The 72,089-nt window shown below is 38.6% G+C and overlaps 2 protein-coding genes across 5 annotated transcripts in view; both read right to left on the reverse strand.

Annotated features, from left to right (window-relative positions):
- Positions 1 to 7,367: 7,367 nt before the first annotated feature.
- Positions 7,368 to 35,368, reverse strand: LAYN (layilin). 2 transcript variants are annotated; one of them, XM_027847320.1, is made up of 8 exons: positions 35,143 to 35,368; positions 34,562 to 34,585; positions 27,359 to 27,659; positions 23,695 to 23,852; positions 21,169 to 21,219; positions 19,103 to 19,186; positions 11,209 to 11,311; positions 7,368 to 9,154 (listed from the first exon to the last, which is right to left on the reverse strand). In XM_027847320.1, the coding sequence occupies exons 1-8, from the start codon at positions 35,237 to 35,239 to the stop codon at positions 8,797 to 8,799; spliced, it is 1,176 nt and encodes a 391-aa protein (XP_027703121.1). In that variant the 5' UTR covers positions 35,240 to 35,368; the 3' UTR covers positions 7,368 to 8,796. The 2 variants fall into 2 exon arrangements, with proteins under 2 accessions (XP_027703121.1, XP_027703122.1); XM_027847321.1 differs by lacking the exon at positions 34,562 to 34,585.
- Positions 35,369 to 42,085: 6,717 nt separating this feature from the next.
- Positions 42,086 to 72,089, reverse strand: part of CUNH11orf88 (chromosome unknown C11orf88 homolog) — a 50,264-nt gene continuing 20,260 nt past the window's right edge. Inside the window, exons 4-6 of one of the 3 annotated variants that reach the window (XM_027847355.1) lie at positions 52,648 to 52,707; positions 52,398 to 52,450; positions 42,086 to 42,274 (exon numbers count right to left, since the gene is read on the reverse strand). In XM_027847355.1, the coding sequence (XP_027703156.1) occupies positions 42,208 to 42,274; positions 52,398 to 52,450; positions 52,648 to 52,707 (180 nt within the window). In that variant the 3' untranslated portion in view covers positions 42,086 to 42,207. Of the gene's footprint in view, positions 42,278 to 48,343; positions 48,431 to 52,397; positions 52,451 to 52,647; positions 52,708 to 72,089 lie in introns of those variants that run through there. The other 2 variants (XM_027847354.1, XM_027847353.1) reach the window with 2 other exon arrangements.

The raw sequence follows: 72,089 nt of genomic DNA on the forward strand, positions 1-72,089 counted from the left end.
CGTAAACAAACATTTATTAAATACCTACTGTGTGCTGGGCACTGTGCTAAGTACCAGGGATACAAAAAGAGGCAAAAGATATTTCCTGCCCTCAAGAAGCTCACAATCTAATGAGGGAGACAACACACAAAAAAATATGTCCGAGGTAAGTTATATACAAGATAAATAGGACGTAATTAATAGGGAGGGTACTAGAATTAAGAGGGATTGGGAAAGGCTTCCTCTAGAATGTTTTAGTTGGGACTTAAAGGAAGCTAGGGAGGTCAATAGTCTGAGTGTAAGAAGGAGACCATTCCAGGCACGGAGGACAGCCTTAGGAAAAATCTCTGGAGATGAGAGATGGACTGTCTAGCCAGGAGGCTAATGTCATTGGATCAAAGAGTATGTGACAGGGAATAAGGTGTAAGAAGACTGGAAAAGCAGGAAGGGACTAAGTTTAAAACAGGCTTGGAATGTCCAAAAGAGCATTTTGTATTTGATCCTGAAGTCCAGTAGGAACCCTCTGGAGTTTATTGAATGGGGGCTAGGCGGGTGACATGATCAGACCTGCACTTTTAGAAAATCACTTTAGTGACTTGAATGGAGAATAGATTAGATTGGGGAGACTCTTGAGGCAGGCTGACCCATCAGCAGGCTATTATAATAGTCCAAGCATGAAGGTGAAATTGACAGGCCTTGGCAACAGATTGGATGGGGGAGGGGATTTGTGAGAGTGAGGTGTCAAGGATGACACCTAAGTTTCTAGCCGAAGGGATCGAGAGGATGGTGTTACCCTCTATAGTAAAAGGGAAAGTAGGAGGGGATGAGGGTTTAGGGGGAAAGAGAGTGAGTTCTATTTTGTACCTACTGGGTTTAAGATGTCTAGTAAACATTTGGTTTGATATGTTTGGAAGGCAGATGGAGACAGAAGATTGGAGACAAGCAGAGACTGGAGCAGGAAAGATAGATCTGAGAATCATTAGCATAGAGATGGTAATTAAATCCATGGGAGCTGATGAGATCATCAAGTGAAGTAGTTTAGAGGGAGGAGAGAAGAGGACCCAGGACAGAACCCTGTGGGACACCTATGGTTAGAGGGTGTGATATGGAGGAGGACCCAGCAAGGAGACAGATGAGGAGTGGTTAGATAGACAGGATGAGAACTAGGAGAGAATAGTGTTCTGAAAACCTAGAGAGAAGAGAGTATCAAGGAGGAGAGAATGGTCAACAGTGTCAAAGGCTGGGAAGAGAATTGAGAAAAGGCCATTGGATTTGGCAACTAAGAAATCATTGGTAACTTTGGAGAGAGCAGTTTTGGTGCAATGATAAAGTTAGAAGCCGGGTTGTAAGGGGTTAAGAAGAGAGTGAGAGGACAGAAAGTGGAGGCACCTCTTGTAGCCTTTTCTTTCTTTTTTTTCTTGTAGCCTTTTCAAGGAGTTTAGCTACAAAGAGCAAAAAAAAGATACAGAAAATAGGATGGAAGGGTCAAATGAGAATTTTTTCAGTATGGGGAAACATTGGCATGTTTGTATGCAGTAGGAAATGAGTCAATAGAGAGGGAAAGACTGAAAAATAGTGACAGAATAGGGGTGATAGAGGGGGCAATCTGTTGGAGGAGTTGGGATGGAATGGGATCACTTGAACAAGTAGAGGGGTGAGCCTTGTTAAGGCATAAGGCTATTTCATCCTGTAAGACAGGGGTGAAGAAGGAGAGAGGGGCAGAAGGCTTCTGAGTGACTGAGGAAGAGGAGAGAAGAGGGCGAATTCATGGCGAATGGCATCAATTTTTTTCTGTAAAATACGAGGCAAGTTTCTGAGCTGGGGGAGGGAAGGGGGACTCAGGAGAGGTTTAAGGAGGGATGAAGAGGTTTAGAAAAGCCACTGTGGAGAGTGGGAGAGTGAGATGATAAGAAAGGTATAGTAGAGTTGTCTGGCTGCAGTGAGGGCCCAGTTGAGGTTGTATAACATAAATTTGCAGTGAACCTAGTTAGAACAATTGTATGATTTTCTTCACCTTCCTTCAGCAGCCTGTGTGTAGGCACAAAGGCAGTGAATGATGGGACTAATCCAAGGTTGGGTGCAATTAGCTGTCTAAGAGGGATAAAGATTCAAGACAGGAGGACAGTGTAGAGTTGAATTGAATTCTTACTTAAAAATTTTCAGTGTTTCCCTTTTGCCTTTAGGAAAAAGACTTCTAAACTTCAGATGGGCAGTTAAAGATCTTCACCAGCTAGGTCTCACTTACCTTTTCACTCTTATTTAATTTCATTCCCTTTCCTACAATCTCCATTCTAGAAGTGTGGGTTTTTTTTTTTATTTTTTTTTATTTTGGTTTGTCTAGGCAATTGAGGTTAAGTGACCTGCCCAGGGTCACAAAACTAGTAAGTGTCAAGTATCTAAGGTCAGATTTGAACTCAAGTCCTCCTGACTCCAAGGCTGGTGTTCTATTCACCTCTCCACCTAGCTGCTCCTATAACCACCATTCTAGTAAAATTGGTTTGTTACCTGCTTCCTCGACAAGATATTCCATTTTCCACCTCCACCTTTTCACAAGTGGTGACCCCATAAGAATAATGTCAGAACCAAGGCTTGGCCAGAATAGGATAACAATAATCAAGGACAGTTTTCTTTACCAAGGAAAATGATTTTCAGGTACACGTATAGAACAAAAACAAATGATAGGGAATTGAAACCCAAGATAAATAATAGCACCTAGCTGCCCTTGATACCAGGAATGTATGAACTGAGTCATAGGATTATGAAAGAATCTGAGACTGTCATTGCTCTAGTGATTTTTTTACAAGTCATGGAGAATAGGAATGATGCTGCAAGAGAAGAGATGGATAAATATGGTTCCAACTTTCAAAAAGACCTTGATTTTTAAAATAGGATAGTGGGCTTAATATTACTTCTTGGAAAATTCTAGAATACTTCATTAAATCATCTATACTAAGAACTTAATCCATTCTAAGAGCTCATTCCAGACTAACCTCGTCTTTCTCTTAAAAAAAAAAAAGTAGGAGGGGCAGCTAGGTGGTGCAGTGGATAGAGCACTGGCTCTGGAGTCAGGAGGACCTGAGTTCAAATCCAGCTTTAGACACTTGACACTTACTAGCTGTGTGACCTTGGGCAAGTCACTTAACCCCAATTGCCTCACCAAAAAAAAAAAAAAGTGGGATTACTAGAATCATAAATATAATATTCCTGGATTTAAGATAGTAATCTTGGTTAGGGAATTAGTTTCCTACTCAATAAACTCCAATGGCTCCCTATCACCTCTTGTTGTTGTTGTTCAGTCGTTTAGGACTCTTACTGACTCCATTTGGGGTTTCCTTGGCAAAGATACAGAGGCATTTTGCCATTTCCTTCTCCAGTTCATTTTGCAGAAAACTGAGACAAACAGGGTTAAGTGACTTGCCCAGGGTCACGCAACTAGTAAATGTCTAAGGTTGGATTTAAACTCAGGTCTTCCAGACTCCAAGCCTAGTACTCTACCCACTGTGCAACCTAGCTGCTCTCTAGGCTCAACTATAACCATTTCTATCAGGCATTCAAACTTCTTTACAGCCTTCCTCCATCTTACCTTTCCCTACTTCTTACACTACTGACCTGCATGTACTTCATGACTCAGTTATCCTAGCCTTCTTACTATTCTTTATACATGATACTCCATTTCCCATCTCCACATCTTCTATTGGCATTTTCTATAGTTTGGAATGCACTCTCTCCTTACCTCCACCTCCAAGGATTCCTAATCTCAGCTTCAGTACCACCTTCTATTGAGTTATTTTCTGATATCCTCAACTGCTAGTGCATTTCCCCTCAAAAATTGCCTTGTGTCTATTCTGTATACACTATATTTTGCAACAAGAAGGTGGAACTACATATGTATGTGTTTGTTTCCCCTGGTAGAATATAAGCTCCTTGGGCAGCTAGGTGGCTCAGTGGACAGAGCACCAACCCTGAAGTCAGGAGGACCTGAGTTCAAATCTGGCCTCAGACCAAACACTTGACACTTCCTAGCTGTGTGACCCCAATCACCTAAATATATATAAACTCCTTGAAGACAGGGTCTGTTTTCCTTTTGTCTTTGCATCCCCAGAACCTAGCACAGTGACTGGCACATAGTAGATACATAATGAATGCTTGCTGATTGCTTGAGAAGATGGAGAGATGTATACTGTACCACAACAGCATGAAAGAGATTTGGAGTTGGCTGAATGACTGGATACCAAGAATAATGATTAATGGATTGATATTAACCTGGAAGGAAGTTTCTAGTACAGAGCAATAAGAGTTTTTTGACTGTTCTGTTACACAATTTTATCAAATAAGGCTTAGATGGCAAATTATCAAATTTATAAATGACACACAGCTGGGAGGGATAGATAACACATTGGATGATAGAATTGGAATCCTAAAAGTTCTTAACAGGAAAGAATTACATGCTGAATTGATTAAGATGAAACATAATAGGGATCAATGTGAAGTTACACTAGGGTTAAAAAAAATCCACTCTACAAATACAGGATGGGAGAGATATGACTAGATAATATGTGAAAAAGAACAGAATGTTTTAGTGGACTTTAATCTCAACATGAGTCAACAATGTGATGTGGCAAGCATTAATAGAGACAAGGCATCCAGAATGAGGGGGTCTGTAGTTCCAGCGCACTTTGTCCTCAGTAGATTACATCTGGACTACTGTGTTCAGTTCTGTGCATTGCATTTTAGGAAGGACGTTGACAGGTTGGAATGTATACAGAAGAATAGGATCAAGACCAGTCCCCCAGAGGGGACTGGAAACTATACTTTATGAGAGATCTTAAATCAGAGCCTAGATGGTCACTTTTCAGGCATCCATGCCCTGGAATTCTCTCCTTCCTTACCTTTGCTCTCTTCTTTTTAAGATGTAGCTCAGTCAATATGTTCCGCCTTTCCGGATTCCTGCTCCCCCATATATGAGTGCCCTCCCTCCCAAAGTACCTTGTAGATGCCTTTGTATTTATATAATATAATATTATGTATCATATATCATATACATATATTATGTATCATATATTATATACATATAATATTATATATACATATATACATAAATAAATACAGGGTGCTCTAAGCTTTAATGGCTTAAAATTGGGCTGACTTTTGGACTACTCCCTTTCTCTCTCTCTCTCTATATATATATATCTCAACTTTACGTTACATATATTTTTATAAGTACTCATCTCCCCCATTAGAATGAAAACTCATTGCAAATGGAAATCGTCTCATCCTTTGTATTTATATCTCTCTTGCCTACCACAGTGCCCAGTGTACAGTAGGAGCTTAATAAATTCTTGTTGATTGATTATTGGTCTCATAGAAGGGAGGTCTTGCTCAGTCATGGATGGGATTTGATGAACTCTGAGTTTCTTTTTGATGACTAAAATTCTGATATGTATATACATTGTGTATGTGTGTTTGTGTATAAAATTTAAACATATATACATAGTATATGTGTGTACATATATATCTATTTAGATATTTGAATCTATGTAAAACTCATTTCCCTTATTGATCTTGTCCTGTTTGTAGTCATTTAGTCCTTATAATTAGTTTTAGTTATAATCCCTCTGTATAATTAATGACCAGGATGCAATCTTAATTTAATATGAGTAATTAATTAGTATCACTGATCTGAATGAGCAAAAATGAAACTATCACAGTGTGGCTTTGTAAATCTTACTAATGATGCTTTTTTTTTTTGCTTTTTATTATGAAAAATTTTTTTATGTCTTCAAATTACCACTTATCATAGGCATGATCCAACTTCACTTTAGTGAGACTATGGAGTCCATCTTACTAGAGTCATTCATCAATAAATTAGGGGGAAAATGTCTTAGGGCACAGAACAATCTAGATCAGGGATCTCAACCCCACAACCCACAATGAATTACATGTAGTTTTGTGTCTTTTTGTTCAAAAGATCATCTAATAAACTAAATAAATTTTTGCAGATGTGCAAATAGATTAGCTTTACAAACTTAAGACAGATAGGTAGTTTTCATTTAAGAAGACTGATTTAAATCATACAACTTTTGGAGGGGAATAGGAAGAAGGGAGAGAAGGGAATGAAATGTATGTATGGGTGTATGTATGGACAATTGGCTGGAGGACCCAACTCATAAAATGCTTATAATGGAGTCATGAAAATGTAGGGCTACAACCCTTTACATTTTTATTAATAACCATTGTCTAACTCTAAAAATTCTATGACTCTATGATTTAAATGATAGAAGAGAGAATAGTTTCCATATAAGTTTCCAACCACAAGGTGGATAGGGAAAGGAGATAGAAAGCAATTTGGAAAATAGAATCCAAATTTAAATTGAGTAAAGTGGATTAGAGAGAAGATGGTGCTCAATTAGGATTAATTAATGGTAGTTTCTCTGAGAAGGTAAAGGAAATTACAAACCTATAAGATGGGGCAAGGCTAGAAATACGTAAACCTATCAGAAAGAGATCTAGGAGTCATCATATTTAATAAACTGCATATGTCAGGAGTAGGGCTATAATGGTAAGATATTGTAGGAATAAACTTTGGTTTTTTATCATAATCTCAATGAGGATTAGGGAGAAATAGAGGTATTAAATCTTATTGACCTAATTCATTAATGTAGCTTATGGAAGTCATTTGTTAGAACATGTTTAAAAAAAGTAATTTGTAAAAAACAAAACCCATAAAAATAGTTTAAAACTATTTCTCTCTACTTCTATAGCTCCATAAAAAGCCTTTTCAAGCTAAACACCCAACTACAATAATAGCTAGCATTTCTGTGTTGTTTAAGGTTTGCAAAGATATTTACAAATATTTTCTCATTTGATCCTTACAACAACCCTGTGAGATGGGTGCTATAATTATACCCATTTTATAGGTAGGGAAACTGGTACAGACAGAGGTTAAGGGACTTGCCCAGGGTCACACAGCTACTAAATGTCTGAAGCTGTATTTGACCTCAGGTCTTTCTAACTCTGTGTTTAGTGCCCTATCCACTGTACCACCCAGCTGCATGTTTCAGGGCAACAATAATGCCTTTTAGGTTTATGAATTGGTGATAATTAATAATAGACCAAGGATCTACCCTCTGGATCTTAGGCCAAACCTATTTAAAACAATCATGATACCAAAAGTTCTAGGATAAAAGTTCCTAACCTCTATATAAGTTGTCACATTGGAAAAAGGAATAACAGGGCTTAGAGGAAAAACTGAAAGGCTTTGAAGCCATGGATTGGATTTCTCTTAGTTTTCAGAATATTGGAATATTTCTAATATGGTAAAAGGAAGAAAGAAAGCCTTTGAAGCCAAAGGTTGAGGAAAACCTAGAGAGAGAGAATGATCAATTTGCTATCTCTTTCACCTTTTATTTCATTCTTATTCTGTGGGACATACAGATAAGGGAATATTCTTTCATACAATCAGCTTCTGATACTCCCACATGTGCCCTGGGAAACATAAGAAAGATAGCAAGCTAATGCATTTTCGTGATTGTATACGTGCAATTAATTTTTGTGCCATGGCCCAGAGCCACAAAAATAGAACCCAGAAGGAAATTTCCCAACCTCCACTGTCAATCACCACCATTGCTGCCCTCCGATTAAGATAAGGTTGAGACCTAGCCTGGTAGGGAACACTGGGATCAGCAGAGCTAACAAAATCTTAACAACCAGGAAGAACTCTCTTCATTGTTTCTGTATCTGAACTGATTTTTCTCATGCCAGGCACCATGCATTTGTGAAATTCATACAAGACTCCTTGAAATTTGTAATAACAGAAATAACTTTGTTTCAATGACTCTCTAATTTATATAAAGCAAAGCATGAACCAGGAGGTTTATGTTTGCCAATGGTATTTGCCACCAATATGGAGGATGTTTAGTGCAGAATATAAATAAAAAAAGGGATTCCTTTTAGATGGGAAGGTTCTCCATATAGGTGCCATTCATGGGTGACATTCTGCTGATTTCGTCAAGGTCTGGAATGTTAAGTCTTTGACTTAACTACCCATACAGGAAAAACCTAGCAGATTAAAAAGTGCCTTTTGTCTGAATTGTGATAACTTGTTGGATGGATGGTCCACAGAAGTCATCCCGAAGTAGGTGTATCTTAGAAAACTGCAACTGGAAAATAAGCTGGGCCCAAGAGGGTAGGTGACTGGGTTGGATTGCCTTTGGAAAATTGCACTATTCTTTTAATGACCCTGAGCTTTTCCCTGAAACATAGGCCCATCTTTTTAACATCAACGTTCTCCTGATGATACTGTACAGCTGTGAGTTATGGAATACTATAGTCTCCAAAAAATGGAAATTGCAAATCACCCAAAAAGGGTAGTGGAGAAGTACATGGTGTGAGCATGAGCAGGCTGCAACACAGGACCCTAGGCAATTGTGCAGGAGAAGCAGTGCAAAAGATGTTATCAGAAAAAGTATGACTGGGAAAAAAATGGGCCGGTCACATAGTAAGAGCTATGTAACTGATGCACAGTTTGCTGCTATCCCTTACAAAACCAAGAGAACCAGAGAAAGGTCCCTGCCAGGTTGGGTGGACCCCCTATGGCAGATTTAAGTGAGGACATGAACAACACTTGCACAGGATAGGCAAACACAGCTGAGTTGAGATCTTCAGAGCTGGAGGGAGTCTCCATATTGATAAGACCACAGCTCCATCCAAGTGTTCAGATGTCAGCCCTATTCCAGTCCTGACAGTTTTATACAAAGTAGGAACATTTTTTTCTCTTTCTTTTCTACTTTGTTATCAGTTCAGATTTTCCCAGGTTATCTAATAACCATAGATTTCATTTTCTACCCAGCCAGACTCCTTGTTCCTCCCCATCCTCTCAGGGGATAGTTCATAGATATCATTGGCCACAAACCCACTTTCCATGCTTGCCAGAGTCACAAAGCCGCTCTCAGAGGCATTCACTACTATGTTATCATAGTCACAAGACAAGTCATTGGGAGTGGCTCCTCCAGATCTGGCCCGGAATGAAATGTTCTTCAGGTCTGGCCGAGGCTCAGTTAAGTCTGCTTCACTTTGCTTTCTTATGACATTATAAACTTCCAGGTCAGGACTATTCCTTCTGTGGGGAGCTGGCCAAATGTTTGGCTCCTTTGTGTTCTCTGTCTGCTCTCGTTTCCTGTAAATAAAATAAACCAGCTTATTATTTCTGGTCCTACAGGAGATGCTGCTATGTTCTTCTACCAAAGGCCACTTGGGTAGAGGGCTGGCATGGAAATATATTTGAGGGAAATTGTGATTTTGAGGATGAACACAATATTTAAATTATGTGAAAAAATTTTGTTGAAGGTGAGAGATTGGGAATTATGGAGAGATAATTGCTGCAAGAGTCCCCTAACTATTGTATATCATATTCTCAATCTCAGAGAATAGACAACTCTTCCATGTGCCAGCCAGGTCAAACCACTATGACCACCTCAACTACCGCTTTCCCTCAGACCCTTGTGGAAACAGCCCACAGCCCTGTGCCCAGGTGCCTCGAGCATAGCAGTGCTCTATAGAGCAGCAGCTCTGCTTATAACCTAACTCCTGAAATAATTCTACAGGGAGGTAACATTTGCAAAGATGCACCCTGGCAACTGTCTCTGCAGGTACTGATACCCCAACCTACTAGGCAGCCATAGCTACTGAAAACTCAGAAAACAAAATTCTTGACACCAAAATTCTTGGTACTATCAAATGGTTCAACATCAGAAATGGAAATGGTTTTATTGATGGAAATGACACTACAGAAGATGTATCCTGTTCTACTTTGCCCCTGTACCCTAGGAATGACTGGGCCTTTCCATCTGACTTGTACTTGAAACTTCCTATATGCATTATCTAACTTTATTAGTATGTGAGCTCCTTGAGAACAGGGACAGTCTTATGCTATTCGTACCTCTAGAACTCAGCACAGTGCTTTGCCCACAACAAACCCTTACTAAATATGTATTTATATTATTTATTCATTTGCAAAGATTCATATGAGATGGGAATCATGCTTCTTCAAATAAGATGCATAAGGCCTGAATCCTGATAGAGTAGTGAATAAAGGAAATGACAGGGAATTAAAGTGGAATAATTAATTTCAAAACATAAGTGCAATTTTTTATGTTGAACTATTTTTTTTGGAATTAAAGGTCCGATTTCAGTTGCTTTATTGACTTTTAAAGTAAAGACTTCCACTAGAACTTTACAAAGTCATATTAAGCCAATCTTATTAAGAAGCTAAAAAGTAAACCCCCTAACCCAAGTCTCTATTTTCTCTCTGCCAAATGGAAAAAATAACTTTCTTTCCCTCACTGAGTAGACTCTTAGAAAAATTGTACTACACTAATATAGTCATTAGGGTAATCAAAATATAATCATTAGAGTATTCTCTACAGAGCAAGTTGGCTATTTTGTGACTATTGTACACTCAATTAAAAAGGAAACCATTCCAAATGGACTTCAGTGATTCTATTTGAATTAAGTGTCTTAGCTTTAGATTTTTGTGATCATGCAATTCATTCATTCATTCCTTTAGAATTCATCTACTGCCTGCCATATTCCTAGTATCGGGCCAGGCACTGTGGAGGATAGGGAGAAGTATAAAACATGATTCCTGTAAAGAGCTTACGTTTCAGCCAAGGAAACATAAAGTAGGGATATCCTTGGTAGGTCTTAGGATCACAGATATAGAGTTGGAAGAAACCTTAAAGATTATCTAGTCTAGTTCAAGTCTCATGTAGTAGTAAGTAGTAGAATCAGAATTTGAACCCTGGCCTGCTGACTCCAAAGCTCGGGTGCTGGCCACTGTACTAATTCATTCATTATCTATACATTGATTATTATGTATCAAGAATTGTACAAGGTTCTGTGAGAATATCGAAGAAGTACATATTACTGTAATTGCTTTTAAGGAACATATAACCTCATTAGGGAGACCAAACTTAATACAAAGGGAAAAAAGAGAACTGTCATGATGCCAGTAATAAAAACAATTCTTAGCTCATTTGGCTTCTTGGAGTACACTTGGGGATTTGTTTTCAAATTTGGAATGGTGTCTTCTGGAGTGATGCTTCCCCAGCCTTTTACTAAATAAACAGCGATAGTGTTTAACTTCAAAGCTAAGTAGAGAAAGAGTGCTTTTATGTAGTAAACACACACACACACACACACATTTCCATTAGGTAGGATGATTTTACTTGCCTCCTTCCACAGATCCATAACCAGCATATAACTGTGGTGACCACCAGAAGAAGGAAGAGGGGAATGCTGGGAATAAGGATGTAGGCAAGATTCAGATCAGCCCCTGAAGAGATGAATACACACGAACACTATTTGTAAATTTTGTGTGTTCTTTAAGAAAAAAAAAAGGTCTTTCACAAAATTTCAGAGTTGTAAGGGACATTAGTAGTCATTTCATTTAAACCATATCTGAAAAAGAATCCTCTCTAAGACATGCCTGACAAATGGTCATCCAGCTTGAAGACTCTCAATAAGGGTGGGGTCTATTACCTCCTGAGGAAGCCAATTCCATACACATGTGCATATACACACATGCACGCATGCATGCATACATATATGTGCAACACAACACACATTGCATGTTTATGTATGTGCATACACACACAACACATATGCATGTATATATATAAGTATGCATACTCATGGAAATATTAATCACACATAAAATATACAGTATATAAGTAATTCTATATATATATTGAACTATATACATATGTGTGTATGTGTATGCATATATATATGTATATATATGCATACACACACACACATATATAGTTATTAGGAAGTTTTTCTTTCCATCAAGCTTAAATTAGCATCTTTGCGATTCAAACATAACAATTCATGCTGTTAGACTCTTTCATATGACAGTCACCCAAATACCTGAAGTCTTCTCCTCTTCAGGTTAAAACCCTAGGCTCCTTCATTCTATTCACATCTAATATGGGCGTCACTTCAATTCACTCTTCTCCTTACCAGTGGCTGTTCCAAACCTTTTCCACCTCCTTTCAAACCTCTCATGGAACTCCAACCTAACCAAACTCTCAGTTGAGAAGTCTGCCTTATACTTCATGGAGAAAATTAAGGCCATTCGACAAGAGCTCCCTCCTCAAATGGTATAATATTCGTAAAGCATTTAGCACAGTGCTTGGCACATTATCAACACTTAAATGCTTGTTCCTTTTTCCTTCCCTCTCCCCCTTCCTCTTCATTTCACCTCCTTCATCTGTATCTCACATGAGAGGTGTCCCTCCCTTATCTTAGCCAAGGTGAAACCCTCTACATGCACAAGAGATCCCATTCTATCAGTCTTCTCCGGCAGATTGTCCCCTCCATCATCCCAACTCTCTCACTAATCTTAATCTCTCCCTGTCTACTGGCTTCTTCCCTACTGACTACAGACAAGCTCACGTCTTCCTCATCCTTAAAAAAAATTCTCACTTGATGCAACCATCCCCAGTAGCTACCGTCCTGTAGATGTCTCCTCTCTTTTATAGTTAGACTCTTCAGTCTATAATTCATGTCCCTGCTTTCACTCCTTTTACTCTCTTCTAAGCTCCCTACATTCTGGTTTCCAACCTCATTATTCAACCAGAACTGCTCTTTCTAAAGGTATCAATGATCTCTTAATTGACAATTATGCTCATCCCTCTTTACTCTCTCTCTATAACCTTTGATGCTGTTGATCACCTTCTTCTCCTGGATATTCTTTCCTCTATGGGTGAAACTGCTTTCTCCTTTAACCTGCCTGACCATTCCTTCTCAGTCTAATTTATTTATTTTTGGGAGGCAATAGGGTTAAGTGACTTACCCAGCGTCACCCAGCTAGTAAGTGTCTGAGGCTGGATTTGAACTCAAGTCTTCTTGACTCTAGCGCTAGTGCTGTCCACTGCACCACCTAGCTGCCCCCTCAGCCTAATTTACTGGATTCTCATCCAGGCCACACCTGCTAACCATAGATGTTCTCTGAAGGTCTGACCTTGGAGGTCTTCTCTTCTTCCCCTAGACTATCTTACTATGAACTCATCAGCTTTCATAGAGTCCATTATCATCTATGCAGATGATTCTTAGGTACTAAGAATCTAGCTCTAACCTCTTTCTTGATCTACAGTTTTCATCTCCAACTGCCTATTGGATGTCTTGAATTGGATTTCCAGAAGAAATTTTAAACTCTAGAAAAAAACCAAAACAAAACTCATCCCCTTTCTCCCAAACCTTATTTATTTATTTATTTTTCACCTCTGTCCTCCCAGTCAACCTTGGTGTTCCTCACTCTCACTCACTGCCCCGCCCCCTCCAGATCCAATCTGTTGCCAAGTTGTATCATTTTTACCTCTGCTACATCTGTCCCAATACATCGTTCAGACAATACCCTAGTGCAGGCCCTCATTCCCTCACACCTAGAAGACACCATAGCCTTCTGGCTGTTTGTCTCAAGTCTCTCCCTACTCTAGTCCATCCTTTATTCACTTGTCAAAATGATCTTTCTGAAGCAGCTCTGATCATATCATTCCCTTCCTCAATAAACTCCAGTGGCTCCCTATTGCTTTCAAGATCGAATAAAAAAAATCCTTTGTTTGTCTATTAAAGCCCTTCCCAATCTCACCCTTTCTTACCTTTCCAATCTTCTTACATATTGCTCCTCCCGGGGTCCACATACTCTATGCTCCAGTGATTCTGGTTGCCCTTGCTGCGCCTACACATATCATTCCTTCTCTCAACTTATTGCTTTTTAAAATCTCTGTCCCCCATCCCTAGAATGAATACTCTCCCTCTTTGTTCCTAGCTTCCTCAGCTTCCTTCAAGACTCAGATGAAATCCTAGGTCTTTACTGTACCTCCTCTTCCAACCCCACTTCTAGTACCTTTCCTCTGAAGTTAACTCCAATTTGCCTTGCATATGTCTTGTCTGTGTGTAGCTGTTTACATATTGTCTTCTCTATTAGAATGGGAGTTTCTTGAGGGTAGGAAATAGTTTTACTTTTCCTTGTGCCTTCAGTGCTTGGCGTGGTACCTGGCATACAGTAAGCACTTAAGAAAGGCTTGATGACTTGATTATGCTGCCTGTTCTTCTCTGGAAAAACTTTTCCAGCTTATCAGGGTCCTTCCTAAACTGGAGCACTGAAGGGCGTACATGAGAACTGTGTTCAGGTATTTGGGGGGCTGTTGTGTTTGGAAAAGAGATTAGACTTATTCTGCTTGGCCCAGGGTACAACCAGGAGCAAAGGGATAAATCTGGGCTTGATGGGAGGAAAAACTTACCCAGAGGATGGCAACCAGCATGGTGAACCTCTAGGGCAGGGGTGGCAAACACAAGGTCCTGAACCAGAATAAAATGTAATTGGGAAATATTTAACAAAATAAATAAAAAATACAATAAAACGTAGATGACATTACATTTTAAACTAAATATGTGGCCCACAGGGGTTACTGGTCCCCATGTCTATTTGAGTTTGATACCACATGTCAGATAAAGACTGAAGGAATTGGGAATGTTTAACCTCAGAAAAGGATAGCTAGGTGGCACCATAGCACATAGAAGGCTTGGCCGGGAGTCAGGAGGACTCATCTTCCTCAGTTCAAACGTGGCCTCAGACACTTACTAGCTGTGTGACCCTGGGCAAGTCACTTAACCTTGTTTGCCTCAGTTTCCTCATCTGTAAAATGAGCTGGACAAAGAAATGGCAAACCACTCCAGTCTCTTTGCCAAGAAAAGCCCAAATGGGGTCACAAAGAGTCTGATGCGACTGGATAACAACAACAACCTTAGAAAGAGGAAAATGAGATTTTCTTTTCAGTCATATCTGTGATACCATTGGTTTAGGTTGGGGTCCTGGCGAGGAAACTTGGTCTATTAATGCAGACAAACAACTGTTTTGCAACTTATAATTTGAGAAAGTTGTCTGGAAAACTGAGAGGCTAAGTCACTTGCCTAAGGTTTATAGTTAATGTGTGCCAGAGGCAGGACATCAGTTCAGGTCTTCGGACTGTAGGGACATCCATATGTCTATTACTCATTTTTTTTTTTTTTTTGGGTAAGGGTAATTGCAGTTAAGTGACTTGCCCAGGGTCACACAGCTAGTGAGTGTTATGTGTCTGAGGCCAGATTTGAACTCAGATCCTCTTGACTCCAGGGCCACTGCTCTATCCACTGTGCCACCTAGCTGCCCCTGTCTATTAACTCCTTGCTGCCACATTTATCCCTGATAATTTTCATCTTTTTAAATTCAGCCCAATATTCTAGCCCATCAAGACCTTTCTGGATCTGGACTGTATTAATCCCGAGTGTTAGCTGTCTCTCCTGACTTTGTGTTATCTGCATACCATCATTGTTTGAAATGACAACATTTAAGTCTTCTTTCTGTTTTGTTAGTTTCACAGTAAACAGGCTTCTGGGGAGGAGAGGGCCCATCTTTGTCTCTCCTCATTTTCTCTTCAAAAGCAGGGGACATTTGGTCAGCTGATGTTCATAAGAATACAGATGGGAGCCGTGTGTAAGGAAAGTTCAAATTTTAGAAAACTAGAAGTGTTGGTGTCATTACTGTGAAAGAAGAGAATCCATGACACATAAACTAAACTGTTGTACCTTCTAAACATTTCTAAGACAAAGACCTTGGTGTTAGAGTTAGGTGTGGTGATTATGGAGGTTAATGACAACAAGTGGTTCTTTCTGTGTCAAGTCTTCTTCTTTCTTCTCTATAAACTTTCTCCCTTGGTAATCTCATGTGTGCCCGTTGCTACAGGTATCATTGATACTCCGATGACTGCTCAATCTACGTATCCAACCCTAACCTCTCTCCTGAATTCTAGTCCTGTATTGCCAAGTGCCTGCTCAAAACTTTCATCTAGGTGTCTCAATCCCAATATGCCTAAAATGGAATAGATTATTCCCAGGGGTAGGGAACCGTGGCCTCAAGGCCACACGTGGTCCTCGAGGTCCCCACGTGCGACCCTTTGACCCAATCCAAAGTTCACAGAGCAAATCCTCATAATAAAAGGATTTGTTCTGTAAAACTTGTACTCAGTCCAAAGGCCCCACCCAAGGATGTAGAAGGTCACATGTGGCCTTGAGGTTTCAGGTTCCCCACTCCCACCTTAACCCATCCCACCTCCAAACATCTATATTTCTATTAAGGGTTACAACCATTATCCTAACCATCCCTGTCTGTAACCTTAGAATTTCATTATCTCTTCTCCCCTGGTTCCTTATAGCTAATTAATTGTCTTTTGTTTGCTTGTTTATGGGCCAGACCTATCATTTTATTGGTACGGGGAATTCCCAACGAGGAAAATCTGGTGACCAATGCAAATCAGCACTTGTTCTTATATTGTTATTATCATATTCTTTGGGAATATAATTATATATTATAATATATTATCACTTTTTATATTCTTTGGGAATTGCCTAGGGATACTGAGAAGTTAAGTGACTTACACAGGGTCACATATCCAAGATGGGACAGAGGTGAAATTTGAACCGTTGCTGAGGTCTTAGTGAATCTAACTTCACAATATCTCTCGTCTCCATCCATTTCTCTCCACCTCACCAGGTAGCCATTACTGTAGGTCAGGAGCTCATCACTTCTTTTTTTTTTTTTGGCTAGGCAATGGGGTGAAGTGACTTGCCCAGGGTCACACAGCTAGTAAGTGTTATGTGTCTGAGGTCATATTTGAACTCGGGTCCCCCTGTATCCAGGGCCGGCGCTCGATCCACTGCACCACCTAGCTGCCCCCAGTTCGTCATTTCTTAGCTGGGCTGCTACAATGGGCCCCTCCTTGGTCTCTTTGCTTCCAGTCTCTCTCTTTTCCCATCTCTCCTCTCTACAGCTGCCAAAATCACCTCCCTAAGGCCCAGGTCTGATCATGCCATGGCCCGGGCTTAAAAATCTTCACTTGTTCCTTATTGATTCTAGGGTAAAATACAAACTCCTCAGCCAGATCTGCTCCAAAGTATCTTTCCAGTCTTATTTCATATTACTTTCCTTCATACAATCTATATGCTAGGCAACATGGACTCTTGTTTTCCAAACTTAATATTCCATCTTTTGCCTCGGTGCACGAGCCATCCATGTGTCCAGAGTGCACCCCCTCTTTCTTTCTACATCTCAGAATTGTTATCTTTCTGCAAGTGTCAGCTCAAGGGTCACTTCTTTCGTGAAGCCTTCTCTGCTTTTTTCCACTATGATATAAATATATGCTCTCTCTATCTCAGTGTCTCTCTTTTGGTCTGTCACTCTGTCTCTGTCTGTGTTTTTCTTTCTCTGTCTCTCCTTAAATTACAAGGTTTTATCTTTCACCAGTAGAATCTAAGTTCCTTGAAGGCAGGCACTCTTTTTTTGGGAGGGGCTAGGCAGTGGGGTTAAGTGACTTGCCCAGAATCACACAGCTATTAAGTGTTATGAGTCTGAGGTCGGATTTGAACTCAAGTCCTCCTGAATCCAGGGCAGTGCTCTATACACTGTGCCACCTAGCTGCCCCTAGGCACTCTTTCATTGTTGTATTCATATCACCAGGGTCTACCTGTCATGGTACCTTACACTTCAGAATGTGGGCTCCCTTTTTGTCTTTTTTAGTACTTAGGAAATGCCCTGGCATATAAGAAGCACTTAATAAATGTTTGTTGATTGATAATAGCTAGTTAATAAACATTTGTGGAATTGACAGTGTGGTAGAGGGATGGACAGTGGTGGAGGGATAAGATAATTACAGAAATAATCACCATACAATTTAGGGTATGTTAACTGTCATGTTAACTATGAAATTAAAGTTAAAGCTTCCAGAAGCCAAAGAGGGATAAAAGATTGGAGAGGGAGGGAATCAGGCAGAGTTTTGTGAAGGAAATAGTAATCAAACCGGTTCTTAAAGGAAAAGAAAGACTCCAGGGACAGAAATGTGGAGTCAGTCGCCTCCAGGACTGTGAGACAATCTGCACAAATGTAAGGAAGCAAGAGACAAAAGCAGACTGGGGAACGGCTAGTGGTCCACCTTGGATAGGGAGAGCGGGTTGTGATCAAGTCCCAGTGATCAAGTTCCCAATGATGTGAATAGGAGAAATGAAACTGTGGGAGAAGGTGGAGGACATGAAGTTGTGGTCAGAGGAGGAATTTCAGAGTGCAGGATCTTAGAGGTGGAGGAGCTTTAAGTGTCGGTGAAGTATGAGGCACAACTACCCTCATAAGTTGCCAAAGTGAAATGAAGATGGAAGTCGTGAAAGTTGAGGAAGTTGAGGGAGAGACACATCAAAGAGAGAGAGATTAGAAGCAGGTAGACCAATTACAGATCTATTGTAGTAGTCCAGCTAAGAGGTGAAATAGGATCAATGCTAACATTGAGGATGTGAAGGGCTACTAGTTGTCTCTTAGCTATGTCCCGCTATGTTTTTCTTCAAAATTTTCTTTAAAATATATTTCTTTAAATTTTTAAAATTTAAATTTAAAAATTTCTTTAATTTTTCTTTAAGATATATTATTCATATTATATACTATCATTATTCATTTACATATTATTTATAAATATATATGTTATGATTAATATAATTGTAATTATATAAAATAAAACATTTGGACATTAATTATAATTCTGTATTTCTATATTATTTATTATTTCTATATTATATATTATTTATGTTTTATTGTATTTTTACTTATTTTGTTAAATATTTCCCAGTTACATTTTAATCTGGTTGGGCATCACTTGGGAGTGTTGTGGGTCACATGCTGTGATCTAAACCAATTGCTTAATTTGACTGATAAAGAAACAGGCCCAGAGAAGTCCTTATTCCTGGGCCTTCTAATTCTTATTTCTCTACATCTATATGTTTACCCACCTCCTCTATGTATATATCCCCAGAAGACACATTTGCCCTCTTGGCTTCTCCTCTTCAGTCCAGTCTTTCTGATTTTCCTTAGGACATCTCTGCTTGAATATACCCCTAACTCCCAAGAGTTAGGATTGAGAAAGCTAACTGTCCCATTTTTAAGCAAGTATGGAAAAAGCAAACTGGTAAATGTATCTGTGACTGGTCTGTGGCCAGAAGGAAGTCTGGCATTAGCTTTTCCCCAGGAAAGTCCTATGTGTACCTTTGGTTTCTTTAACTGTTCCATTAGCATCTTCTTTTAGGGATCTTTCTGGAGGTGTTGGAGTTACTGGCTCTCTTTTATCACCTAGGTAGACATATAGAATTAAAAGCATGAAAAATGGCAGAGATCAATCACAATATCCAAGATTAAAAATAGACAAAACCTGGAAGCAATTGCCTAGTCTAATAACTTCACTTAACAGATGAGGGACCTGGAAAGAAGACCTGGCCTGGAGCCTAGAAAAGTGAGGGGACTTGTCCAAGATCATACAATAGGGAATGTAGCCAGGGTTCAAACCCGGGTCTCTGACTCCAAAGTCAGTGTCCTTTTCCACACTGATCATATATATCTTTATTGATCACCAACAGGACAGTGTGCTAAGAGCTAAATAAAAGCAATGCAAAGAAGCAGAAGCAACTTCACCTTTGCATTTCAAGAAAATGTTTTAGGAAAGTAGGAGGTTAAATTTCCTGCTGCAGAGGCTCTGTGATGCCGAGGCTTTTATGGGTAGCTCCTGAATTTGTGGGTTTTCAAGGGCAGGTCTGAAACTCAACAAGTCAATAAGTATTTATCAGGTACCTACTATGTGCCAGGCAGTGTGCTAAGTGCCAGACCATGACATATGAAGCAACTAGGTTTGGCGAGTTGAAAGGCCTATGTATTGGCTAGTGATAATTTCAAGGGTTTGGAGGTGGCATTTTGGCTCCTATCTCGTGTGATTAAAGGGAGCCATGCACAAAGTTTGTGGATAAATTTCTGATAACACAAATTATATTTTCAACAGTTGTTTTGCATTTTGAGAAGCATTCAGAGAACACCAGAAGAAGATAAGTTAATGTTTGCTTGACTTTGGACCATTGATTTACAGCTGGAAGGGACCTTGGAGATCATCTCTACCAGTGGCATCCAACTCACATAGAAATAGGGGCTTCTCAACATTGTGCAATGATGAACTATGATAGACTTAGGTCTTCTCAGCAATACAATGATCCAAGACAACTCCAAAAGACCTGTGATGGAAAATGTTATCCACATCCAGAGAAAGAACTACGGAGTCTGAATGTAGATCAAAGCATATTATTTTCACTTTTTTGTTGTTTTTTCTTTGTTGTGGTTTTTCCCTTTTGTTCTGATTCTTCTTTCACAACATGACTAATGTGGAAATATATTTAACATGATTGTACATGTATAACCTATATCAGATTGCTTGCTGTCTTGGGGAGGGGGAAGGGAAAGGTGGGAGGGAGAAAAATTTGGAACTAAAAATTTTACAAAAATTAATGTTGAAAACCATCTTTACATGTAATTGGAAAAATAAAATAAAATACCATTAAGGAAAAAAAAAGAAATAGGGGATTCCAAACCATACATAAGGATCAATTTTGGACTGTATATTAACTTAGTTTTAAAATATAATATTATTTATGTTTTATTGTATTTTCTACTTATTTTGTTAAATATTTCCCAGTTACATTTTAATCTGATTGGGCTTCACTGGGGACTGTTGTGAGTCACCTGCTTGCCAGTTATGATCTAGACAAACTGCTTAATTTGACTGATGAAGAAACAGGCCCAGATATGAGACTTTCTCAAGGTCACGCAGTTAGTATGTAGAAGAACCAAGATTTGTACCTAGGTCCCAGGATTCTAATGCCCCCCAAAAGGTGGCATGATTCCTTTTCAGGGTGAAAAGATTAATAGCAGTTGTATTTCCTTCAAGTTGGTCTGGTGCAAGGAAGAACTGGTTTTGAAACCTGTAAAAGAGGGCTGGTAACTCTATAGGGAAATGACATTAGCTAGGTGGCACAGTGGATAGTGCTGTAATTCTGGGGTCAGGAAGATCTAAGTTCCAATCCTGCCCCAGATGCTTACTAACTGTGTGACCCTGGACAAATCACTTAATCTCATTCGGCCTCAGTCTCCTCATCTGTAAAATGGGGATAATTACAGCACCTCTTCTCATGGGGTTGTGAAAATCACATGAGGTTGTATTTGTGGAAGTGTTTTGCTAAACTTAAAGGGCTTTATAAATGCTATCAATCTTAAATATGAGGCTGCTAACTCACCTCCGGGTAAATGACTCCATATCACAGAAGTAGCTGCTGGTATTGGTTTCTCTGAAGAAAACAAAGCAGAACAAGATTCACTTTCTGTGTCATATAGGTGAAATAAATTAGAACAAAACAAAACAAAAAAAACTTCCTCCTGCTTATAACTTCTGGGACAGCAGAAAGAATCCCAGTTCTGCTATCATAGGACCACAGACTTACAAGGAACCTTACTGCCTATTGAGAATAACCCTTTCATTTCACAGATGGGGAAACAGCTGTTCAAGTCATTTGCCTATGGTCACATAACTAGGAAGTCCCTGAGGCGCGACTTAAACTCAGCTCTTTATGACCTGAAGTCCAGTGCCCTATTCATTGCACCAAGTTGCTTGTGTGACCTTGGCCAAGTCATCTCATCATTTTGAGACTCAGTTTCCCCACCTGTAAAGGATTTGGACTGATGGTCCTTTTCAGCTCTAAATCCTATGATCTGATATCATTTTAAATAATAACAAATACTGAACTTAGGAGCTCAATGTACCCTTGGCTAGACCATAAGACTAGAATAATAATTATGCCCAGACTCATGTGCCATCAAAAAGTGGTAGGAGACCAAGAATGACTTTTATGTCTAACTATCTTAACATATATGCATACACATAGACACACAGAGCTGACACATCTCTCAGTGGGGGATGGAATCCATTAAAAGCCACACCATGCTACACACCAACTTTTCCTTGAAGATGGGATGGCCAGATTAGCCAGGACAGTCCCAATAAAAATAATAAAAATTCACACTTATGCAGCACTTTAAGGTTGATGGGAAACTTTCCTCAGGACTACCCCCTGAGGGAAGTAGTAAAGTATTATTAACTCCAGTTTACAAAGAATGAAACTAAGGCTGAGTTAAGTGATTGGCCCAGCCTCACATACTGAAGAAGTGTCAGTGACTCAGGCCTCTATGTTTCAACTCCAGACCTGGTTCCAAGACATTGGGATGTTTGTGCAGAATGGGAGGGATTTCTAATGTTCATCATTTTTAGGCTGAAGGGCACCCAGAAAGTGGGGGAAAAAGGTTCCGTTTGAGTGAGCTGGAAATTATGAAGCAGGTAGGAGAGAAGAGAAAAAAAGGGCAGATAGAGATTTTGTGGAAAGTAAGTAAAATTTAAAAGGCAAAAATTTAAAAAAAAAACCTGTATTTTTTTTTTTTTAGAAAAGCTGACAATAAAAACATGCTCGGGGACTAAGGAAAAGGAGAAAATTTAGGAAAAAAGGCAAATTCCAAAAATCATCAAAAAAATTTCAAATCTAAACAATGTTATACCCCCCCCCCCAAAAAAGTTTAAAGTAGATCAAATTTTAAACAAGCAAAGTCCATTGAGACCTATGAGTATTATCTAGAAGCCCTTCTTTTCTCTGGACCAAATTGGACTTGTAGGGTGTGAGGGCCGCTAGGGAGTCACCTCTCTATCTCAGGAGGCAAATAAAACTTGAAAAAAGAGAAAAACAACTTGAAAGCAAAATTACAATCCAAAAGGCAGACAAATTCAGATTCACTTCAATGAAGGTATTATTTTTGTCCCAAATTAGATCCAACCGGTAAAATCTACTCTAGACCTGTCTGGAAATTATAATGTGAAATAGAGGCCAAGCAGTCAGCTTTGGGGGTAAGAAAAGACTGATTGAAAATCGTCTCCAGTTTGGACCTAAGCCAGCAATGATGGGAGTGTTTGGGAAGCTCGAGCAGCTTAAGTCAATTCAAAAATAAAATTCTAAAAGAAAATTGGAAGCAATATGCCCATCTAATTCAAAATACTTATTAGGGAGTAGAGTAGAATGTTTAAGTCCACTTTCCATAATGCCTGTTATCTCTTTCCAGCATTATTGAGCCAAATCTATTTATTGTCTCGATTCTCTGCTTCTTGGTTTGCTTTCCTATTACTTCTGAGAGGATCCAGAAACAGATGTAGAAAACAATCTGCTCTTACAACATTTGATTTGAAGCGTTGCAGGAGAGAAGAATATGTTCCTCTTACAATTCTTCTTTTTCTAAAACTCACACCTGAAACAAGCCGAGTTTGTGGCTATCCACCTTTTGACTCAATACCTGGCATACAGGTGCTTCATAAATGCTTGTTGACTTGAAGTGACAGTTGTTACAGTCCTTCATATCCCGTCCAATGTCAGGCCACCACTGCATTTCCTTATCAGCTGGGATCACTTTGTCCTCTCCTTCTCCCACTCCTTTTTTCCCCTCTCCCCCTTCTTCTTGGTTAACTGCTAGTATTTCTTGAATCGACCCTTCAACTGAAATGTATACTATTCTCTCTCTCTCTCTCTCTCTCTCTCTCTCTTTCTGTCTGTCTCTCCCTCTTTCTCTGTGTCTCTCTCATGTTCCAAAAAGCTAAAAATTCTGGCTTTTTGGAACATGTATTCTGAGAATCCACTTAACAAATGCAAATTCCCACTAATGCCCATTGCCTCTGAAATAAGAGAAGAGGTTGGAAACTGTGATTCATGGCTTATGTAGTGAATCATTACCCTCAGAATATTTGCAGATGAAATTGTTCTTCATGTTACATCTGTCATCATTCCACTGAGACATGTAGGGGCCTCCAATGCCCACTGGGGCTGATGGCTGGTGGTACATAACAACACAGACCTCACTCCCACAGGAAGGCTCATCCACATACCAATTCCTACAGGAAAGAACATAAACTATAAAGACACACAGGAGATGGTGCTGTAAAAGCTTCAGCCTGGGCTTTTTCATCCAGCTCCAGGGAACTGAAATTAAGACAGTTTCAGACCATGCCATAGGCTGAGGGATAAGCTGAGATAAATGATACGGACAGACTTTAGACTCAATGTGTCACAATCAATCACTGGACATTTGCCACAACCTCTTTGCAAGAAGGTTGACATCATCATAGACCATCTGCAAGGCTACTTACTTTGGGAGTAAATAGGAGATTTTAAAAAAATTTCCTGTTTTTTCTAATTAGTTTTTTTCATTAAAAAGGCCTTTTAAAATTGTAAATTTAATAAATGTCAATAAAAATAAGCAATCAAATAGCCTAAAGAAGGGCAAAATCTTACTCCCAAGTCCCTAGCCTTTACAAAGGTAGAATCAAAAGAATTAATAAACAATAAGAAGCAAAGAAAATGCTTTCTTTTTGTTCCCTTCCGGGCCTTCTCCAAATTCTGCATCTCATTGTGACTTTGTTTTTCTTCATTCTTTTATTCACTTCATACTAGCCTTTTCAAATTTCTTTGCATATTTCATATTTATCATTTTGTTGCATCATGAAAATCTATTAATTACATTAATATACAATACTATATATCCACCATTATCCAATTGCTGGAATATAGGTTGTTTCCATTTTGTGAATATTTTTGCACAGATAGGTCCTTCGTTACTTTTATGACATTCTTGTGATAAAATTCTAGCAATGGAGCCAATGGGTCTAAAGGTATGAACTGATCTGTGACCAATGGCATATTGCCATATTGTTCTCCAAAGTTTTTAACAGTATTCAGTCCTACCAATAATATATGTGTCTGTTTCCCCACAGCCACATAAAAATGGGTTTTATCTTCATTTGAGGGTTTTTTTTGCCATGTTAATGGGTATAAAGTAACAGCTTAAGGTTATTTTGATATATATGTCTCTGATTATTAGGGAATTTCAGTACTTCTGGGGATTATTAACAGTTTCTATTTCCTTCTTTCTGAGGTGTCTGGTTATGTCCTTTAATTATTGTCCCAATTGGGAGTGTACATAATAAATAAGTACCAATTTTCTATAGATTCTTGATGTCATTGACCATTTTATATCAGTAAATATATAGATATATTTACTGCAAATATTTTTCCCTAAACAACTTTTTCTTTTAATTTGAGATATTGTTTTTGTTGTGCAAAATCCATTTGTCTTTATATAGTTATACCCATTAATTTTGTTTCTAATTCTTCTTCTATTTGATTGATGAAAGTATTTTACCTCCACAAGTTGAGATAGTTATAATATTCTTTTTTACTTTTATATAATTTGTTATTTAATATTTAGATCACTGATTCAGCTTGGGTTAATTTTGGTATATGGTGTGAAGTATGGCTCCAAATCAATTTTTTTTTATCATACAGTGTACTATTAAATTTTCTCAGGAGTTTTTAAAATTGAATAATGATTCTATTCTCCAGTGTTTTTAAAGCACGAATCACTAATTTCTCTTTTTGGATTCTCTATCCTATTTCATTGATCTTCTTTTTCTAATTTTTTTTCTAGTACCAAATGGTATTGTATAATACATTTTGGTATCAAGTAGAGTGTCTGCTAATTGAATTTGACCAGACCTATAATTTCATTTCCTCAACTAAGGAAGATTGACACCTTCTCTGGAACTAATAGTTGCCTGGGACACTGAGAGACTAAGCGACTTGCCCCAGGTCACATAGACACCATTTCAGAAGTAAGACTTGAAATCCAGGTCTTTCTGACTCTGAGACCAGCTCACTATCCTCCATCATATGCTTCTGCCTCTCTCAAGGCTGCTAATTAAGTTGGAAAAATAAAGAAACAAAAACCCCCCAAAGATTATAGCTTTAGAGTTGGAAGGGACCTGAAAGGCAAAATATAGGTCCACATCCCTATCTTTACAGTTTCAGAAACAGAAGCTAGTGGTTAAAGTGACTTGCCTAATGTCGTACAGGTAGGAAGTAATAGAAGTGAGATTTTAATCTCAGAGCCATGCCTCCTGATCATATAGATGGTCAAGACAAACAGTCCATTTCAACAAGAGTTTAATAAGTTCCTATTTCACTAAGCTTGAACAATTAGGGTGGCCTTCTCAGAACTGAGTGGCCAAGGGAAAATTCAGTTTTCTTGAGGCAAGGCAAATAAGCAAATATTGCACAAAGCAAGCAGGCTAAATAAGTCAAATATGGAGGGTGTGGGGGTTGGGAGAGTCATATACAGAAATGTCTTTTCCAATTTCAGTTATTTCTAGCTGAGCAGGTAAGCAGCAAACTAACTTGCTTCTCATTGCTGTTTGATATGAGCAAAAAAGGTGGGGAAAGAGATAAGTCCTGGCAAAGGTGAGAACTACGATATCCTGATAGTTCTGTGGGTCATTTGGATCTGGCAGAATAATACAATCTCAAAATTGGAAGGAATCTTAGGGGTCTTTTAATGTAAATGCTATCTGAAGGTAAATCACAACTAAAATATTCCTGAAGTATTAGCCAAGCTATGCTTGAGTACTTCTAGTAACAAGGAATTTACTACCTTACAAAGCAGCTCATTTAATTTTTATTGTTGTTCAGACATTTTTCAGTCTTGTCGCACTCTTTTTGACCCCATTAGGGATTTTCTTGGCAAAGATACTGGAGTGGTTTGCCATTTCCTTCTCCAGATCATTTTATAGATGGGGAACTGAGGCAAACAGGGTTAAGTGACTTGTAGCTAGTAAGTATCTGAGGCTGGATTTGAACTCAGGAAGATGAGTCATTTGGATTCCACTGTGCCACCTAGGTGCCTTATTACAAATATTTTGCAAAATTAAGCTAAAATTTATTTATCTATTATGACTTCCACCCCATTGGTTTCACTTCTACCACTGGGGCCAGAAGTTGGCTCCAGACATCTTATGAAAACTACAGAGATCAGACTTTACTTTCCCACTGAATTTTGTAGATAAAGTGAGAATGATACCATCTTGACTGCCCCATACTCACAATATTCCAGTAGGTATGGAAGCCATTTTACATATGTATATGTGTGTATATATATATAGTGTATATATGTGTGTGTATATATGTATGTATATATGTGTGTATACATATGTATACATATATATATATATATGATAAATTGAAGATAATCTCAGAGGGAAGGCAGTAACATTAAGAGGGATTGGGAAAGGCTTCTTATAGAAGATGGGATTTTAGCTGGGACTTGAAGGAAGCCAGAGGGAGGAGGTGAGGAGGAAGAGAATTCCAAGAGATTACCAGTGAAAATGTATGGAATCAAAAGGTGTAAAACAATGGAAAAGGAATATGTACACACACACACGCACACACACACACACACACACACACACACACACACACACACTCTATTAATCCTAAGACGACCTATCCACTACTGTCAGGCATCACTACGTCTCATTTCTCTTCACTCCCTTGGGTTCCATATTCTTACCGAAATGTCGACGTGCTGCCATCGGTCCATGTGTACAGATCCGGGCAGGCTGTGCTGTTGTTGCCCTGGTTCTCCTCACGCCTTCGGAGCCCTATCCAGAAGTCTCCATCAGAAGCCAAGAGGTTTTCAATGAATTTTTCTATCAACCTCTGTTCATCTTCAGACTCAACACTGACTAGCTGGCCTCCATCCCTGCGGCAGGCCATGCTGGCTTCATCAAAGCTGACCCTTCTGGAAGCATCATGGAAGTAAACAACTTTATAACATGGCCTTTGAGTCCCTCCCCTGCAGATTGGCTGTCCTAGAGAAAAAGAAGTCAACTGGTTTCAGAATTTCAAAGTATACACCTGGGAAGAAAAGTTCAGAAACAACGGACTTCAGTAACCCCTGGTAGGGGCAGGTGAGATATTACTCCGAGGGTTTACAAGGGATGTCCCTAATTCAAGAGCAGACAGTAACTATGCTACGCAGCCTCTCAGAGTTAATGTCAACCCTTTTTCTCCCACTCCCCTCCTCTTCCCCCCATGGATTCCTTTTCTCCCTTCCTGGAGTCCCCACCAAGTTCACTCCTGGGTTGGGTATTTCTCCTTTGATTGCAGGAATCTGTTGCTACGCCTGTCCTTTGTAACATCTCTCGTATAAGTCTTATTCTCTGTTTTGATGCAGCTGCTACTGTGGTACAGGCCCTTGTTGCCTCAAGGCTGGGCTACTGTAATAGCCTTCTGGGTGAGCTCCCAGCTTCAAGTCACTCTATACTCTGGTTCATACTCCACTCAGGAAGTAATCATCCTAAAATGCAGGTCTGACTGTGTTACCCTCCATACCCCCACCTTGCAAAAACTCCAGTAGCTTTTAAAGCCCTTCACAACCTGGCCCTTCCTACAATCCTTGTTTTCTTACCCCTCCCGCCCTCCCACCTACTCTCTGAATTAGTGACTCTGACTTCATTGCTGTTCCTTTTCCATTACTTTACATCTTTTGACTCCACAGAATTTAGATGGCAATCTCTTGGAATTCTCTTCCTCCTCACCTCCTCCCCCTGGCTTCCTTCAAGTGCCAGCTAACATCTCATCTCTATAAGAAGCCTTTCCCAATTCCTCTTAATGTTACTGCCTTCCCTTTGAGATTATCTTCAATTTATCGTATATATGCGTGTGTATATGTACATGTGCATATATGTATATATGTGTGTATATATTTATATCTATACATATGACAGAAATGGCAAACCACTCTAGTATTTTTACCAAGCAAACTCCAAAAGGGGTTGTGAAGAATTGGACACAACTGAAACAACTCAGCAACAACCATATGAGTGTGTGTCTCTTGTTTGTTGCTTCATCTCATTAGATTATAAGTTCCTTGAGAGTAAAGTCTGTTTTTGCCTTTCTTTGTATTTCTAGCACATAGCAAAATGCCTGATTCAATTACTTGTATTGCTTAATAGATTCTTGTTAATTTATTTAACTTGACTGTAATGGATAATAATAACAATAGCTACATTTATATAGCACTTACTATGTGCCAGGAGCTTTATGGTTATTCTCTCATTTGAAATTCAGAACAACCCTGGGAGGTAGGTGCTATTATTATCTCTATTTTACTGATAAGGAGACTGAGGCAGAATGAGATTAAATGACTTGCCCAAGGTCACACATCTAGTATCTGAGGCTGGATTTGAACTCAGGTCTTCCTGACTCCAGGCCCAGTGCTCTACCCACTGCACCACCTGGCTGCCCCCTAGATAGAGTGTTGGACTTGAAGTCAGTCAACACTTAGTTTCAAATCCTTCCTCTGACACCAGCTGTGCAGCCAAAGCAGAACAATTAACCTCTTTGAGTGAATTTTCTCATCTGTAAAATGAGAATAATATCATCTGGAAGGTTTACTTCATAAGATTGTTTTGAGGTTCAAATGAGATAATGTATATAAACTTTAAAGCACTCTACAAATACTGCTATTATTGTTATTATTATTTCATTATTCAGTCAGTTAAGCATTTATTGAGTACCTACTATGTGTCAGGAAAGGACACATAGTAGAGGATACACAGAAAAGCAAAAGACAGCCCCTTCTCTTAAGGAGCTCACAGTCTAGTGAAGGAGACAACACACAAACGTGTGAATAAGCAAGATGTGTGCAGGCTAAACCGGAACTAATCAACAGAGGGAAGGCACTGATACTTTTAAAGACCTTTTTTTTTTTAAGTGAGGCAATTGGGGTTAAGTGATTTGTCCAGGGTCACACAGCTAGTAAGTGTTATGTGTCTGAGGCCAGATTTGAACTCTGGTCCTCCTGACTCCAGGGCTGGTGCTCTATCCACTGTGCCACCTAGCTGCCCCTTAAAGACCTTAATGGATGGGAAACTCAGGACTACTTGAAACAGCCTATCCACTTTTAGATAGCTATAATTTTTAGACAATTCTTTCTTGTATTGAGCTGAAATCTTCCTCCTTGTGAAGTTTACTAGGTCTGCTGGAGCTGGGCAGAAATCAAATTCTGCTCTGTATGATAGCCCTTCAAATAAACATCTCCTCTAAGTCTTCTTTTCTTCAGGCTGAATATACTTAGTTCCTTTGGTCAATCCTCCTCTGACATAGTTTCAGGTCCTGTCCTCCCATAACTCTCCTGTTTGAGTTCTTCTGGGCCAACTCCCGTGTACCTTCTAAATGTGGTGCAATGCTTCAGAGGTGCTCTGATGAGAACAGAGTACTGAACTCTTATCTTCCCTTTCTGTACATTTATGCTTCTCATCACTATCTCTTTGACCACTCCACTGTGCACATGTTACATTCCACCTTTATCCTTGTTATATGTGCACACATTTTATCTTCCAACTAGACTGTTAGGTGCTTCATGGCAGTCAGGGTCTATGTCACTTTTCACTCCTATATCCCCAACATTTGCATAGTGCCCAGCACATGGTAAGCACTGAGTAATTGCTTGCTGAGTTGGATAGAACTGAATACAGCCTCAGATCTCATTAGCTTTTTTGGCAGCTATATCACACTGCTGACTCATGGATGCAGTGATTGAAAGTCCCCTGCTTCCATTATGTAAGGACCCTACCTCTGATTACTGAAACATTACTTCATTCCATTAGAGATTCCTGAAGAGCAGAAGGCCTATTCCTTGAAATAGGCACAGACAGAGGAGATTTCACAATCTCACCCAATGGGAGGCAATTCTCTCTTTAGTGACACGATGGAGTCTCAGGAGATTCTGACAATCAAAATTAACAAATTTGCTTAATGACTCCTTGAGTTAGGAGGCTCACTGAGAAGTCAAACATAACGGTCCCCATCTTACAAAGCAGGATTGGAGGTTAATGTATAGGTAGACTTTAAATTTATATGTGTTCTTGTCATCATTAGATTGTAAGTACAGTTTATTTCATTCATTATACTTATAGCTCCCCTTCCCTACTCCCTCCCTGCACCTAAGACAGTGACCTGCATATAGTAAGTGCTTAATAAATACTTGTTGATTAATAATAGATTATTCCCAGTCTTCTCTTTAGAGGAAGAGTTAAAGGAAAGGAGCTATTAAAGTACATTGCTACCGAGGGCTTATCCCTTGACATGGCCTAACAGAGCCAGGCTTAGGTTGCCCTAGAGAGTTAATGTGATGCATCCTACCTGACTGTATCCTGAGATTATTAAGACCATCTCTCTAAAATAGGTAGTGGGTATATACCCTAGGAGGTCAAAGATAGAAAGGTCCTATATGTATCAAAATATTCATATCAGCACAATTTGTGGTAGTGAAAATTAGAAACCAAGTAGATGCCCATCAACTAGGGAATGGCTATATAAATTGTGGTACATGAATGTTAAGGAATATTACTGCACAATAAGAAATAATGAATATAAAGAATCCAGAGAAGTATAGAAAGACTTATATGAATTGAAACACATGAAGTAGGCAGAACCAGGGAGGAATTGTTGTTGTTTTGGCTTTCTTTGTCTGGCACACAGTAAGTGCTTAATGAATGCTTGTGGATTGGTTTATTGATGGAATACACACAATAATTATAGCAACACAATTGGAAAGAACAAAAAAATTTTTGAGAGGCAGTAAGAACAGTAAACAAAGTATAGGACTATAAGTCGGGAAGATTCAGGTTCAAATCTTGCCTTGGACATTTGTCAGATGCATGACTCTAGAAAAGTCATTTAGAAAAGTCTAGAAAAGTCTTTCTGGGTCTCATTTTCCTCATCTGTAAAATGAAAGGGCTGGATTCAATACCTCCGTGTCCTCTTCCAGCTCTAAGTCTCTGATCCTATGATTTTATGACTGAATGTTGTGCGGTTATAATAACCAAGCTTGTCTCTGAAGAATAGATGAGAAAATGTACTCTCTGCAGACATGAGGGACTATGGGTTTGGAACATTGCATGCACCGTCAGACTTGGCTAAAGTGTGTTAGTTTCCTGAACTGCTTCCACCACTCTCCGCTTCTTCTTTCTTCTTTGTTACAAAGGATGACTTATGGATTTGGCAATTAAGGTAATGTTAAAAACAAAAGATAGTGATACAAATTAAAACATTAAGTTACAGAATTTCTTCTGCTGAGGACTATGCTTCATCTTTTACTGACATATTGCTTCTGTATAAATCTTTATCAAAGAACAATATGACCACTGATTTAGAATTGAAAAACCTTAGAGGCCACTTAGCCCAACCCTCTCATTTTAAAGATGAGCAAACTAAGGCTTTAGAACTCAGGTCATTTGACTCCAAATCCAGCGTTCTTTCCAGCACTCATCTCATGCAGCCTCATTGAAACATCATCATATATGAAATGCTGCCACGTCACAGAGCACAGAAGTATCTGATTTTTTACTCCAAGAGGATGCAAAGATGAAAAAAAGTCTTTGAAAGAGATTAAGGCCATATAATATAAGAGCTAAGTCTTGAGGTATGAATATAAATTGCAGCCACTGAGAGAGAGAAAGAAATTTGGTTTCATAACCAGTCCTTTCCATCTCTAGGAAATTTATAGTTTACTGACATGGCTGCCCTCTCCTGCTTCAGGAGTGGGACGGCACTGCTTCAATCATACTAACCCACCTTACCAGAAAACCAGGACAAGGTGCTTACATGCAGCCAAATCCTTTATCTGTACTAAGGACAGATAAATCTTCATAGGAATGAAAAATGAAATCCACAGGTAATCCAGCAACCTCATAATTTCTTCTCTAATTGTCCCCTCTCCTCCAGTATCTCACCAAACATTCTAAACAAGGAGCTGATTTGAGTTTCACATCAGACCAAGAGTTGGAAACGACCATAGAGACCATCTAGTCTAAGGATTCTTAGCCTGGATCCATGAACAGAGTTCAGGGAGTTTATGAAGTTGGGGAAGAATTACATCTTTAATTTCACTAACCTTAAACTAAGTTTTAGTATTTCACTATAACACTTTAAAGTGTGCAAAACACTTTACAAATATCTTTTTTTTTTGTCTAGGCAATGGGGTTAAGTGACTTGCCCAGGGCCACACAACTAGTAAGTGTTATATGTCTGAGGCTGGATTTGAACTCAGGTCCTCCTGAATCCAGGGCTGGTGCTCTATCCACTGTTTCACCTAGCTGACTCCACAAATATTATCTTATTTGATCCTCACAACATTCCTGGGAGGTTAGTACTATTATTATTTTCATTTTACAGTTGAGGAAACTGAGACAGAGGATGTTAAGTGACTTGCTAGAAAGTTCACACAGCTAAAAAGTACCTGAGGCAGGATTTGAATTTAGGTCTTCTTGACCCGGACCTGGGGTCCAGCCCACTATCCCATTGTGACAGTAGCTGTCTATTATGAGTGTAGACAACCAAACATTATTCTGAGAAGGGGTCTATAGGTTTTAACCAGAATGCCAAAGGAGTTACATGATCTAAAAGGTTAAGAACTCCTAATCTAGTCCAACTCCTTCATTTTACTGGAGAGGAAACTGAGGCTCAGAGAAATGAAGATGCTTGATCAAGATCCTGTATGTGATTAATAACAGACAAGTTTTAAAGTGGGTCTTCTGTTTCTGAGAGCAGTGCTCTCCCCTGACCTCACCCCCTTGCCCCCCAAGTCCCAGTCCCTTTTGATTCTGCCTTTTCCTAACTTTCTTCAGATACTGCTATTCAATAGAGATCTTGTAACTTTGAGTTAGGTCCAACAATACCTCAGATTGTTAGAGCTAGAAGGGAGCTTAGAGGTTATCTAGTTTAACACTTGTTTTTACAGATGAAGAGACACACTCAGAAATGTAAAGGACTTGCAAGGCAGAGATGAGACTATAATTCAGTTCTTTTGACTACCAGTCCAGTGGTCCTTTCAACAGAACATTCTGTGTCAAGGAATGAGATGCTTTGCCAAGGAATGAGCTATCCACCCCTGGATATGTTCAGCCAGAAGCTGGGATAATAATATCTTCCAGTTGTTATGGAGTAGGTTTGTACATGGGATGGGAGTTTGGACTGTGGCATTTCCTAAAAGTAGACAGGTGGATGGGGGAAAGAATCATCAGAAACAGGCCCTGATAATTCAGAAATTTAACAATCTGACACAGGAGCTGATTGTAGTCAGCTTTCAATTCCCTGTTGGTGAACTATCCATGGAAGTTCTAAATTCCCAATTCAGTTTTATTTCCCCAGTTTTCTTGGGACACACATCTTGGTTGCCAGCTGGTGTGGGTTCAGGGAATAAAAACTATTCATCTGAATCAGAGCTGGACAGGACCTTGATCATCTGGGCCAGCTTCCTGACTTTAGTTTCCTCTCCCTCCTAAGAAGTCATCGTAATGTTGACTTCTACAAATCGATCTAAACCATCTAGCTATTGTCCTCCCTGAAGATAGAAAAATATGAAGGCTATGCAATACAGATCCAAGCACATATAGAAAGGTAAGCCTTTCCCTGCTTCAAATTCTATTACCCAACTCAAAACATAAACGATTTGGGGTTACTTATGACATATTTTGAATTTGGGTAGTTGAGTAACGGTCTATTTGGCTAGGGATAACTGAAAAGGAGTTGCTATTTATTTATTTATTTTCTGGCTCTCTTTATTAGTCTAACATCCTTATAGAGGAACCAGCTTCCATGGAAGATATCTGTAGAAAGTGAATTATGTTCCTCCTCCTCCCCCCTCCCTCCATTCCTCAGGCATGCAAAATTATATTGGAAAAGGCAAGAAGCCAGAGCACTGTACCTCCTCTGAGGTCCAAGTCCGAAACTGGAATGAAGCGACAGAAGGAAGGAAGCAAAGAGAGCGAGTCATCCCCGGGAATCAGGCGGGGTGGGTTCCCAGTAACTACAGATCTTTTCCGATCTCTAAGCGTAAGTATTTTAGTGGAAGGAATCTGCCCATCCCACTCCACTCCAATTTGTACACCTCCCAAGAGTTAAAACAAATCCCGGGGAACACAGGCAATGGAACTAAGAGACGCTAAGGGCGGCACCCCGCCTTTCAGGGGGTTGCTTGAGTAGGTTTGAGGAGCCTACGGCGAGTAAAGTCAGGATGGGCCTCGACGGCTCAAGTCGCCGGCTGAAAGGAGCCCAGGGGCACGGGTTCGCTTTCCGCTCTACCTGGTTCATACACTCTCCAGATATGTGTAAAGTGAATCTTGCGGAATTAAGAAAGGTTGGACCCTCAGGTGTCCCTCTACCCGCCCCATCCTAGCACAGGGGATTTCTCGGACCCCAGGCAGCAAGGGCTGCTTGGCCAGGGCGGGGGATTAGCGGGGACAGGCCGCTATGCACCCCAGGGACGAGGAGAAGCGGGGATCTCACCACTCAGGAGACGGCTCCCTTCTTCCCGCGGCCAAGCCAAGACTGCGGTGAGGAGCGCGGTTAGCACCGCTCCAGGATGCATAGACCTGGGCTGCATGGCCCCAGGATCCCGGGTGCCCTTAACAGCTGTGAGGAGTGCAGTAGGGCTGCAGCAGCAATAGCAACATCTCCTGGGACCCACAGCCGACCACTGCGAGGGCGCCTTGGAAGGAGCAGAGCTCCTGCCGGGAACGTCACCGCAGGGGAGGGCAGCCCCTCTGGCTGGCCCGCCCCCCACACAGCCCTCCTCCCGTGGGCATCGCGCCCAGGGCCGCCTCTCAGCGGACAGAGGCAAGATGCGGCCCTCCCCAGCCAGTGGGCCATTGCTCGGCCAGCGCAATCCCCTTACACTGGCCGGAGAGAGAACTGGTTTAGTCGGAATCCAGTCACTTTCTGGAAACTGCAGCAATGTCCCGGGCAAGCAATTCCTTTTCCTCTGAACTTTCTCCACAATCTGGTCTGAAACAGCTGCAGCTAGTTTCCCCGGAAAAAGAACTAAATAAAGCAAGGCTCCCCCTCTCCAGTGAACTCTTTGCTTCATGCTGCCTCCAAGGCGATGTGGTGTGACAGCATTCAGAGGAGATATCTAACTCACGGCAGGTTCAGACAAAGGGGGCATGAGCTGACACAGGACATGCCTTCCACGGGAAGGGGAAGGGTTAGGGGAAAGGAAGGAAACAAGTGTTAAGCACTACTGTGTGCCAGGCACTGTACTAAGTAAGCTCTTTATAAACATCTCATTGGATGGACGAGGCTTCAGGCACAGTTAGCTAGCTGGGAAAAGGATGATCGATAAAAATTAAAAAAAAAAAAAAAAAAAAAAGCCTGGAGAAGTCCAAGCCCAGTAGAGTGGGCCCAGAAATTTTATGGAAAAAATTAGTAAGTTAAGGTTGATGTGGCTTCTAATGGAGCAGTTTTGCCCTGAAATCAAAGGTTTGCTCAAGATCCATAAATCAGAATAATACATACATATATACATATATGTATGTATATTGATCTAAAGCACTTTCAAGTTTATAAAATGTTTTTTAACCGCCACAAAGTTGATGAAACTTGTCCTTAAATCAAAAGGTTTGCTCAAGATCCATAAATTAGAATAATACACACATACATATATGTATGTATGTATGGATATTGATCTAAAGCACTTTCAAGTTTATAAAGTGCTTTTTAATCCTACCACAAAGTTAATGGAACTTGACCTTAAATCAAAAGATTTGCTTAAATTAGAAGAGCTCACATAAATGTAAGTATATCTAAAAGCACTTTTAAGTATATAAATCCTTTTTTTCCCCTACCAAAACCTTGTAAGGTAGGTAGCCCAAGTAATAGTAACCCCATTTTACAGATGAGGAAACTGAAGCCAATAAAACTTGTGACCCAGGCTTACAGATTTTCTGGTCTCAGAAACCCATCTCAAACCCAATTATTCCAAGTCACTTTTCCCAACACAGAGTTGTATGAAAGGATATTGCTTCTCTACTAGGAAGCTGACAGAAATTGATGACTCCTACTGTGCTTAGGAGTGAGGATCACCTAAAAATTCAGTTAGAAAATTTATTAAAGTATTCCCTACGTGCAAGGCATTGTGTATAGACAAAACTCAAAACAGTCTTTGCCCTCAAGTAGCTTTATTTTGACAATATATACACAGTAATGAAGGACAAAATATATCCAAAGTTTGGAGGGAGTGGGATTAGAGTACTTCCTATGGTTGTGGACATATGTGTTTTGGCTCCATGAGGGAGAATATATTATATATACATATAATATTATATAGAATGTAAGATAAATATATAACATCATATATTTATCTTATAGTTATTCTATATAATATTTTGTACACACATTTATACATACATACATACACAAACACAGAGGCTCTTTACTAGAGGGCATGTACTAGGCTCCTGTTTGGTCCTTTGGGTTCTGTGGAGAGAGATGCTGAAAAGTTTTAGGGGGAGGGAGGTTTGCTAAAGAGATTGGTGACTGAATCAAGAGGAACTGTAACAGTTGGAGGAAGGCTCTTTGTAGGGACATAGCCAATGCTAGCTCTTTCTTGGATTTTCAGCAATAATCACTATTTCCCTTTTTTCCCTATCTTTGTCAGTCTGGTGGATATGGGCTTCAGAGTTGTTTTAACTGGCAATTCTCTTACAGTGATTTGGAGCATTTTTTTTATAAGGTTTTTCATAGTGTTCATTTCTTCTTTTGAAAAATGTCCTGTCCATATCCTTTGATTATTTATCTCCGAGGAAGAGGAATGAAAATTAAAACTCTGACATTCCATTTCATAACCATCAGATTGGCAAAAATTTGTTGGAGGACAGGGTGGCTATGGGCAGACAGGCACACCAATATACTGTTGGAACTGTGAATTGGTCTAATAATTCTGGAAAGCAATTTGGAAATACATGCCCAAAGTCACTAAATTATTCATATCTTTTGAACCATTGATAACACAATAGGTCAAAGACAAAGAGAAAGAAAGTATTCATATGTATAAAATATTTATGGTAATACTTTTTATTGAAGCAAAGAGCTGGAAACAAAGCAGATTCTTGTCAACTGGGAAATGGCTGAACTACTTGTGATGTAAGATATTACGAATGCAAAAGATTCAGAGAAACTTAGAGAGTTTTTATGAACTGATGCAGTGAAATGAATGAAAACATAACAATTCACATCATGAGCACAATAATGAAAAGGAAAACAACTTTGAAAGACTACAGAATTCTGATCAATACATTGGCCAATTATGACTTCAGAAAACTGATGATCTAATTTGCTTTCCACCTCTTGGCAGAAAGATGATGGACAATGGTGCAGATTGCGGCATGTTTTCAGACACAATGTATTGCTGTGTTTTGCTTAGCTATACTTTTTGGTTATAAGAGAGGGCTTACATAGTGGGTAGGAGATGTATTAGTGGATATTTATAGAAATGCAAAAAAAGCATCAATAAAATAATTTTTAAATGTGCAGAAGAAATAAAGCAGTTCAGAGGGGAACACAAAGAAGACAGTTCTGTTACTTGTTAAATTTAATGTATGTTTAAAAGCAATTTGTGATAAATTCATAATTTCACAATCTTTTTTTGTTAAAATGTTTGTTCCTGTTCATGGTCATCAAGTATATAATCGATAAGAAAAATTTTTTAAAAGTTATAAACCAAGTCTGAGTACAAAAAGGTCCAAACCCCAAGTTAGGGGTGAGGAAGTGTGTGAGCAAGAAATGTCCTTCAATGAACAAGACCTGGGGTCAGGGAAAGAAGAAGCACAAAACATCTGAAAGTTTTTCTTACAGCAACAAGTTATCCTGTGGTAGGAACAATATCTACCAAGTTGTCAGATTATAGACCAAAATAGCTTTTTTCCCCTAAAAGGTAAGGAAGCTGTCCTCAAGATTTGATTTGTCTAGGTAGCTAAGGCCTGAGCCACTGATGCAGCTTCCTAGCCACCTACAGGTAGAACAAAAGGTCAGACCATGCATAAGCAATCAGTCCTTGGCAGATGTCCCACAGCACATTAGTTGCCATACCTTGTTGACCACCCCTTCCAGACCCAACTCATTTCTGTCTAAAGATGAGGAGTTTGGGGAGAGGGTAAAGAAGTGTCTACCCGGACCATTGCTATATCTTTGCTGATATCTTTTTCAATCAATCAATAAATATTAAGTACCCACTATGTTCTAGGTACTGTGGGTAAATTAACCTTCTTTTGTTATTCAGGGGTGGGGTACCTGTGGCCTTCTAGGTCCTCAAGTGTAGCCCTTTGATTTAATCCTTAATAAAAGGATTTGTTCTGTAAAACTTGGACTCAGTCAAAAGGCCAAACCCAAGGATGTAGAAGGCCACTGTAGCCTTGAGGCCACAGGTTCCCACCCTGTCTAGATGGTCTATTGAGTATCTCATTTTGTTACTATCTTGAACCTGAACTACCAGACCAACTTTAATCAGACTGGCCTAAACATGCCCAAGGCTAATTTATGATAGAGACATACCTATATTCCCTCCTCACTCAGCTATGGAACTCTTATCAGCTCATCATCTCCCCACCCAGACCACTTCATTTTTCACATTCGCTTATTTCTGCCACTAGTTGTCATAGTTAGAACTGGATTCTCAGAGATCATTTCCCACTTGGCTGCATTCCTTTGGATTTCACCCTCTCCATAAGATTGTAAGCTTCTTGAGGGCAGAAACTCTACTTTTGTATATGTATTCCTCAGTGCTCATCAAAGTTCCTGGCATGTGTTGTGATTGTTCAGTTATGTTCAACTCTTTGTGATCCTATGGACCACAGTACTCCAATATTGTCCATGGGGTTTTCTTGGTAAGGATACTGGAGTGGTTTGCCATTTCCTTCTTCAGTGGATTAAGGCAGAGATTAAGTGTGACTTGCCCAGGGTCACACAGCTAGTAAGTGTCTGAAGCTAAATTTGAACTCAGGTCTTCCTGACTGCAAGCCCAGTGGTTTATCCACTGAGCCACCTACCTGCCTCCTCTTGGCACATAAAGTTTATTGACTGCCTAATCCCTCATTGTAGAAGAGGAAACTGAGGCTCATTTAGATAAAACAACTTGCATAAGATAGATACCATTAATCTCTCTAATCATTCAGGCTCCAAATTTTGGAATCAACTTTTTTTCCCTTCTCTCCTACACCTAAATCCAATTAATCAGAACATCCCATTTAGTCTTCCTTTGTAGACTATATTATATGCTCTTTGAGGGCAGGAACTACATCTTTACTTATTTGTATTTCTGAGCACTTTTTATTTCTGAGCACCTGGCTCAGAAATATTTTATTTAAAGTGAAAGGGGAAAGTCCACAAATCCCAAGAGCGATCTTTTGTGGGAAGATCTCCTAACAGTCAGAAGTTTATAGGCATCAGTGATAAACCTTGGCCAGGTTCATGCTCTCTCCTCTTCTACTTCCATTGGTTTCGAGCTAATACAGCAGACAGCTCAGCTCTCAACCCTAACCACTCATTAAGGCTACCAATGGATTATGCCCTATCTTCTTCTCTGTCATAGGAGAGTAACAAAAGTCCTTTGTAAAGCCCCTATAAAGAATCTCTCTCTTTTAATTCCACTGCCATTATCCATCTTCAAACTTTATCGCCTCACCTGAATGGAGGGTCTATGGAAGTGCTCCCTCAGGACATGATCTAACAGCTTGGGCCTAGGACTTTCCACTGATAATGTATATAACTACGGAAGAATGCACCCTAGGTTTTGGGGTTGTTGCTACTTTTCTTATATTATTTCATTATATATCTGTGCTTTGAAGTAACTTTATCCTTTGACTAGCACAACTTAACATTTTGATGGGGGCCCGTCAACTATGGTTTTGAGTGGATGTAGACCATACAACACCTTGAATCTGGGGTAGTTTTTCTGAGAGGCTCACATGTGTTATAGAGGTATCTCAGGGGATACAATATATTTATTGTATTTATAATGTATTTATAGGACATTTAGAAATAAACACGATGTTGTTGTTCAGTAGTGTCCAACTCTTCCTGACTCCATTTGGGGTTTTCTTGGCAGAGATACTGGAGTGGTTTGCCATTTCCTTTTTCAGCTCATTTTACAAATGAGGAAACTGAGGCAAAAAGGGATAAGTGACTTGCCTAGGGTCACACAGCTAGCAAGTGTCTGAGGCTGGATTTGAACTCATGTTCCTGACTCCAGGCCCAGAGCTCTGAACTACCTAGCTGCCTACAGAAATAAACATATCTTCCCCAAAATTCAGATTGACCTATATTGGACATATGGCAGCTGAACCTTCACCACATCTGCTCTTTTTGAAAATGCTTCTGAAATGACTGCTGCTGCGTATAGATCAGTTTAGGTCCTGTTCAAAGCATCATCTGAGAATAAGGGAGAGATGTTGCCAGCCCTCAATCTACTCTAGCCTGGAAGGGACAGAGGATATCTTCTGTTTGTCTGGTTGCTGAGTGTTGCTGAGAACAGGAATGACAGTTGATAAGAAGTGACCAACATGTCAAGTTAACTTAAACTCTGTGATATATCTTTATTAAAATTCCATTAGTTTCTAGAAATTCTTGATAAACTTAGTTGTTAAAGAATTTCTGAGATATTTCTGACACCACAGCATCTGTTAACTCGACCTGTTGCCTAACTGATTATAGGTTCCTGAGTTCCATCTGTAATACCCATGACCTTGCAGTTGATTCAAAGCTTGAGTGGGGTGGGTTTGTGGTGAATGCTCAACCCTTTAACCTGGACAACCAGGCCTGAGTATGGGAACTTAAAAGTGTCAATGATGAAAAACCATTTTAATTCTAATGACAAACTAAAAAAACAAAATTAAACAAAACATCACAAAGCAACTTTTTTGTAACGTTGGCTTCAATGGGAAATTTTCAGAAATATTATTTAGCATGTCTGGGGTTTATGTGTATGAATTTCAAGCTACTGGCATGGTGATTTGGGTATTCAAACATCTGGTAGTAGCCTGCATTCTGAAAGAGACTCCAGATTTCCTCCAAAAAAAAAAAAAAACAAAACTGGACAGGCCATGGGGAAAGGTAATGCAAAACAAAGAGTGAAACTTTGGCTTCAAATTTTTAGTGCTGAGGCTGCATTTTGGAGATACCAGTATCCCTCCTCCCCCACATTTCCCTGTTTTTCCTGATGGCTCCCGAGTTGGCATACTCACCACACCTGTTTCCGGTGCCTTTGACACACCTATAATGTGGTCAAATCCTGCAATTCTTATAATAAACTTCAAAAAGAAACACAAAAATGTAAACAAGAGGAGGATAAGAAAGCGTGAAGTGAGAGAATTGGAACAGATATTATCAAGTGTAGCAGTGACCAAATAGCATAAGAGATACAATAAGTACACACAACTTATCAAGTTCTCTTGAAAGTTTATTTGTCTGTAAATTTATTTCATTGATATTTTAACCTAGAACAGCAAAAAAGAACCTGACAAAGAGGTGCTATGGTGTGGCAGGAGACAATTTCAAAAGCGAAATTACTTTCTTTCACCGTCAATCAAGCTGACCCAAGGCCTTCACTTCTTCTCGGTCCTTTTTTTCTGATTTTGTGAGTACTTTCCTGCTGGAGGTAATAAGTCAATTCCAGTAAACACAGCTGTAGTTTTGAATACACTCTCTACATCATGAAATGATCTTTTGGAAATCTCCCCAGGAAACAAGTACAGACTTTGGGTTTCTGCATATTAAATATTACAACACAGGGCAGCTTTCTGCATACATGGTGTAAGCCTATGTGGTAGTATTTGAGGAATGTGAGAAGACTCCCCTATGCCCAAAATACTGTCCCCACACAGGTGTCATAGTGCCTGAAATTCCACCATTAATTCCTTTATAATAAGCAAACTCCTCTGTACTTTTAAAAGGCAAACATCCTTAGGAAGAACTAAATGTTAAATTGCTGAAACCTTAGTGGGGAAAAGCTTGTCAGGTCCCTCTCCCTAGAATGAATGACCCGAGCCTGGCAGCGTCATAGAAGGAGGCAGTCGACTCAGCCACAGTTATTCCCAGGGCTGACACTGCTTAAAGGCAGTTTCATGACATGAATGTTGGGAGTGGAAAGAACCTCAGAGACAATCTAGTACGATGCTTGTTTGACCAGGAATTCCCTCCACCATATGCTTAACAAGTGTTCATATACCTTTTTCTTAAAGACCTCTAGTGAGGGGAGACCCACTTAATTATAATCATCTTTTATTTGGCAGTTAGGTAGTTCAGTGGATAAAATGCTAGCGGAGTCAAGAAGACCCGAGTTCAAATTCCTTCTCAGACACTTCTAGCTGTATGACATTGGGCAAGTCACAGCACCTCTGTCTTTCTCAGTTTCCTTTACTATAAAATAAAGATAATAATTGTATCTATCTCATAGGGTTATTGTGAAGAAAAAATGAGGTAATATTTGTAAGAGTTTAGCACAGTACCTGCCACATAATAGGTACTACATAAATGCTAAAAGCTGTTATTATTATTAGAAACTAATAAAATTTTAGAAAAAATCACATGTGGCCCTTATACTTTTACAGAGATGCTTTTAAAAGTATAACAAATATATGCATGCTACAAAGGGTGTTCTCTGGTCCAATTTCTGCCACAATTAGTAAAAATTACTAGGGGCAGCTAGGTGGCACAGTGAATAGAGCACTGGGGTTGGAATCAGGAAGACTCATCTTCATGAGCAAAAAACGAGCCTCTGACACTTCCTAGCTGTGTGACCCTGGGCAATTCACCTAACCCTGTTTGCCTGAGTTCCTTATCTGTAAAATGAGCTGAAGAAGGCAATGGCAAACCACTCCAGTATCTTTGCCAAGAAAATCCCATGGACAGTACTAAAATGATAAAAGATACATTATTAGAAGATGAATCCCTCAGGTTGGAAGGTATCCAACATGCTACTGGGGAAGAGGGGAGGAAAACTACAAGTAGCTCCAAAAAAGGAAGTAGCCAGGCTAAAGCTGAAAGGAAGCTCAGCCACAGATGGGTCTGCAAAGTCTGATGCTGCATAGGAGCCTGGGATGAAAGATCTATGAACCAAGGTAAGCTGGACATGGTCAAACAGGAGGTAGAAAGATTGAACATTGATATCTCCAGCGTCAATGAACTTAAATAGGTGAGAATGAGTGAATTTAATTCAGGTGATCATTACATATGCTACTATGGGCAAGATTCCTTTAGCTTTCGTAGTCAATAAAAGGGTGAGAAAAGCAGTACTAGGGTATATAACCTCAAAAATGACAATGATATCTGTTTGAATACAAGACAAACCATTCAGTATCACAGCAATACAAGTCTTTGGCCCAATTACCGATGCTGAAGAGGTCAAAGTTAATCAATTCCATGAAGACCTACAAAATCTAGAAATAACATCAAAAATCACATTCATTGTATAGGATTGGAATGCTAAAATAGGAAATCAAAAGATAATTGGAATAACAGGCAAGTTTGGTTTTGGAGCACAAAATAAAACAGGGTAGAAACTAATAGAGTTTTGTCAAAATAACTTGCTGATCATAGCAAACATTCTTTATTCAACAACCCAAAATGTGACTCTACACATGGACATCGCCAAATGGACAATATAGAAATCAGATTGATTATATACTTTGTGGCCAAATGTGGAGAAGCTCTATATAGTCATTAAAAACAACACTTGGAGCTGACTGAGGCTCAGGTCAAGAGCTTTTTGCAAAATTCAGACTTAAATTGAAGAAAAGAGGGAAAGCCATTGGGCTACATAGGTATGACCTAAAGAATATCCCTTTATGAATAGGAAGTTGTAGTGATGAATAGACTTAAAGGATTAGATCTGATAGACAGAGTGCCTGGAGAACTATGAACAGAGGTTCACAGTATTATACAAGAGGCAGCAACAAAAAACATTCCAAAGAAAAAGAAGAGCAAGAAAGCAAAATGGCTGTTGGATGAGGCTCTCCAAATAGCTGAGGAAAGAAAGAAATTGAAACAAAAAGGGAACGATATATTCACCTGAAACCAGAATTCCAGAGAAAAGCAAGGAGAGATAAGGATGTTTTCTTACATGATCAATGTAAAGAACTAGAATAAAATAATAGAATAGGAAAGACAAGAGATTTCTTCAAGAAAATTAGAGATATCAAAGGAATGTTTTATGTAAAAATGGGCATGATAAAAGACAAAAATGGTAGGGACTTAACAGAGGCAAGAGATTAAGAAGAGGTGACAGGAATACACAGAAAAACTCTACAGGAAATATATTAACATCACTAATAACTACAATGGTGTGATTTAGAAGCAGACATCCTGGAGAATGAAGTCAAGTAGGCCTTAGGAAGTATGCTAAGTAGGTGGTGACAGTAACAGGTGACAGAATTCCAGCTGAGTCATTTAAAATCCTAAAAGATGATGTTGTTAAAGCGTTAGGCTCAATATGGCAGCAAATTTGAAAAACTCAACAATGGCTACTGGATTGGAAAAGACCCCCAATCCTAAAGAAGGGCAATGCCAAAGAATTTACAAATTACTGAACAATTGCGCTCATTTTACATGCCAGCAAGGTTATGCTTAAGATCCTGAAAGCTAGACTTCAGCAATATGTGAACCAAGAATTGTCAGGAGAGCAGGTTGGTTTTCAAAAGGCAGAGGGAATAGAGACCAAATTGCCAACGTTCACTGGATTATGGAGAAAGCAAGGGAATTCCAGAAAAAAAACCCAAACCAAACATCTTCTGCTTCATTGACTACACTAAAGCCATTGACTGTATGGATCATAACAAAATGTGTTAAGTCCTTAAAGAGATGAGAGTATCAGATCATCTTACTTATCTCCTGAGGAGACTTGTATGCAACAGTTAGAACCAAACATGGAACAATTGATTAGTTTAAGGTTAGAAAAAGAGCACTAACTTATATGCAGAGTACATCATGCAAAATGCCAGACTGGATGAATCAAAAGCCAGAATTAGGGTTACCAGGAGAAATATCAATAAACTCAGATATGTAGATAATATCACTCTGATGGCAGAAAGTGAAGAAGAATTAAGAAGCCTCTTGATGAAGGTGAAAGAGGAGAGGGTAAAAGTTGGCTTGAAGCCTAACATCAAAAAAACTAAGATCTTGGCAATGGTCCCATCACTTCTGGCAAATAGAGGGAGGAGAAATGGATGCAGTGTTAGATTTTATATTCTTTTTATATTCTGGACTCAAATTTCACTGCAGATGGTGACTGCAGCTATGAAATTAAAAGACTCTTACTCCTTGGAAAGAAAGCTATGGCAAATCTGGACAGCATACTAAAAAGCAGAGACATCACCTTGCCAACAAAAGACTGTAGAGTCAAAGCTATGATTTTTCCGTTAGCAATGCATGGCTGTGAGAGTTGGACTATAAGGAAAGCCGAGTGCCACAGAATTAGCACTTTATAATTGTGGTGCTGGAGAAAACTTGTGAGAGTACTTTGGACAATAAGGAGATCAAATCAGTCACTATTTAAAGAAATTAATTCAGATTATTCATTGGAAGGTCAAATACTGAAGCTGAAACTTAAATACTTTGGCCACATAATGAGAAGACAAGACTCACTGGAAAAGACTCTGATGGCGGGAAAGATTGAAGGCCAAAGAAAAAGGGGATGGCAGAGGATGAGATGGATAGATAGTGTCATGGAAAAAAAACAAACATGAGCTTGGACAGACTTCAGAAGACTGGAGCATAGAAGGGTCTGGTGTGCTATGGCCCATGGGGTCTTGAAGAATAGGACACAACTGAATGACTGAACACCAAAAACAACAACATGTATTCTAGGCACTGTGAGTAATAGAAAGAAGTACTCGACATAATGCTGCCTCAAAAGAATTTATAATCCAGTCGGGAGAAACAAATATAAACATGTGAAAAGCTAAATAACAATTCAGGAGATTAATGAGTTCAAGACAACAACATAAAAATGTCATAAGATCATCGCTGATATTTAGTGATAGAATGGAAAAAGCACTGGACAGGGAAATGTTAGAACCATTTATTTATTTATTTGGGGGGATGTAGATCATATATAATTAAAAAGTACACACCAAGCATATACTAACAAATCAATCATATATAAATGAAGAAAACTCAAACTTCCTTGCCTTTCAGAGGCAATATCTATACTTGTCCCCAAAATGGAGAATTCAGGGACCAACTTTCATGTTTAGGACTGTCTTGATGCTGGTTTTTCTATCCAGTCTGTACTGGATCTATTTACTGATAAAACAACCTCAATTACCAGAATAATTATTTTTTCAATTTTGATATTTCCTTTATTTTTCATTCCATTCTCATTTTGAGGTCTCATCATTTTATGGAGGTCATGCCAACAGAGTGCAGCCTCTGGGAGGTCTTACCAAGATGAAAATGCTTTGAGTTTAAGATTGGTGGAATAAGCATTCATTAAGTGCCTACTATGTGCCAGGAATGGAGCTAAGGACTTTTCAAATATTATCTCATTCTATCTTCACAATGACACTATAAGATAGGCATTATTATGATATCTGTTTTACAGTTGAGGAAATTGAGACAGACATAGAGGTTAAGTGATTTGACCAGGATCACATGGCTAGGAAATGTCCTATGCTGGATTTGAACTCAGGTTTTCCTGACTCTAGGCTCAGCACTCTGTCATCTAACTGTGTGACCTTTGGCAAATTCCTCATCTTGGGACCTAATTCTTCTTATCCATGAAATGAGAGATTAAGACTAGGTAATTTACAAAGTAATATTCCTTCCAGTTTTATCATTCCAGAATTCTAGAACTGATTGCCAAGTGAACGCTCTAGATGAGAAGCACTTTAGGAATACAGAGAAAGGAGAGATCATTCACTATGGGTTGAAGTGGCTTTACTCAACAGGAGGGAAAGAATATATGTCCATATTTAAAAAGAGTTAATTTAAGGATTTAAATGACTAAGAAAATGTCCAAGCTAGGAAAGAATGTGGTTTATTTTTAGGTGACCATACTTATAGCAACACAACTGGTCCAAAGGAAAGATCTGATTCAGCCCTGCATGGTTTAAGGAACCCAGTTGCTGCTATTCCAGAAGCAGTTATCATGCATCAGACCCAAAGAATCTTTTAGCTGGGCTAGTTTTAGCCACAGGAATATATAGTGCATAGAATCATGGAATTTTAGAATTAGAAGGGATTTTAGAGACCAAGTCCAACCCCTTCATTTTACAAATGAGGAAACTGAGGCAACTTGCCCAAGGTCACTTAGCAATCTGCTTCAGTCTCTCTGTAGGGATTCTGCTGAAGCTTCTTGAAAAATCACCATATCCCCTAGGTGGGGGAAGAAAGATACAGTCCTTTTAGATAAGAGATACATACTATCCCCAGACTATGTCATGCCATCTGGGTGAAAAATGAAAATTAAATTTTGTCCATGAAATATCTAGATGATTAACTGAATTTTTCATTTTCTATAAGGATGTCTGGCATAAATACAATCACCCTTATCTCATTCATTCTTCTGCCAAGGTTAGAGATGTGTGAAGCTATGACAAATGTCAAAAAAAAATGATCCACTCGATTACTTGCAGACAGCAGTCAGGGCCAGCCCTAAGGAAGAATATGCTCTCTAGAGCTTTAAAATAACAGAACTCAAAGGGAACTTAAGGACTGTCTAGTCCAACTACTTCACTTTACAGATGAGGAGGTGAAGGTCAAGTGAGATGAAGTAATTAGCTTACTCAAGATAACAGGTCTTCTGTCTCTGTAGGTAATAACGGAAAGAATGTTAGATAACTAATAATAATAGCTAGAAGCTAACATCTACTTAGCACTCACTGTGGATGAGGCACTATGCTAAGCACTCATCACAATAACTTTGGTAGGTAGATGCTATTATTTTCCCCATTATACAGATGAGGAAACTGAAGCAAACAAAAAAGGATAAGTGACTTGGCCAGAGTCACACAGCCAATGTGTCTGAGGCCAGATTTGAACTCAAGTCTTCCTGACTCCAGGCCAGCGACCAACTCTGCCACCCAGATGCAGCGCTAGACATGGAATTAGAAGACCCGAGGCCCAATGCTAGCTCTAATGCATCCTGTTAGATCTACAGACACATCTGCTGAGCCTTAATTTACCTGTGAAATGGAGTACTACTGAGTCCACCTGTGTCAGAGGACTGTGGTAAAGAAGTACTGTATAATGAGAAGACGCTATAAAAATATAAGCTACTCCCATACCTATTGCCCTTTCCTTTGTTCTTGAAGTCCTCTTCTCCAGCTCCATTTCTTCTCCCTTCTCTGCCCACACCTTTTCCCCCTTTTCAGGCTTCTAGTGCCTTGGTACATTCTAAAACCTTATAAAAACCTGATTCCAGGAAAGGATTTGATGTGAATTGCAAGTACAAATTTAAGTGATGAATATAACTTAAAGAATCATACTAGCCCCAAGAGGATGTACATTTTAAGCTTTATCTCTAATTGTGGAATGAAAGACTCTTTACTTTTAAAGGAATTGTAGTCAACAGAAATCTTGGGAGAGTTTAGAATAATTTTCTTTCTGGGATATATAAGGCTGGATTTACCTTCCCCCTTCCTTCCATTCCCTTCCTTCCCCCTCACTCTTTCTGGGGTCATCTTTGGGCCTTTTCTGGTGTCTCCATCCCCATCAACCCTGTCAGAGTGTTCCCAGTAACCAGAAGGCATCACGCTTAACTCAAGTGATTGGGTCATTCATTAACTGTGAATGCTTGAATGAGATTTTCTTGTTTGTTTTTGGTTAGGGAAAGTCCTCAAAAGATACCAAATAGGTAAGGACTACACTTTGGATAAGGCTAGCCAAAGACTCAAGCTATGAGTAAACTCAGCATCAATGAATTTTATTGTAATAAAAATGATAGACTAAGACTGTGTGTCTTTGAGGGCTCAGGCTCAGTAATATGCAAGTTGAAACACATTGACAGGATATTAGTAATCACAAAAAACCCCAAACCCTAAATGTTTATACTTCCGGTTCCCTGATGGGAACAAAAGCTGAGTGGTGATTAATGAATGAGATAGCCTCTTTTGTAGGATATGTGTTATGAATGGGGACCCCTGATTAATGTTAGTTCTATAGTCTGTTCTCTACAAACCAATATATGACCTTGGTCCTTATTTTTTCAGAGTTTACAAAGCCATCTCAAATGCTCAGATTTTCTAATTGATGAAAGGATGGAGTTTCTATTAACACTGTAAATCAAACTATCCTTCCTCCCCACCCTCTGGGATGTTTGTACGGTTCCTGTTTATTTTATTTTATTTTATTTTATTTTTTCAACAAATATGTCCTCATAATGGAAAAGAGCACTTGCATCAATTATGAAGTCACCTTCTTTGGCTTAAGGAAATTGTTTCATGAAATCTCCTTAGAGCCCAAGTAATGACATTGCTAGCTTTTGTCTCTTCTCTTCTCTGGTAAAACTATTTGCCATAGGATTCAGTAAACTATTTGTAATCCATTTGTAAATGGGGATGATAATACTCACTTACCTCAAGGGTCCTTATGAGGAAAGTGCTTTAAAAAACTAGTGCTAAATAAATCTGGGTTGTTGTTCAGCTGGCTCTCCAATTAGTCAGTCTGCTAGTAGTTCAGTACTAGACCTGGGGTCTGGGAAGAAATGGATTCAAATCTTTCTTACTAACTACTTACTAGCTTTGTGACCCTGGGCAAGTCATTTAACCTTTCAGCCTCAGTTTGCTCATCTGTAAAATGGGGATAATAAATAAATAATAAATAATAAGTGGCTCTTATCTCATAGGTTTGTTGTGAGGATCAAATGAAATAGTGTATTTTTCAAAAGACTTTGCAAACCTTAAAACACTATATACACATTAGTCATTATTATTTCTACCTTCTTTTCAAATGCTTAAAAGCACATTCTGACCTGGGCTTATGCTTATTAATAATTTCCTATGAAATTCCAATATAGTTTACCTGAATTTGCCACCAATGCAGAACATTACTTTAAGGGCAAATTGAGGGCTGTTGAGCAACTTCAGGGTATTTTAGCCCTTAAAATGCTATTTTTCCAAATAAGTAAGAGATAGGAACACATTCTGCACAATTCTTGAAGGTATAAGAACACAGGACGGGTCTGGTTTGATAACTTTATGCAAGGTAACATTGTTAAGTTTGTGAATGCTCTTTCAGTGAATCCTGGAGAATACTGGAAACTTGTCTCACTCACCACACAGAAAGGTTACTTGTGCCTTGCATAGAGAGCTGAAAGGTGGCAAGCCATGTTAGAAAGTTGCAGGGCGAGGGCTGGATTTTAATAGTCTTTCCTTCAATCCCATAGGTCTTGTATTCTTGTCAGAGGACCTAGGCTCATGACACAAAAATAGTCCTCAGGAGAAGGAAGCAATGATAAAAGATTTTCTCCAAATTACTCACGTCTGTTTCATCTCTTTCTTAAACTGATCTCAGTAATCAGCATATTAATGCTTACTGAACATGAAGTAAGTAAGATAATTGTTTTAGAAGGCATTAAAGATCAAGAGCCAGACGGGACCTTGGAGGCCATTTAGGCTAACCCTCTCATATCATAAATAAGAAAATTGATATCCAGGTAGGTTAAGTGACTTGCCCTAGGATCACATAGGAAGAAAGTGTCTGAAGCAGAATTTGAACCCAGGTCCTTCAACTATAAGAGGTCTCTTTCCTCTGTACTTCTCAGTCACATTTTGGAAATATTACCTGCTGCTAGTTTGGGTGTGGGTGCTGCCCTAATTGGGGGGGGGTGTCAATTGTTGCCCCAGTTTTAGGGGTAGTTATTGCTCTAATGTTCTTTCCCTGTTGCTACCGCCTTCCCTCTGGTGCTCTGTTTGGCATGTCGAGTTAATCTATGTGATCTTTTTAATGCACCAAATCAAAGAGTTTATCTGTTCTACAGTCACCCTTGAAGCCAGGAAGGCCATTGTATGACCCTGGACAAGTCTTTTAACTTCTTAGTGCTCTGGGTCAGAGGTATCAAACATGGGGCCTGTGTGGTCAGAACCAGATTAAAATGTAATTGGGAAATAATTTAACAAAATAAAAAGACAATGGAACATAGATAATGTTAATAATACATGGTTTTCTAAGTCAATATACAGCTAGCAGGGATTCTCATGTACAGTTTTGTGGCCCTTTTCTATCTTAGTTTAATATCATTGTTCTAGGTAACTCTCTAAGACTACTGGTTACAGAGAAAGTGCCAAACGTGCATTGGTGGAGCAGGTTTCTTCATATGGGAGTTCCCTTTACCAACGAAATTACAGGTGCATTCCCTATTATCCAATTGTTTCAATTGACCATTGACTAGATTATTTAGTCCCAGCAATGGAGTCCCGGCAGGACAGAATATAAAAAAAAAATAACTTCTGACTATATAATTACTAATAATAACTCACATTTACATAGTACTTCAAGTACTTTATAGAGCTTTATTTAAAGCACATTCCCTATAATTCTCAAAGGCAGGAAGTGCAAATATTATTCCCATTCTACAAATGAGGAAACTGAAGCTCAGAAAGGTTAGATGGTTCAAATACTTCAGGGCACACAAATAATAAGTGCCAGAGCTGATCTTTGAACACTGGTCTTCTGATTCAAAGTCAAATGTTTTCTTTCCACTCCTCTATAATAAAACACATCCTTAACTAGGGAACTAGAAATGGGAGAAATTATTTTGAAAGGTTTAAACTTACTTTGTTTGGGGTACCTTGACCTTTGGCTTATGAAGAAGGGAAACCAGTTCCTTCTGAAAAAAAAAATGATTTGACTTAGACATAAATGAAGTAGATTTTTCTTTTAGTCATTGCTCATGACATACTGACTGAATTTTGCCTATTTAAAAAAATGTGGACTGAATAAACATAGTGTCCATATATTACAAAACATTTACTACACTCTGTCCCTCCAGGGAAGTTCATGTACATTTCTCAGTATCAGTCTCACCTCTATTCTCTCTTCTCTTTGTTTTCTTAACAGATGAAGAATCTCCTCCCGCTTCTTGGCCTGTTTAAAGAAAAAACAAAACAAAACAATGAATGTATTTACACGTCATTCTTTTGACTTATGAATATGGCACCCTACTGCCTTATTCAGGTTCCTGGAAGCAGTTTGGGTTCACCAAAGGCTCTATTTTTTCCCACTGATTCTTCCCAATTAGCCAGAATTAATGCTATGATATCATAGTAATATAAGAGCACATTTACTTAAAACAGGATGTAGAGGTATTAACAAGCGATAAGAATCTAGCAGTGATCATTCTTACCACCCATTTCCCAAACTACAACCTGTCAGACTTTCCAGAGAAAGATAAGTGTTAGTCTTCTCAGCTCTGCATTCACAACACTGACATCAGTCTCCTAAAGGGAATGTTAGAAAAGCAGGTTTGTAAGTCTACTCTCTCCCACTAGTACCCATGCTGGGTAGCATTTCACTTGCTGTGCTTTACCCAGGATTCTAGGAGATCTGGTTTTCAAGGAGAGAACATGTCACCCCTACAGAACTGATAGCAAGTTGAGGGACTTTATCTTCCACAAGCTGGCGCTCAGCTGGTGACAATATTATAGTGGTATAGACTCTGGGTGGAGGGGAATGTTTGTACTGAGCAGTAAAAAAGCTGATTGCAAAGACTCATGAGATTAATGAGATGCAGGAAGATACAGTCAAGACATGAAAAGTAAGGAAAATGGATATTGAGTCAGAAAACTCTTGTACAGTTACATCTGAGTTCTGCTACTTCAAAGAGGTATTATGTTCTGAGAAACAATAGATGCAGATATCTTTCCAGTTACAACTCCCAATGTGAGAAGTTGTTGCAAATTGTCAATATCTTTACAGATCTAGTACTGAGATAAAGTACCTTTCAGACCTCAAGGTTACTGGGTTTTATTGCTGGGAAAATTGCTAATGACTCCTTACTGTCCCCTATGTTTTTATGGCATCATGATATAGTAGAATAAGGAATAGTAAGAGAATAGACTCACAAATCTAATTTCCTATTCTACTAGCTAATGATGATGAGCTGATAAAATGACATGAGAACTAAGAGGACTTACAAACTACATTCTCTGGAATTTGGGGAGGATGTAATTTGGGAATGGGTGGTAAGAACATTTGCTTAATTCTTATCTGGTTCTATATCTGACATTCTATTTTAGGTAACTCCATTGCTCTGATATTACATGACAATCCAATCATGGATGGCCTAGGGGAAGGGTCATTGGAGAAAATGGGGGTTCATGAGCAGTAATTGAATAGATAGGAAGCTGAGGTCTAGAAACTATAATAGGATACTAAACTATTAAACTATTTCTGCCTGATTTTCCACTATTTTCCAAAGAATATTAGTTTCCTTTAACCTACAAGACTGAAGAATCTCTCATCTCATTCTCATATTGTGTGGTAGAAATTTATTAGTAATTTATTCTTTTTCATGATGATTCACACTTTTTAGCCAAAGTACAAACAATGTGCAAAAATTTTAAAATGTACTTTTCACCGTCAAGGACAGTAAAGCCACCACACTTGACTCTAACATCATAGTTATAGAGACATTCATAGAAGAGAAGAAATGGCATTAAAGAGAACAAAGATAGGGAAAGCACTGCATTAGATCGAGTATCTACACTGGAGGTGGCACAATTGTAAAAAGTGATTCTGTAATAGATCACATCATTACCATCATTCAACTGAGTGAAATTTGTAGGGAATATGTGATTTCACTGTGCTTATTGTTTGTACTGATTATGAAAAATCATTTGATTCATATTCAGTTAACAAGTACATGTATTATAGTGCTTATTGTACCAGACACTGTTCTAAATGCTAGGGATTAAAAGATAAAAACATGGCCCTTTATCCTCAAGGAGCTCACATTATAATTGTGGTGGCGGTAGGAGAATAACTGAAAATAAGTGGTATATACAGTGTGAATGGAAGGTAATCTCAAGGATAGGATTTAGGCTGAGGTCTTAAGGAAGTCAAGTGTCAGACATGAGGAGGTACAGCATTTCAGGCATGAGAGAAAGCCAGTGTAAAATCATGGACTTGGAGGATGGAGTATTATGTGTAAAGAACAGCAAGTAGACTAGTATAGCTGTATCACAGAGTGTGTGGAGGGGAGTAAAATATAAGATAACTAGGTAGAAAGGAGCCAGGTTGTGAAGAGCTTTACATGCCAAACAGAGGATTTTATATTTTATTCTGAAGGTAATAAGGAAGCACTGGAAATCATCAAGAAGGGAAGGGTGATGTGGTCAGACGTTAAATTTAGGACAATCACTTTGACAGCTAAATAGAGGATGGCTGGAATGAGGAGAGAATTGAGGCAGGGAGAACAATTACAAGGTCATTGCAATAGTCCAGGAATGAAGGGTGATGAGGGCTTGCAACAGGGTGACAGCTGTGTATGTGGAAAGAAAGGGATATACAGGGGAGATGTTGTGAAGGTAGAAACAACAAGACTTGGCAATAGACTAGATGTTTGGAATGAGAGAGGAGTTGAGGATGACATCAAAGTTGCAAGCCTGGGTGATTGGGAGGATGGTGGTGCCTTTGACAGTACTTTTGATAGGTAGGAAGCAGGGAGGGTTTTGGGGGAGAGTTAATGAGTCTTGTTTGTTTGTTTGTTTGTTTGTTTATTTATTTTTGGCTAGGCAATGGGGTTAAGTGACTTGCCCAGGGTCACACAGCTAGTAAGTGTCAAGTGTCTGAGGTCACATTTGAACTCACGTCCTCCTGAATCTAGGGCTGGTGCTCTATCCACTGTGCCACCTAGCTGCCCCAATGAGTCTTGTTTTGTACATGTTGAATATGAGATGTCTATGGCACATTCTAGTTTGACATGTGTAAAAGACAGATGGTGATGTAAGATTAGTACTCAGAGATTAGGGCTGGATATGTAATAGCTGGGAATCATCTGATAGAGATAATTGAATGCATGGGAGCTGATGAGATCACTAAAGAGGGAAAAGAGAAAAGGGCACAGGACATACTTCTGGGAGGCACCAATAGTAGGCAAGACCTGAACGAAGATACATGAAAGAAGACTGAGAAGAATCAGTAAGAAAGAGCAGAGAAGAACTAAGAGAGAGCACAGAATGTCTAGGACAGGGGTGGGGAACCTGAAGCCTTAAGGCCACATGTGGCCTTCTAGATCCTTAAGTGTGGGCTTCTGACCGAATCTAAATTTTACTGAACAAATCCTTTTATTTTTATTAATATATTTTGTCATTTTTTATATTTTTATTTTATTTTTAAAATGAACATATTTAAAATACTAAAGAATAAAATAAGTTTCCACTAAATAATCCTTCCAGATTGATTGGCACAATTAGAACATTAGTAAACCTTAAGGGCTAAATTGATGGCTGCTATGCTCATTATTTAGTTCTGATGCCCCCCCACCTGACTGGTGCCACTACTACACGAGGCTGGTTGGTGAGAGTTTATGTGGGTCGAGTATGCCAGTCTGTTACTAGCTCTTGACAATGGTGCATTGTGTTTCCGTTTGAAGTGGAATTTGTGAATAGTTGCACAGCTAGATAGGATCTTTTAATTCTATCTGTTTAATAGGCCATCATGTCCAAGAAGAGAATGTTGAAGGAAGAAAACAGATTTTTTAATGAGGATTGGGAGCTGTAATATTATCTTGTTTCTGCTAAAGATAAGATGATTTGCTTGCTTTGTGATACTGCAACATCAAACATTAAATGCTCTTTAGCGTTATAACACTCATAAGGACCACAAATATTTTATATTAGAGGAAGAGGTGTGAAAGGTTGTATTGTGAAATTAAAAGATGAAAAGTAAGTAATTTTTTCAAGTAGTGATAGGACCTGGAAATAATGTCACTGAAGCAACTTATAAAGTAGCTTATATATTCAGGGGGAAAAGGGAAGCCATTCAGTGATGTAGAAATTGTAAAAGGATGCATTGTCAAAGTTGTAGGATGCTTAGACCCTGATAACCTTGTAAAGTAAAAACAACTGCCTCTTTCAAGGAAAACCATAACTGACTGGCAGCACGAATTAGCTTTCAACTTAACAGAATAACTTCATTCAATACTTCAAAAGAAAAATATATATTATTCACTCACTTTGGATGAATCAATTGATACTACCGACTAGGCTCAGGTTTTATATTTCATTTAGGTCATAACAGAAGATTTTCTTTGCTACAAAGAATTACTTGCTTTGGACACTCGCAAACAGAACACAGGGAATAGATATCCTTAACAAATTTCAAGTAGATTTAGTGAGTGTATGTAGTGCACCTTTCATGACAGGAAAACATGAAGGGTTTATTGCACAGATTAAAAAAAGTATTAATAAATCTAGATGCTTTCATTTCTTTTCACTATATCTTGCATCAGCAAAATCTCTGTGCTAAAGCTACTACTTTAAATGACACTTTGCAACAAGTTATAAGTATTGTTAACTACATTCATGCAAATGCAACATGGCATCGTCAGTTTCATAATATGCTAAAGTTGAACGATGAGGTATTCAGTGTGGATTTGCCATATCATTCTAAAGTGTATTGGCTATCGGCAGGGACAGGTGTTAGACAAAATTTTATCTCTGTGAGAACAGATAATTAAATTTTATGAAGAACAGAATCAGCAATGTGAATTATTGAAAGAACATTTCTATAGGAATGCTGCATTTCTGTGTGATATCACGTCAAATAAAAATGACTTGAATATTTCTTTGTAAGGTAAAACTAAGTCTATATATGACGTGGCAAAAATCCAAGGATTTTGAAAAAAGTTATCTTTTTTGATATCTTTTATACGTGAATAATTTGAAGAATACACAGCTGTTATAGACCTATTAATTGGAGAATACAACGAAAGGTTCACTGACTTTGAGAATCATGACATCACACTCAAATTAGCATTTCAGCCTCACCTAGTTGATATCACCAAGGCACTTAAAAATTATAGTTGGAATTGATTGAGCTCTCAGTAGATGACATTTTAAAATCATTGTTTGATGATAAGAAAGATCCAACTGAAATATGGAAAAATACAGTAGAAATACCCATGCCTTTGGCAAAATGCCTGAAAATGCTTTCTTGCTTTTCAACCACTTATTGCTGCGAATCTACATTTTCCTACCTAACCCAAATCAAGACACTCTTAAGGTCACAAATGACTGGTACTCATCTAGATGATCAACTGAAACTGTGGACCTCCATGCTGCGACCAAATACTCAAATGCTTTCCAACAAAAAGCAGACACAACAAAGTCATTAAAAGGTTAGTTAACTTTAAAATTAACAAACAGCTCTCATTTTTTGAAATTATTAAGTACATGGAAGTTAGATTTTTACAAAATAACGTATATTTTTAAGTATATCTAATTGAAGTTTCTTGAATGCGGCCTTATTTGCTTACAGCTAAATATTAATGAGGCCTTTCAACATGAAAAGGTTCCCCAAACCTGGTCTAGGAGAACAGGGTGGTCAACAATGTCAAAATTACAGGGAAATGAAAAAGGATGAGGGCTGAGAAAAGTCTTTTGGGTTTGGTAATTAAAAGATTAATAAATGTGGAGAGACTGGTTTCAGTCAAATGATGTGATCAGAAGTCAGATTTCTGAAGGTTTAGATGCCACAGGAGAGGAAATGGAGGCAACAAGTATATGTGACTTTCTCAAAGAGTTTAGTTGAAAAGAAGATGAGAACTATAGGATGAAAGCTAGTGGAGATGGTCAGACAAAGTGAGAGATTTTTAAAAAAAAATTTATTTATTTTTAGTTTTCAACATTTACTTTTACGGGATTTTGAGTTCTAAATTTTCCCCCCTTCCCAAGACAGCATGAAATGTGATATAAGCTATACATATACAATCATATTAAACATTTCCACGTTAGTCACGTGAAAGAAGAATCAGAGCAAAAGGGAAAACTACAAGAAAGAAAAAAAAAGAGAGAAAATAGTATGCTTTGATCCGCATTCAGACTCCATAGTTTTTTCTTGGGATGTTGATGACATTTTCCATGATGAGTCTTTTGGAATTGTCTTAGATCATTGCATTGCTGAGAAGAGCTAAGTCTAACAAAGTCAGTCATCACACAATGTTGCTGTTACTGTGTGCCATGTTCTCCTGGTTTTGCTCACTTCACTCAGCATCAGTTCATACAAGTCTTTTCAAGTTTTTCTGAAATCCACCTGCTCATCATTTCTTATGGAACAATAGTATTCCATTACACTCATATACCACAACTTGTTCAGCCCTTCCTCAATTGATGGGCATCCCCTCAATTTCCAATTCTTGGCCAATTACATGTAAAAACAATTTTAAACATTTGTTTTTAAAATTTTTTGAGTTCCAAATTCTCTCCCTTCTGCTCTCCTTTTCCTTCCTACCCTCATTGAGAAGGCAAACAATTTGATATAGATTACATGGATGTCCAATCATGCAAAACATATTTCCATGTTAGTCATGTTGTGAAAGGAAACACAGACAAGAAACTAAGAAAAATAAAGCAGAGAAAAATATGCTTCAATCTGCATTCAGAATCCATCATTTCTTCCTCTTGAGATGGATAACATTTTTCATCATAAGTCCTTCAAAACGGTTTTGGATCATTGTATTGCTTTGAAAAGCTAAGTTATACACAGGTTATCATCACACAATATTGCTGTTACTATATACAATGTTCTCCTGGTTCTGCTCATTTCATTTTGCATTGGTTCATGTAAGTCTTTCCAGGTTTTTCTGAGAGCATCCTGCTTGTCATTTCTTATAGTACAACAGTATTCCATCACAATCATACACCACAACTTATTCAGCATTCCCCAATTGATAGACATCCTTTCAATTTCTAATTCTTTGCCACCACTAAAAGAGCTACTATAAATATTTTTGTTCACATAGGTATATTGGCTATAATATTCCTGAGAGTTTTCATTTTGGGACCTCCTTCAGGAGGTGATCAGTGGATTCTTCCAATTTCTATTTTACCCTCTGGTTCTAGAATATCAGGGCACTTTTCCTTGATGAATTCTTGAAAGACGATGTCTAGGCTCTTTTTTTTGATCATGGCTTTCAAGCAGCCCAATAATTATTAAATTATTTCTCCTGGATCTACTTTCCAGGTCAGTTGTTTTTCCAATGAGATATTTCGTATTTTCTTTTATGTTTCATTCTTTTGATTTTGCTTTTATTGTTTCTTGATGAAGTCATTAACTTCCGCTTGCCCGATTCTAATTTTTAAGGTATTCTTTTCTTCAGTGAATTTTTGTACCTCTTTTTGTTTCATTTGGCCAATTCTGCTTTTTAAGAAGTTCTTCAATACTCTAAATCACTATTGATTAGAGAAATGCAAATCAAAACAATTCTGATGTACCACATCACACCTATCAGATTGGCTAACATGACAAAACAGGAAAATGATAAATGTTGGAGAAGATGTGGGAAAATTGGAACACTAATGCATTGTTGGTGGAGTTGTGAACTGATCCAACCATTCTGTAGAGCAATTTGGAACTATGCCTAAAGGACTAGAAAATTGTGCATACCCTTTGACCCAGCAATAACACTTCTAGGTCTGCATTCCAAGGAGATCATAAAAATGGGAAAAGGACCCACATGTACAAATATATTTATAGCAGCTCTTTTGTGGTGGATAAGAATTAGAAATCAAAAGGGTGCCCATGAATTGGGGAATGGCTGAACAAGTTGTGGTATATGAATATACTGGAATACTATTGTTCCATAAGAAATGATGAGCAGGTGGACTTTAGAAAAACCTGGAAAGACTTACATGAACTGATGCTTAGTGAAGTGAGCAGAACCAGGACAACACTGTACACAGTAACAACAATAGCAACATTGTGTGAGGACTAACTTTGATAGACTTAGCTCTTCTCAGCAATGCAAGGATCTGAGACACCTCCAACAGACTCATGACGAAAAATGCTATCCATGTCCAGAAAAGGAACTATAGAGTCTGAATGCAGATTGAAGCACACTACTGAAGCACACTATTTGCTCTTTTTTTGTTTGTTCTTTCTTGTGATTTCTCCCATTGGTTCTGATTCTTCTTTACAACAAGACTAATGTGAAACCTATATCAGATTGCATGCCATCTTGGGGAGGGGGAGAAAATTTAGAACTCAAAGTCTTATGGAAATGAATGTTGAAAACTAAAAATTAAAAAAAAATTTTTTTAAGAAGAACTTCTCTTCAGTGAGTTTTTCTATATGTTTTTCCATTTGGCCAATTCTGCTTTTCAAGGCATTCTTCTCTTCACTGAATTTCTGTGCCTCTTTTAGCATTTAGCCTATTTTATTTTTTAAGGGGTTATTTTCTTCAGTATTTTTTGTGCCTCCTTTACTGTTAACTCTTTTTTTCATGATTCTCTTGTATTACTCTCATTTCTCTTCCCATTTTTTCCTCTTACTTGATTTTTAAAATCCTTTTTGAGCTCTTCCATGGCCTGATACCAATTATACTTTCCTTTGAGGCTTTGGATATAGTAGTTTTAACTGTTGTCTTCTGGGTTTGTGTTTAGATCTTCTTTGTCATACCAAAGTAACATTCCATGGTTAGGATCTTTTTCTGCTGTTTGCTCATTTTCCCCAGTCTATTTCTTGACTTTTAACTCTATGCTAAAGTGGGACTCTGCTTTCACGATGGAGGGCACACTGTCCTAAGCTTCAGGTTTTTGTGCAGCTGTTTTCAGAGATAATTCTGGGGACCTGTAAAGTTTTTGGTTCTTCTAAGGTGGGATAATCTAGGGGGCCTGAAGGGAGAGCTGTATTTACTCCTCTCTTGGCCTGCACTCTGGTCTGTGAGTGACCACAAGCACTCTTTTCTACCCTGGAACTGTGACCAGGGTCCCAGCTCCCCTGTGGCCACAAACTCTAGTGTATTAGTGCTTCTCCTTGCCCTGGGACTGAGACACAGGACAACGACCCAGATCCAGATGCAATGCAACAGAGGCCTGCCAGCAAAGAGGTCCCTGTAATCTCCTTCTGACCAGTTGTCTGATGCCCTTACTGTCTGTGGGCTGAGAGGTCTGGAAACCTCCACTGCTGCCTTTGATTCAGAGTCATCCCCAAGGCCTACTGCTGGTTTTCTGGCTCCACTCTCACTTAGGTGCAACAGACCTTTCCTACCAACCTTCTAAGTTGTCCGGGGCTGGAAAATTGTTTCACTCTGTCCTTTTGTTCCAGAATTTGTTTTGAGGTATTATTTGAAGTTGTTTGGAAGGTTTTTAGGGAGATCTCAGGCTAGTCCCTGACTTTTCTCCTCCATCTAGGTTCTATCCTTTCTTTTTTGCAAAACTACTTTAATGACTCCAAACTTTTCCCAGAAACAAAGGCCCATTGTCTGAGTACCAAGATTTTACTGGCGTTATTACATGTCTTCAAGGAATGACTTCAACAGCCTCTGAAGAATTGGAAATTGGACAATATGGGCTTCTCCTTACCTTCCTTCCTCTTCCAGCTCCCTTTCTATACAATTTTCTATGTTTTGTTTGTACTTTTCCATGTACATTTTATGTATTAGGACAGAACCTGTCTTTGTATCTCTAGTACCTAGCCAGTATCTAGTGTATATTCAAATAGATCTCTAATTTATCAATTTGGCTATTCTCTCTAATGATGCTGATCACAACCTAGACTTGCCTGCTCATCCTGTGCAATCTTGTCCATCTCCACACAGAGGGAAATGGAGAGGTGGGTGTTAGCAGGCTGTATCACATAATCTGAGAAATTCTGAAGAAGAACAGAAGTAAAAGATGTAATCAGGGAAATATATGATAGGAAAAGAAGATGGGCTGGTCATGTAGTGAGGGCAAGGGATAACTGACAGACAGCTTGAGTGCTTCAGTCAGAAGACTGTGAAGAAGGCCTTCAGCAGCACACCAGGTGGACCTCCTATGGTAAACTTATAAGGAAATAGATGAGATTGCACAGAGTGGGCAGGCAAGCCTAGGCTGTGATCAGAATCATTAGAGGGAATAGCCAAATTGATAAGATTAGAGATCAATTTGATATACACTAGATACTGGCTAGATGTTGGGGATACAAAGACAGGTCCTGTCCTAATACATAAAATGTACATGGAAAAGTACAAACAACGTACAAATTCATATAGAGAGAAAGCTGGAAGAGGAAGGGAGGTAAAGAGAAGCTCATATTGTCCAATTCCTCCATGAAAACACAATATCCTTGGTACCAATTGTTGCGACTTATTGCTAGAATGGAGCTTCACAGAAGAATCACGGGAGGCAATCAGTTCTGGAAGCAAGAGGTCCTTTTTATTTGGCACTTTCCAGAGAAAAATCACCTGGCCTAAGCCACAAGGTACTAGGGCAGCCCATTGACCTCCTCTTACCCCCTCACTGGGGCAGGGACTGACTATGAAACAAGACAGAGGAGGGTGTGGAAGGGAGAGAAATAGGGATGTTTTCACAGAAACTTGGGTATGATAATCTTCAGGTCATGGCAGTTGAGGAGAGAGTTCATGAAGGTACTGACAGAAGCTGCTCCAAGGCCTTGATGTATGGTTATACCAAGATCTCTCTGGGACTCCTGGGTCCTTGCTTCAAGGTAGCTCCTGAAGTCAGGCCAGCTTTATGATCAGAGCTCTGCACTAGAAAAATAAATCTGGCAAGTGTTTGCAGGGCAAATGGAGAGGGGAGAAACTAGAAGCAGGAAAGCTGGTTAGGAACATACTGCAAATATTTCAGATTAGAGGCAGTGGGGACTTGTATTAGGGTAGTAATAATGGAATTAGGAAAGAAGGATCAGATGAGAAGTATTGTAGAGAGAGAATACAAAGGAATTAGATGTGGGTTAGGAGGGAGTGGTGGTATTGGATATGGGAAAATACAGATGACTTCAAGGATTTGTGATTTCATCTATGTGGGTATTCCCTCTACTGATATATATCATAGACTCTCTAGGTGTTAGCAGGATCGATGGTAGCTAAAGTAAAACAAACAGGTAAATCACCATTTGATTCTGGTGATGAATCTTTCTGAACTGAGATAGGCATCTCTTCAGGGAAAAAAAAAGATTGATAATCCATTTCTGGGCTATACTTGACATCTGGACCTACCAAAGCTTGCTTTCTACTCTCATGTCCTCTGAGAACCTAGGATATTACAGTATACTATCAGGTAATAGAGGATTGTATATAATAAAGAACAACCATTAAAAATTGGAAACTGTATGTATTGTATGTACATATACACACACACATATATATAATACACTTTTCTTTTATTTCCACTTAAGAATCTGTCATTTAAATGTTTGCATGCTTTTATTTTTTAATATATTATAGAAAAAAAAGCCAAAACCTTTAACAGTATGATCCCAAAGAGGAAATAACATATTCTGATAGTTTTCACTTGGAGCATTTTAACAACGAATCTATTCCAATGTTTAATCTTACCCTCCACTCAAACTGGTTTCCATGAATCAAAGTCAGTAAATTTTTTTTCTAATTGAACTAACAACTGAGAGCTGATGGCCCAATAGTTTTGCTGTAATCTCTATTTAGTGTGTGTCAAATAAGTTTTGAGTTATGGTTTACACAAATTGACTCGTAGCCCACAATGGTGCTAAACATCCATACTTTTTTTCCAACTTCAGATCCTTTTACCATCATGGTTACCTAAAAAAGCTAGCCAGTTCAATAATGTAATAAAATTCTCTAGAAATATTAAAGTCAAATGCTATTTGACTTCTTCCTGGATATGCTTTCTGAAAATGAATAACAGGTTTTTAAATCATGATCAACAATGTTGTCGTGGGGAAAAAAATGTTCCAGACTGTTAGACTATTCTGAGAAATCTCTGCAATTAATTACAGACACACTCAAGCCTTTATTCTGAGAAAAGGTTCACAACTTGCCTTACAGTAGAGCAAAAATTATTTTAATTTTATACAAGCCAATGAATTGCCATTTTGCAGCCCTGATATTGTCAATTAAGCATATTTAGGTATGATATTGAATATTTAGATAGTCACTTAGCATTATTTAATTTATTATCTCTCACAACAATCCTGTAAACAAAGTTGCATTTTTGCACTTTCAGGGATGCCAAGAACTAAGCTAATATATTTTAAAATGGCTATCTGGGGAAATGTAGCATAAAGCAATAGGGCAACTGGAAAACAGTGAAATTTAAGTTGAATATTTCAGGAAAGTTTAATGAGAGAGGCAAAGATGTGTGGTGCCGAGTTGGGGATAGCTTAATTGCTCTTTTCGGTTCTTCAAGGCAGATAAACTGGAAAAGGAGAAAACTCCTTTTTTAATGATTTGATAACACAGTGGGGGGGTAGAGAAGTTGAGTTTTTAGGCCCTTCATAAACCTATAAAAAGAATTCCTTCTCTGGCTTGGAGGAGTCTAACCTCTGACCTAAGAATCAGAGAAACAAGGACAATAGGTTCCACATTCAGAAACTGAGATTTTGGAAGTGTTTATTACCAAATATTCAAACACTTCAAAGAAATAAGTTGGTGAAAAGTTCTCTGACCACAAATTCTCCAGAATATCATAAAAATTTTCTTTATCCAGATTGTTATTTGTAAAAACCAGGTGTGACACAACTGACGAACTTCAAACACATACCTCTGCTTTTCCTTCAACTCTAATTCTCATAAAAAAGGGCATGGTTTATGATATAATTACAATGCTGACTGAAATACTCTCTAAAAACAGAGTGAGGTAGTGTCTCCACCACTTGGGTTATCTCTCTATAGCTTTTCTTCTGGCTGAAGTTGTTGCTACAGCAACCTGGGAGTTTAAGGATCCAATCACAAGGATGGATTGAGCTAGCTCTGGAGAAGCTGGCTGCCTTCCCAAATGAATGAGAATTCATTGAGCATAGAGAAAATCCCTCAATATCAAGACCTGAAATATGGAGCTAAATACAAGGGGGATCTACAAGTAATGTGTGTGTGTGGGGAAAGTAGATGGTAAAGTATGCCTGAGATTTCTAATGAACACTGTAAAGAATTTCAGGGGCCCCTATAAGAGGTTCCAATAATCATCAAGAAATTTTTGTGTGGCTTGGCAATAGGGTTAAGTGACTTGCCCAGGGTTACACAGCTAGTAAGTGTTATGTGTCTGAGGCCAGATTTGAACTCAGGTCCTCTTGAATCCAGGGCTGGTGCTCTATCCACTGGAGATTTTTTAAAAAGTATAAATTCAAGGGAGAAAGCTAGATAGAGAATTCATGGGATCATTCACTGATTATGGAACAAAAAAGACTCAGGTATGACAAACAGGTAGCAGATAGATTGAATGGATTTTCTGTATTAGTTTTTACCAAGCAACCTTAATCAATGAGTACCAACAATTCAATGGGCATTAATTAAGAGATGAAAAAGTATTTAGGAGTAGACTAGAAAAGCTCCTGTTCTCTTGATGGTATTTACATGTGTTATTTTGAATTTATGTTTAAAAGTATTTTAGCATTATAAAACTATAATGATATGATTTGGAAGGACCACTCCCCATGGGCCTCCCAAGGGGATATGGACATACCTGGTAAATCAAGGGGAAGCAGGTTTGACCATTCACTATGTTAAAGATAATGTCCATCAACTTTACTCTGCATATGAGGTGAGAGCTGGAGATATTCCTAAGACAAGACCTTAGAGCAGTGGCATGAAACTCAAATAGAAAAGGGGGAGAGAGACTAAAACTTACATGATATTTGCTGGCCATATATTGACTTAGAAAACCACATACTAACATTATATTTTAATTTAATTCTGGCAGCTAGGTGGGCAGTGTGTTTTACACATCTGCGTTAGAGGGTAGCCCAAAAGAGGGTGAAGATTTTGAAACAGAAATCATCAATAAACAAGCATTTATCAAATTCCTACTATGTGCCAGGCACTGTGCTAGGTACTAGAGATAAAAGGACACAAATAAAACAGTCTTCACTTTCAAGGAATTTATAACGGAATCAGGGAAACTACATGTCATTCTCAACTCCTTGCTCTGACTCACTTCATATATACAATCTGTTGCCAAGTCCTGTCATTTTTACCTTCGCAATATCTCTTGAAGAAGTCCCCTTCTCTCCTCTGACATAACTGTCACCCTATATGTATACATATACATACATACACACACACACATATATATGGTATTTTGAGTGGGGATGATAATAGAAAATGAGGGGATGGGAATCAAGAAAACTTAATGTAGAAAAGAAAATGGTACTTGAGCTTATATTTTTAAGTAAACAAGGGATTTTAAAAGGTAGAGGGAAAGACAGAGTGTATTCCAGAAACAGGACCAGACATAGGACCAGCCAGTGTAAAAGCATAGAGATAGGAGATAGAGTCTTGTGAGGAGGGAACATCAAGGTGGCCCATGTGGCGGGATCACAGAAGGCAGGAAGGGGAGCAAGGAAGGAGAGTTGAGGATGACGCTGATGTTGAAAATCTTGGTGAAAGAAAAGAGTGGAGAAGTGAGTTTTAGGGAAAAGGCAATGCTGTTTTGCATATGTTGAGTTTAAGACATCCACTTTGAAGTAGCCAAAAGGCAAAAATGATAGATGGCATGGAGCAAAGCCAGGAAAGTAGAGCATTGTGTATGCTATGTAGGCAGTATCTACTGTGGTGGTTGTATGACCACTAGAAATAGTTAAGTCTAGTTATAGCTTGGAGACAGCATGGTACAGTGGTAAAGGGTTTTGAGTTTGGAGTCAAGGGAGTTGGATTCTGATCCCAATTCTGCTACTTACTGCCTATGTGACTTCAGGCAAGTCACTTAAGCTCTCTGGGGCTCAGTTTCTTCAACTGTAAATGAAAGGGTTTGGATTAGATGATGTCTAAGGTCTCTTCAAGTTCTAAAATTATGACAGTAATTTTAGGAATAGGAAATATGCTAGGTTAGAAGAAAAAGATGAAGAAGCTGTCTTTTGCTGAAAAGAGGAACACTAGTCTTAGGTAGCTTCTGAATATGCTTCCAGGTAAATTTCTTGAGAGGAGAAAGACAGGGTTGAGGCAAGGGAAAAGACTCAAGGACTGGCATGCTTTTTAAACTATGGCAACCAATTTAATCTGTGGTTAGACTTAAGCGAGGATCAGAAAACTTTACTTCCTAAACTTGTCTGCATGCTTTTGTATTTGTTCTTCTCCTTAGTTTCTGAGTAAAAGCTATCTTGAAAAAAATTCTAGTCTTGGATGAATTATTAGGAAAAATATAGAGGGTGGACACCAAAGAATAGAATGGTCCTATAAAAGATTCAGGAAAACTAAAATGCAGAATGAGTTGAAGCCAGTGCAGAAAAGTTAAGGGTAACGACAACAAAAACTTTTTATGGTGGGGGGATGGCTATATTGAAGAACTTCCACAAAATCTTATTTTGATATGATTATTGTGGTATCTTGATAATCTTAGGTTTTGGGGGGTTATGCCAACATGGTGAAGTTCTGACAGATTCTAACATGTTAGAAAGGCTTTGAGGACAATAGCAGCAACACACTATGTCTGCTCTCTGAGGACCAGAGTGCTGAGAGGCTCATGGTCACTAGGTTGACCAGTTGCTGACAAATGCTTTGGCGATCCAAAGAAAATTACAAAGTAGTCCTTAGGCCTATGTAGGCCACTTCAGCTTCTTCAGTGATAATAGCAGAGAGGCAGAAAAAGGTAAGTGGGCTAGGGATCCCACATGTTTAGACCATCTATAACTATTGCCTTAGTTGTTGGTCTGCTAAGTGGGAGACCTCCTGTAAAGAATGGACATAATAATGCTGGAAGAACTGAACTATATCAATCTTAATAGTCTTGCTAGAACTGAAACTAGAAGACAAAAGGAAGTTGCAAATTACATAAATTGATGCTTCACAGGTTTTCCTTGGAAAGGCAAATAAAGAAGTTGGTGGAGTTGGTTTTATCATGTGTACAAAGGTAATAAGAAACATAATTTCATGGGAGATGTAGTTATCTTGTATTGCAGTACTCAATAAGTATTTTTTTAAAAGAGTGGCAGGAGAATAATTGCAAGGTATGTATCAATATCTGTTGCAGAGGTTGAGAAGGTAGAAAAATTCTATGAAGAATTTGATAAGAGCTTCCAAATTAAATCAATGCACACCTTGAGCTGGGTAACTTCAATGCCAAAGTGGGCAAAGAAGAAGATAGCAAAACATTTGTTAAAAAATATAATCCAAGAGAAAGGGCAAAAGCTTGTAGACTACACAGAAACCTCATAACTATGAATCATGAATTTTCAGTCATGTCTGACTCTTTTTGACCCCATTTGGGTTTTTTTTGGGAAAGATACTGAAGAGGTGTGCCATTTCCTTCTCTAGCTCATTTTACAGATGAGGAAGCCGAGGCAAACAGGGTTACGTGACTTACCCAGGATCACACAGCTAGTAGGTGTCTGAGGCTGGATTTGAGCTCAGGTCCTCCTGATTCTAGGTACCACTCCCTATCCACTGTGCTACCTAGCTGACATGAATCATGAATACTTTGAGAAAACTATCTAAAAGCATACAGATGCCAAAGTGATGTTCCCCGACTTCCTAATATAATTAGGACCAAAAATATACTCTTCTGTTTGTCATTTAAAGCACTTCATAACCTGTCCCCAACCTACACTTCTAGCCTTTTTGTTTCTATGCTCTAAAGCCCAGTCAACCTGGCCTCCTTGTTGTTCCTCAAACACCATACTCCATTTTCCCATCTCTGTGCCTTTGTTCTGGCTGGTCCCCATATCTAGAATGTACTTCCTCCTAACATCTGTCTCTTAGAATCTTATGTTTACTTAAGACTCAATGCAAGTGCCTGCTTCTTTCTACATGAGGCTTTTTTCCTGATCTCCCAGGTCCTATGAATGAATGAAAGAAAAAACATTTATGAAGTGTTTACTATGAGCCTTAATCTATGGTTAGACTTAAACAAAGATTAGAAAATTTTAATTTGCAAACTTGTCATATTTTGCGTTTCAACTCCTAATGCCTCACATTCTGTATATGATTATTTATGTATACATTGTCTTCCCCATTCAAATTTAAGCTTCTGGAGGGCAGGGACTGTTTTCTTATTGATTGCCTTAGGAGGTAAAGAGTTATTTCCTCATTGACTATTTTCAAATTGATGCAAAGTGACAACTTGTTCAGTGATTGCAACTTGTTCTGAATGTTGTGAGTGTGGGGATTCCTTTATTAATCATCAAATTACAATTACCCTGGACAAGGTAAAACTTGAGCTATTGAATGATGGGTAGAATTTTGATAGTCAACATAAATTAGAAGAAAAGTTAGTTCAGAATATGAAAAGGAAAGCAGGGGTTCAGGAGTAAATGATAATATTCATAGAAAAATGAGCAAAGTGATCTTTTTTTTAGTGTATGGGATGAATGTTGGAGAATAGTGAGAAGTATTTTTAAATAGTGAGGATGAGGCAAAATTATGAAAGGCCTTGAAAGTCAGGAAGAATAATATGTGTATTGCTATGGTAGAAATCAGGGAGCACAAAAAAGGTAAGTTTTGGTCACAGGAGAGATAGAATGAAAGCAAAGCTTAAGGAAAATTAGTCTAGCATCAATGCATGGTGGATTAGAAGGGAGAGGGCCTAAAGTCATATAAACTAGCAAGAGGCCCTACTCCCTTTTTATTCATCTTGCACTTGTGCTAGACTAATTTTCCTTGTAGAAGTTCAGACATAAGATGCCGAGGGTCTGGGATAAAGTAATAGAAGCTGCGATAGTAAGAATGGAGAGGAAAGGAAGAATATGAGAGATTTTTTAGGAGAAAAAATCAACATTATTATGAAACTACTTTTTAGAAACTGAATAACCATAGGAGTATCATGTAATCATTGGATTGGAAGGGACCTGCCTCCCCGTAATTTCTACCATAGCAGTTTTTATCCTCTAGAAAAATAGAAAAAAGTACGTTAACAGGAGCAAACCCATGGAGTCAGAGCATATATTCCATGCACCTGTAACAAGTATATTCCCTCTTAGGTCAATAAATGGAACAGATGATTTACTCAACATTCAGAAGTAAATGAACCTAGTAGTCAATGTTTGACCAACCCAAAGACCTCAGCTGCTGGGATAAGGACTCACTATTCAACAAAAACTACTGGGAAAACTAGACAGCAGTCTGGAAGAAATTAGTTATAGAGTATAGACCAACACCTCATACCACATACCATAAGCTCCAAATGTATAAATGACTTAGGAGAAGAAGGTCACATCATAAATGAGAGGAGCAAGGAAGAAAATGCCTTCTGGATTTATGAATCTGAGGAAATCCATATTAAAGATTCAATCTGAAGAGTTCATGACCAAAGGAGGCTAGTGAGGATCACAGAAGAAAAGAAAATAGGCAGATTCCTAACTTAATGTCAAGAAATACAATATAAGTTTCTATTTTATGTCTCTTGGTGCCACTGTAAGAGATACAGAGACAGAAAGGGCTTGTGTTTGTTCTAGAATTACAGTTAAGTATTTTTTACTATAAAAATAAAAGTCCTTTCATATGTCTAATTTTGTTTCACTTCAACATTCTGTTCACCTAAGCTACCATGCATAGGAGCAGAGATAAATTCCCCAAAATTATAGGCTATTGTAATTAATAAGAACATAATAAGAATGTAATTAATAAGAACGGCTTTCTGACTGTGTATGTATTTTGGATTATTAGAACATAATATCATAATACCCAGTAGAAAGAAATTTAAACTACAATTAAGTGGAAGGAAATTCATTAAAACTGTAGATTAAGAATCTATGTACAAAAATATATCACGGGGGAAAAAGATACAAATATTTCCAAAAATTTAAATGTTTAGTGGCATAGAGAAAAAACAAAAAGAGTTGAAAAGTTGATTAACCTCAATTTTCATCAGTTTGGCTGGTCTAAAGTCACAATCTAAAAATATTTACTAATGGATCTGAAATTTCACGGACATGGGCATTTCCTCTGCCATATTCCCTCCACTGATAAAGTTCAAAACCTATTTGTGTTATGGGCTTTTGTGGACTATAAAATATTATCACCTTAAAGACTTTGATCTTGGTGAAATCTGCAAAAGTATATGCACTGGCCTTGTCTTCAAGAACTTGGAGTGACATGCATTTTATTATTAAGTATAATTTAATGAATTCTTCCAAATGTCCCTATTACTGCTGAGGGCATGACCATCCTCCCTGGCTTGCAACTTAGGTGTCATCCTCTACTCTTCACTTTGATTCACCCACTCTGATTCAGTTGTCAAGTCCTGTCATATTTACCTTCACAACATCTCTTACAGAGGTGCCCTTCTCTCCTCTGGCATAACCATTGCCCTGCTGCCTGCCCCTCATCACCTCATGCCTGGACTATTGCAATAACCTTCTGTTTGGTCTCCCTGCCTCATCTTTACCTATTACATTCCACC

Source organism: Vombatus ursinus, unplaced genomic scaffold (assembly GCF_900497805.2).
Source record: "Vombatus ursinus unplaced genomic scaffold, bare-nosed wombat genome assembly UNPS02015398.1, whole genome shotgun sequence".
Classification (NCBI taxonomy): domain Eukaryota; kingdom Metazoa; phylum Chordata; class Mammalia; order Diprotodontia; family Vombatidae; genus Vombatus; species Vombatus ursinus.

Excerpts from the sequence above, each read along its gene's own strand:
- LAYN (XM_027847320.1), bottom strand. The coding sequence starts at position 35,239 with ATGCAGCCCAGGTCTATGCATCCTGGAGCGGTGCTAACCGCGCTCCTC. Across the intron at positions 34,586-35,142 it reads AGGGAGCCGTCTCCTGAGTG|TTTCGGACTTGGACCTCAGA; the intron begins GTGAGATCCCCG and ends GCTTCATTCCAG. Across the intron at positions 23,853-27,358 it reads GGCAGCACGTCGACATTTCG|GAATTGGTATGTGGATGAGC; the intron begins GTAAGAATATGG and ends TCTTTCCTGTAG.